Below are 71881 nucleotides of genomic sequence, written 5' to 3'. Positions count from 1 at the left end.
TGTCAGTGTGTGTGTGATTGTCAGTGTGTGTGTGAGGTTGTCAGTGTGTGAGTGTGAGGTTGTCAGTGTGTGTGAGTGTGAGGTTGTCAGTGTGTGTGAGTGTGAGGTTGTCAGTGTGTGTGTGTGGGAGGTTGTCAGTGTGTGTGTGAGTGTGAGGTTGTCACTGTGTGTGTGTGAGGTTGTCAGTGTGTGTGTGTGATTGTGAGGTTGTCAGTGTGTGTGTGTGAGGTTGTCAGTGTGTGTGTGAGGTTGTCAGTGTGTGTGAGTGTGAGGTTGTCAGTGTGTGTGATTGTGAGGTTGTCAGTGTGTGTGAGTGTGAGGTTGTCAGTGTGTGTGTGTGTGAGGTTGTCAGTGTGTGTGTGTGAGGTTGTCAGTGTGTGTGTGAGGTTGTCAGTGTGTGTGTGTGAGTGTGAGGTTGTTAGCCTGTGTGTGTGTGAGGTTGTCAGTGTGTGTGAGCGTGTGAGGTTGTCAGTGTGTGTGTGTGTGAGGTTGTCAGTGTGTGTGTGAGTGTGAGGTTGTCAGTGTGTAAGTGTGAGGTTGTCAGTGTGTGTGTGAGTGTGAGATTGTCAGTGTGTGTGTGTGAGGTTGTCAGTGTGTGTGTGTGAGGTTGTCAGTGTGTGTGTGAGGTTGTCACAGTGTGTGAGTGTGAGGTTGTCAGTGTGTGTGTGTGAGGTTTTCAGTGTGTGTGTGAGTGTGAGGTTGTCACAGTGTGTGAGTGTGAGGTTGTCAGTGTGTGAGGTTGTCAGTGTGTGTGTGTGTGTATGTGAGGTTATCAGTGTGTGTGAGTGTGAGGTTGTCAGTGTCTGTGTGAGGTTGTCAGTGTGTGTGTGTGTGAGGTTGTCAGTGTGTGAGTGTGAGGTTGTCAGTGTGTGTGTGAGTGTGAGATTGTCAGTGTGTGTGTGAGTGTGAGGTTGTCAGTGTGTGTGTGAGTGTGAGGTTGTCAGTGTGTGTGTGAGGTTGTCAGTGTGTGTGTGAGTGTGAGATTGTCAGTGTGTGAGTGTGAGGTTGTCAGTGTGTGTGAGTGAGGTTGTCAGTGTGTGAGTGTGAGATTGTCAGTGTGTGAGTGTGAGGTTGTCAGTGCGAGTGTGAGGTTGTCAGTGTGTGTGAGTGTGAGGTTGTCAGTGTGTGTGAGTGTGAGGTTGTCAGTGTGTGTGTGAGGTTGTCAGTGTGTGTGTGAGGTTGTCAGTGTGTGAGTGAGGTTGTCAGGGTGTGTTAGTGTGAGGTTGTCAGTGTGTGTGAGTGTGAGGTTGTCAGTGTGTGTGAGTGTGAGGTTGTCAGTGTGTGTGTGTGAGGTTGTCAGTGTGTGAGTGTGAGGTTGTCAGTGTGTGTGTGTGAGGTTGTCAGTGTGTGAGTGTGAGGTTGTCAGTGTGTGTGTGAGTGTGAGGTTGTCAGTGTGTAAGTGTGAGGTTGTCAGTGTGTGTGTGTGTGAGTGTGAGGTTGTCAGTGTGTGTGAGTGTGAGGTTGTCAGTGTGTGTGTGATTGTCAGTGTGTGTGTGTGAGGTTGTCAGTGTGTGAGTGTGAGGTTGTCAGTGTGTGTGAGTGTGAGGTTGTCAGTGTGTGTGAGTGTGAGGTTGTCAGTGTGTGTGTGTGGGAGGTTGTCAGTGTGTGTGTGAGTGTGAGGTTGTCAGTGTGTGTGAGTGTGAGGTTGTCAGTGTGTGAGTGTGAGGTTGTCAGTGTGTGTGTGAGTGTGAGGTTGTCAGTGTGTGTGAGTGTGAGGTTGTCAGTGTGTGTGAGTGTGAGGTTGTCAGTGTGTGTGATTGTGAGGTTGTCAGTGTGTGTGAGTGTGAGGTTGTCAGTGTGTGTGAGTGTGAGGTTGTCAGTGTGTGAGTGTGAGGTTGTCAGTGTGTGTGATTGTGAGGTTGTCAGTGTGTGTGAGTGTGAGGTTGTCAGTGTGTGTGTGAGTGTGAGGTTGTCAGTGTGTGTGAGTGTGAGGTTGTCAGTGTGTGAGTGTGAGGTTGTCAGTGTGTGTGAGTGTGAGGTTGTCAGTGTGTGAGTGTGTGTGAGGTTGTCACTGTGTGTGTGAGTGTGAGGTTGTCACAGTGTGTGTGAGTGTGAGGTTGTCAGTGTGTGAGGTTGTCACAGTGTGTGTGAGTGTGAGGTTGTCACAGTGTGTGTGAGTGTGAGGTTGTCAGTGTGTGTGAGTGTGAGGTTGTCAGTGTGTGTGAGTGTGAGGTTGTCAGTGTGTGAGGTTGTCACAGTGTGTGTGAGTGTGAGGTTGTCAGTGTGTGAGTGTGAGGTTGTCAGTGTGTGTGTGTGAGGTTGTCAGTGTGTGAGTGTGAGGTTGTCAGTGTGTGTGAGTGTGAGGTTGTCACAGTGTGTGTGAGTGTGAGGTTGTCAGTGTGTGTGTGAGTGTGAGGTTGTCACAGTGTGTGTGAGTGTGAGGTTGTCACAGTGTGTGTGTGAGTGTGAGGTTGTCACAGTGTGTGTGTGTGAGGTTGTCACAGTGTGTGTGCGTGTGAAGTTGTCAGTACGTGAGTGTGTGAGGTTGTCACAGTGTGTGTGTGAGGTTGTCACAGTGTGTGTGTGAGTTTGTCACAGTGTGTGTGTGAGTGTGAGGTTGTCAGTGTGTGTGTGTGTGAGGTTGTCAGTGTGTGTGTGAGTGTGAGGTTGTCACTGTGTGTGTGTGAGGTTGTCAGTGTGTGTGTGTGATTGTGAGGTTGTCAGTGTGTGTGTGTGAGGTTGTCAGTGTGTGTGTGAGGTTGTCAGTGTGTGTGAGTGTGAGGTTGTCAGTGTGTGTGATTGTGAGGTTGTCAGTGTGTGTGAGTGTGAGGTTGTCAGTGTGTGTGATTGTGAGGTTGTCAGTGTGTGTGAGTGTGAGGTTGTCAGTGTGTGTGTGAGTGTGAGGTTGTCAGTGTGTGTGAGTGTGAGGTTGTCAGTGTGTGAGTGTGAGGTTGTCAGTGTGTGTGAGTGTGAGGTTGTCAGTGTGTGAGTGTGAGGTTGTCACAGTGTGTGTGAGTGTGAGGTTGTCACAGTGTGTGTGAGTGTGAGGTTGTCAGTGTGTGTGAGTGTGAGGTTGTCAGTGTGTGTGAGTGTGAGGTTGTCAGTGTGTGAGGTTGTCACAGTGTGTGTGAGTGTGAGGTTGTCAGTGTGTGTGAGGTTGTCAGTGTGTGTGTGTGAGGTTGTCAGTGTGTGAGTGTGAAGTTGTCACAGTGTGTGTGAGTGTGAGGTTGTCACAGTGTGTGTGAGTGTGAGGTTGTCAGTGTGTGTGTGTGAGGTTGTCAGTGTGTGAGTGTGAGGTTGTCACAGTGTGTGTGAGTGTGAGGTTGTCACAGTGTGTGTGTGAGTGTGAGGTTGTCACAGTGTGTGTGTGTGAGGTTGTCACAGTGTGTGTGCGTGTGAGGTTGTCAGTATGTGAGTGTGTGAGGTTGTCACAGTGTGTGTGTGAGGTTGTCACAGTGTGTGTGTGAGTTTGTCACAGTGTGTGTGTGAGTGTGAGGTTGTCACAGTGTGTGTGTGAGTTTGTCACAGTGTGTGTGTGAGTGTGAGGTTGTCAGTGTGTGAGTGTGAGGTTGTCACAGTGTGTGTGAGTGTGAGGTTGTCAGTGTGTGTGAGTGTGAGGTTGTCACAGTGTGTGTGAGTGTGAGGTTGTCAGTGTGTGTGAGTGTGAGGTTGTCAGTGTGTGTGAGTGTGAGGTTGTCAGTGTGTGAGGTTGTCACAGTGTGTGTGAGTGTGAGGTTGTCAGTGTGTGAGTGTGAGGTTGTCAGTGTGTGTGTGTGAGGTTGTCAGTGTGTGAGTGTGAGGTTGTCAGTGTGTGTGAGTGTGAGGTTGTCACAGTGTGTGTGAGTGTGAGGTTGTCAGTGTGTGTGTGAGTGTGAGGTTGTCACAGTGTGTGTGTGAGGTTGTCACAGTGTGTGTGTGAGTTTGTCACAGTGTGTGTGTGAGTGTGAGGTTGTCACAGTGTGTGTGAGTGTGAGGTTGTCACAGTGTGTGTGAGTGTGAGGTTGTCACAGTGTGTGTGAGTGTGAGGTTGTCAGTGTGTGTGTGAGGTTGTCACAGTGTGTGTGAGTGTGAGGTTGTCACTGACCCTGGTGAATCTTCGTCGTTATCAAGGCCGCAGGCTTCACCTCCCTCACGACTCTCAAAATGGCGGCGAGCGAGGAGGGGGAGGAGCCAGAAAACTCTGCGTCACGTGGGAGGGGAGATACTGGAACCTGATTGGCTCCAAGGCGGAGAGATTTTTATTTTTTTTACGGGAAAACTTTATTCTTTTTAACCGTATGATGAATTTACAAAACTCACCATCAACAATAAACACTCGCGTTGGTATTAGCGCGGTCTGATTAAAAAAATAAAAAAAGTTATTGGTTATGTAAATATTTATAAAACGCGCTAATATCAGAAATCTCGTCTGAGTTACAAAAAAAATGACCCAAATGATATTCCGTATTCTTAGCTCTTTCGGTAAAGTTACGTTGAAGGGAAACAATAAAATATATATAAAACAATAAAAATTCTCACGACGTTTCGACCATAACACAAACGGTCGTCATCAGGTGTGTCGGTTTGCATTAATTTATTTATTTTTAAACGGTGTATTTTTTTATAAAAAACGTCAGCGCTACACGCAGCGATTTGGCAGTTTATTTAGAAGGACTAGTCCATCTATGTTCTGAAAAGAGGAGGGGGGAGACGAAAAATTAATGTATGCTGCCTGAAAGCCACCGTAAGCGTGAAAAATAAAAAGACCCGAAATGGTTTATCAAATCTTTCCAATGATTGCTAAGCCAGAATCCATCTTCCCGGTTGAAATTGTCTCTGTGCTTGTATATGTGGATAGCCTCATGAACGAATCTCTCATGGTAGCCAGATGGCTTACAAAGAACCTCTGTCAATGTCATGTGAGCCTACTGAATTATAACAGTGATCTGCCACGGCCGAGGTGTTGGTCCTACCGTGTTTCAGGTCTGCTTTGTGTGCACGAATGCGGTCCGAGACATGTCGTTTGGTTTCTCCAATGTAACTACTACCACAGAGGCAACTTAGTTTGTAGACGCCAGGGTACTGTATGTCCGGAATCACATCTTTTACAGACGGAACCAGATCACGGATTTTATGTAATGTGTTGAAACGGACCTGGATCTTGTGTTTATTGTTTCCATTCAACGTGACTTTACCGAAAGAGTTAAGAATACAGGGACCACGTGATTGTTTAAAAATGTCTTTGATTATAACTATAATTGCCTACAATTCGTCATGTGTAGCTTATTTAGACTATAATTTATTCACTACCCAAACTGTATTGACTTGAAAACATAGAGCTGATATTTATTCTTGTTCTTTCGGTAAAGTACCGTAGAAGGGAAACAAAATAACAAAAATATAAAACAATTACATTCTCACGACGTTTCGACTGCAACACAAGCAATCATCATCAGGTGTCACACACAGGCATACACACAGAGACACAGGCAAACACAGAGATACAGGTACACACACACAGTGTAGACAGTGTATACACACTGTACACACACACACTGTACACACACACACAGTGTACACACACACAGTCTGTACACAGTGTACACACGCAGTGTGTACACACAGAAACAGTATGTACGTACACACACAGTGTGTACACACACACAGTGTGCACATACACAGTTTACACACACACACAGTCTGTACACACACACAGTGTACACACAGAAACAGTGTGTACACACAGAAACATTGTGTACACACAATAATGTCCACGTTGTAGTTGCTGAGCTCACGCACGCAAGGGTCTCTGTTCAAGAGATGGAGCAATGGAAAATTATTCTAAATCAACTTAAACTCCATTCCTGCTGTGACGTCACCACTCAGCATGACCTCATCGGTCTGAAATGCCAGGGGGAGGTGTGCCTCGATAGCGACGTCATGTCAGCAAGGTATTCACCCCACCCCCGTCCACCGCGCCCTTGAGAGTGACGTCACCTCTGCTTGGTCACTGCTGATATCTGTTCCGGTACAATCCTTATTTGGGCAAAGCTACGCCCATTGACTGGTAGCTCATTAACATAATGAGTTCGTGAAAGCCGTCGTGAGTTTATTGCGACGGGTTCAGCACCCACGCCCCCATCCCAACATATGGCCCTGGCTCATTAACATAATTTATTCAGTTACGGAGCCGCTCGTGGGAGGGGAGTGTCTTGTACCCCGGACGTGACGTCATGTCACCTTCTGCTGCTGCGTGACGTCACGAGGTAACAGGAAGCGATCGCTTCGCTCTTGCACTGAAATCCGAGGTGAAAAATTATTATCGTGTTGGTGATTGTGGTTGTGGTGGTGGTTGTTGTTGTTGTTTACCAAGGTAGAGCCTCTCTCTCTCGTAGGGATGTCAGTTGAGTAGCAGCGAGCATGGGAATCGATGTCCAGGTTGGAACTTTACAACGCGGGGCCTAGCAACGCGGGGCCTTGCCTCCTGCCCTCGCCTGATTGCATTCACTTTAATTATCTCGCTTAAGTTTAATTTGTCTTCACCCGGCTCGCCACTTTGTAACTTTGTTTTATTGTAAATATTCACGCAGTTTTTATTTTCTTTTGTTAGCAGGCCAAGCCCGCTTGAGCTGCTATACCGCTCTTGTTATCAGAAGCGACCTGCCCACAACAACACAAGGTGAGGCTTTGTCAACGTGTGTGAATGTTTTGACTTAAAACTTTGGTGACTGCAGGAATTAATATTCTTGGTTCTTTCGGTAAAGTCACGTAGATAGAAAATAAAATGAAAATAACAGATACTAATTTTTCATTTTTTTAAATGAAGCCAAAAACCCCACAACGTTTGTATGGCAACATTAATGTTGAAGATGCGAGGGCTTACAGGAATATTTATGACATTTGCCCTCTCATTGCGTGCCATGACAGTGCTGTTTGCACAGTCACACATAGTCACTGTAAGATGATTTTCTTGGTCGTGTTTTTGTTTTGTTGCTTGTTGTGGTTGCACCCGATTCAAGAGCCAAATGGCTCACGGGACTATAACCAAAATAAATCAAACTGAAAATCAAAAAACTGAAACCGCGTGATGAATTTGGGAAAGTTTTTCACTGCATCTCCAAATTTATATAAAAGGCAAAGTTGTGATTGTGTGCGTCTGTTCAAAATGTTTAGCGTACTTCCCGACATGCAACAAACTGGAAATTTGCCATGTGGGTACTTTCCAGACTGTACACCGTGCAAACATACAAATACACTTTTGTGTTTTTTGTTGGGGGGGGGGGGAGGGGAGCTCAATGCATTTATTTTTGGCACGGCAAGTGAGCTGTGACGTCAAATCTGTCACGTGACCCTCGCATGTGGAAGAGTAACGCATTGTAGTGTAGCAGTTAGCGTTGTCTGTGTGTGTCTGTGTGTGTATGCGGTCAAGGGATGGCTCTCTATTGCTCAACCACGTTATGTATGCTGATGATTTGGTAATAGCTGCACATTCGGAGGAGTTGGAGATGCTGCTGCTGAGACTGGAGCGTGCCACTAAGAGGTGGGGCCTTATCATCAGCCCCACCAAAACTAAGCACCTGCCTGGGTATTTTGTACCATCGGACACTCCACCCCCACAACTCCCAATCGGTGATGGGGCAGTTGTGGAGAGAGTGGAGAGTTTCCCATACCTGGGCAGTGTGCTTATGACCGGCTCCAGTTTAACAGCAGAGGTCTCACTCCCAATCAGTCTAGCGGCAATATCTTTTCATCGGTTGCGTAACGCTGTGTGGAAGCTACCTGGTCTGTCGCTCCGCACTAAGCTTCAGGTCTTCTCGGCCACGGTCATTCCCTCCCTTCTCTACACTTGAGAAACGTGGACCCCCCTAATGGAACATCTTCGCCGGTTAGAAACATTTAGGCTGGCCTGCCTACGATCCATCCTGGGTTTAACCAGATTGGATTGTGTGAGGAGCTCACAAATCCTTGAAAGATCTGGGCAAGGTCCCATCGGTGAGCTCCGGCGGGCAAGGCTGCGATGGCTGGGTCATGTAGCCCGCATGCCCAGACACCGCATGTCGAAACAGCTTTTGTTCGGCCGGATTGAGGGGGCTAAGCGGGCGCGGCACGGGCTAGAGAAGAGATGGAGTGATGTGGTACAGGAGGACGTGGAGCTGAGTGGACTTGCTGATGACTGGTACCAGCGGTGTCAAGATCGGCCTCTGTGGAGGAGGCTCGTGAAGGATGCTACTGGGCAGTTGGAGGTAGTCGCCCTCCAACAACAACGGAGGGCGGAGGAGCGACGCTCAGAACAACGAGCGGAGCGCCGGGTGGCTAAAGCACAGCAGGTTGGCACAGTAGGAGGCACAGGTGGTGCATCAGCCAGTCATCTCAGTCAGTCGACCCGTGGCACCTGGGTCTGCCCCGTGACCTCCTGCCAGCGGGCGTTCAACACTTCACGTGGCCTCAGGGTGCACATAGCCTGGCACAAGCGTCGTGATCACGTCACCGCCACTTAGTGGCGAATGGCGGTTGTTGTTGTTGTTGTCTGTGTGTGTGTCTGTGTGTGGAAGCGTAACGCATTGTAGTGTATCGGTTAGCGCTACGCCGTGCTCCGAACCCGGTGACCCGAGTTCGATTCCCGCTCACGGCCACCACCGGTGACGATTATTTGAGCCGCTTCTGGGCCTCCCCTAGGTAGACTCAGCCTCAAACGAGTAACTGCTGTGGTGTGAACATCGCCACTGGGGAGACAAAGGCGGCCGGACGTGGTGGATCCAAGTCTTGGGAGAAGCCGGGTAGTACAGCTTGTCGTGAATACATGAATGAATATAGACGTGTAAGTCACGTGTGACTCTATATTAATTCCTCCATGGCTCGATACTGACGTGTAGATGGTGTGGATATTCTTATTTTATGTCTGAAGCTGACGCTGGTCTGATGGAGCAAAGGCAGTCAGCACAGCAGCTCGGTACGACAAGTCAACAATGCGACCAGCGTGCATACAGCACGGATCGGACTGGAAATTTGACACAGCACCAGAGAACTCGCACAGGAGAGAAACCCTTCAAGTGCACAGTGTGTGACAAGGCATTTGCATGGCCATCAGTTCTTCAGACCCACCAGAGAACTCACACAGGAGTGAAACCCTTCAGGTGCAGTGTGTGTGGGAAGGCATTTTCACGGTCATCTGCTCTTAAAATACACCAGAGAACACACACGGGAGAGAAACCCTTCAAGTGCACTGTGTGTGGGAAGACATTTCCAGATTCATCTACTCTTAAAACACACCAGAGAACACATACGGGAGAGAAACCCTTCAAGTGCAGTGTGTGTGTGAAGGCATTTTCAGATTCATCTACTCTTAAAAAACACCAGAGAACACACACGGGAGAGAAACCCTTCAAGTGCAGTGTGTGTGTGAAGACATTTTCACGGTCATCTGCTCTTAAAACACACCAGAGAACACACACGGGAGAGAAACCCTTCGGGTGCAGTGTGTGTGTGAAGCCATTTTCAGATTAATCTGCTCTTAAAACACACCAGAGAACACACACAGGAGAGAAACCCTTCAAGTGCAGTGTGTGTGACAAGGCATTTGCATGGCCATCAGTTCTTCAGACCCACCAGAGAACTCGCACAGGAGTGAAACCCTTCGGGTGCAGTGTGTGTGGGAAGGCATTTTCACGGTCATCCGCTCTTAAAATACACCAGAGAACACACACGGGAGAGAAACCCTTCAAGTGCAGTGTGTGTGTGAAGACATCTTCACGGTCATCTGCTCTTAAAACACACCAGAGAACACACACGGGAGAGAAACCCTTCAGGTGCAGTGTGTGTGGGAAGCCATTTTCAGATTCATCTGCTCTTAAAACACACCAGAGAACACACACAGGAGAGAAACCCTTCAAGTGCAGTGTGTGTGGAAAGGCATTTTCAGATTCATCTCATCTTCAAAGACACCAGAGAACACACACGGGAGAGAAACCCTTCAAGTGCAGTGTGTGTGGAAAGGCATTTTCAGATTCATCTACTCTTAAAAAACACCAGAGAACACACACGGGAGAGAAACCCTTCAAGTGCACTGTGTGTGGGAAGACATTTTCAGATTAATCTGCTCTTAAAACACACCAGAGAACACACACGGGAGAGAACCCCTTCAAGTGCACTGTGTGTGGGAAGGCATTTGCACAGTCATCTGCTCTTAAAAAACACCAGAGAACACACACGGGAGAGAAACCCTTCAAGTGCAGTGTGTGTGAGAAGACATTTTCAGATTCATCTGCTCTTAAAACACACCAGAGAACACACACGGGAGAGAAACCCTTCAAGTGCACTGTATGTGGGAAGGCATTTGTACAGTCATTTGCTCTTAAAACACACCAGAGAACACACACGGGAGAGAAACCCTTCAGGTGCAGTGTGTGTGGGAAGACATTTTCAGATTCATCTACTCTTAAAAAACACCAGAGAACACACATGGGAGAGAAACCCTTCAAGTGCAGTGTGTGTGGGAAGGCATTTTCACAATCATCAAATCTTCAAGTACACCAGAGAACACAGAAGCATCAGAAGATCCACAAGGAGTGCAGTCTGAAATCAGCTTGTGAAAGTCAAAGTGCCGCAATGAGCCCATCCCTCATGAAACACGAACCGGAAGAAAATCCCAGCTTGGACACTTTTAAAGTTATCGAGGTGAAATGTGAAGAGGTGAAGGTGAAGAGGGAAGAAGTGATGGTGAAGAGGGAAGAAGTGATGGTGAAGAGCGAAGAAGTGATGGTGAAGAGCGAAGAAGTGATGGTGAAGAGCGAAGAAGTGATGGTGAAATGTGAAGAAGTGATGGTGAAGAGTGAAGAAGTGAAGGTAAAATGTGAAGAAGTGATGGTGAAGAGCGAAGAAGTGAAGGTAAAATGTGAAGATGAAGATTCAACTCCAAAATGGGACCTTCACATCGATGGAGGCAACGTGAAGCAGGAGGAGAATTCTGACTGTGAGGCAGAGCGAGGCAACTCCCAGCAGTTTGTGGAAGTGGAGGTGTGGGTGGACTTCCTCCGAGACAATACAAAGTCAAGTGGAGACCCGGTAGATGTGTAAGCCAGAGACGATGTCGCTACAATAGATGCACCTTTGTCACAGGCCTTTAATGACAAGAACGTGAAGTTGGACACTCAGTTGCTAGGTTCAACCTGCAGAGTAAGGGCGGCCAGTCTTTGTGGACCTGTGGGTTGGGTAGATCTTTAACCAGGAGCGAGAGACAATAAGCTCCCAAGCATTCACTATGTTATAATAATTGCATTTACATGGTGCTTGCTTAATCGCATCAGCAACTCGGAGTTTTGTGTCGTACCTCGTCTGAAATACTCGAAGAGCATCCCCAAGTAGCAGCTGCCCCTGTGTGGCACAAGGTGGTGGCCCTGCATCGGCCTGCATGTGGACAAGAGCCTGTCAGTAGGGGGCGATGATTGCTGTGTCATCCCAGTTGTGTAGTTTGTAGGCAATCTTGATTCGAAGCTTTCGTGACTGCAGGAATCCACACTGTTGAGTTCTTTCGGTAAAGTCACCACGTGGGTAGAAACATAACAGATCACGGCGTTTAGATCACAACACAAGCAATCGTCATCAGGTGGGACAACCACATCAAGAGAAACTGCTGAAGTAGTAGGCGCCTACTCCAGCAGATTCCTCTTATTGCAGCTGTGCTTGTCCCACCTGATGACGATTGCTTGTGTTGCCATCGAAACGCCGTGATCTATTATTTGTAGCGTAATGTTTAGAATTTGCTACATTTTGACCCAGACGCCAGCATGCAACGACCTACTCGTTTTGCATGACGCAACAATAGTACGGTGTACATACACTGTTAAGCTGACGGTGCGTATTTTTATAATAGCTTCTTGTTAATACGATGTAACGTGATGCAGTCAATTTCGCTGCAGTAATTCAATGTTGCTAATATGCCCGTCAGTGATTTAGAATGAATACTTCGTAATAAAGGTTTTTGGGTTAGATCGCGTTATTTATAAATGTGTTGTAACCCTCCACCACCCGACACGGCCAATCAGCAAAAAAAGTCACGTTGACAAAAGACAAATAATTCACTACTTTAGCCCACCGGTGTGTTGAAGAGTGAATCCACAACATTTACAGTTTGAGTAGTACTGTGACGTTTAGCTGGTAAATACATCCAGCAGCATCGGGCAATTCGCCAGAATGGTAAAGCCCTCGCTTGCTCCCGGTTTTATATAGAGCAGCAGGGTGACATCATCACTTAACTCATATCAGGTGCAGTGATTAGAGGCGGAGGGGGGTATTGTAATTATATAATCGATTAGTAATCAGTCATTGGTTATGATTAGTAATGAGTTGTAGATTAGTAATTAGTTGTAATGTGTGTTAGTGATTATATGCTATGTTAGTAATCCGTTAATTAGTATGTGTTTTCCCTATAAGGAATTGTAATGTGCATTCATATTCTTAGCTTCCTCAGCAAAGCGACGCCGAAGGGAAACAACAAAACAACAAACATAGATATTCTATTTTATTGCTCCCCCCCCCAACGTGACTCCACCGAAAGAGCCAAGAACATGAATCACTGCAGTCACGAAAGCTTTAAATCAAAATGTAATGTGTATTATTTAATAATACGCTTCCAGGCCGCACTAAGCCTGTAGCTGTCAGAGCGATTAAAGTTATTCTTATTCCTCTCAATTTCAATGGATTCTCTAATTAGTCTTTGCCAGTAATAATTAGTTTTACACAACACTGCAACATTGTCAAAATCAATTAAGTGTCCTTGTTGACAAGCATGTTCTGCCACTGCCAGCAGTTTTGTTTGAGATAATTTAATATTTCTCCGATGTTCTTTTAGTCTTACTCTGATGTTACGTCCCGTCTGTCCAATGTAGCATCTGTCACAAAAACAATTATTCCGATATACACCTTCTGTTGATAATTTAGGTAATGCGTCCTTAGTGCAAGATACTAGTTTTGGAATTTGTTGTATTGTACCAAATCTTACTGTAATGTTTTGCTTTTGCAAAACACGGGCTAATTTGTCAGTTACTCCTGAGATATATGGAATTGTTATTGTTTTAACAATCTGGTCGCTTTCAGCAGTATTGCTTTGCGATCGTGATTTGGCATTCAGTGCTCTGTTAATTTGAGCATTATTGTAGCCATTCTGTTGTAGTGCGTCTTTAACGTGTTTAATCTCTCTGACTAGACTCTCACCATCAGGCACTGTTTTAGCCCGATGTATGAGCGTCTTGATAAGAGAGGATTTCTGAGCTGGATGATGATGTGATTCTGCATTCAGATAGGCATCAGTGTGCGTTTGCTTTCTGTAAACGCTGTGTTATTTTACCGTTTAGGCCATGTCCAAGCAAAATATCTAGGAATGGGAGTGTGTTATTCACCTCCATTTCCATGGTGAACTGGATAGCCGGGTTTTGTGCATTGAGATGATTTAGAAAATCATTAAGTGTATCTTTACCATGTGGCCAGACAACCAAAGTGTCATCCACATATCTAAACCAAAAGGATGGTTTTAATGTGCTCGAGGCAAGTGCTCTTATTTCAAAGTTTTCCATGTACAAATTTGCTATAGCAGGGGATAAAGGAGAACCCATTGCTGCTCCTTCCTTTTGTTTAAAGAAATCCCCTCTCCATAAGAAGTAAGTGTTATTTAAACAATGGCCAGCAAATTTCGGAATATCTTTTGGTAAACCGGTATTCTTTACTAGTGTATCAAGTAATTTAAGTGATTCGTCCACTGGAACCTTAGTGAATAGATAAATCACATCAAAACTTACCAGAATATCAGGAGTAAGTTTAATATCTTTAATCACATTCACAAGATGTTCTGAATTTTTTATGAATGAAGATGTCCTACCGATGTAGGGCTGTATTTGTTTGGTTATATATTTTGCTAATTGATATGTGGAAGAGCCAATTGTACTGACTATGGGTCGTAATGGGATGCCGATTTTATGAATCTTTGGTAGCCCATAGAGTCTAGGTGGTTTTGAGGCCCTTGGCTTAATTTGGTATTGCTCATTTTTAGGGATTCATGAATTTGCAATTATTGCAGTGGTCTTATGTTCTAAAGTATTAGTTGGATCTCGTTTAATTTTAATGTAGATACTTTCCTCTAGTAAATTTCTAATTTTATTTTCATCGGCTCGTGACATCACTACAGTAGTGCGGCCTTTATCAGCTGCTAGGATTTGGATATCCTTATTTACACACAGCTCTCTTAAGGCTTTTGCCTCGTTAGAGCTAATATTTACTTTTGGAACTTTGCTATTCTCAATTATTTTAGCAACCTCATGTCTAGTCATCTCTGCCTCATGTGGAAGGAGTCTAACTGCTGATTCTACCTCAGCAATTATCTCATCCACTGGAATTGTGCGTGGGGTAACGGCAAAGTTAAGGCCTTTAGAAAGGACAGAGACCATGTCACCGGTTAATACAGTGTTAGTCAAGTTCAGTACGGTTTTGTTTTTAAATGTTTGGTTTTTAGTAGGGATTTGTTTATTATGTAGTCTAGAAATGTATTAATTTGGTTAGTTTTTGTTAGTTGAAACACATTATCAGCCGATTGTTGTGTTATGTTATCGATTATATTCCAATAATGCATAGATACACTATTGCTTATATCTAAGTGTAACTGCTTTAGCGATTCCGAAAATGTAAGATTATTCACTCCTATTGTGCTGTATTCTCTCTATTAATAATAATTCGCTAGCTTTGTGTAGTATTTGGTTAGCTTTAGAAGACTTTATGTGACGTGTTATTTTAACTGCGTTTGGTCGCGAAAGCCTACGTGTTAAACTGAATGAATACTTGTCTGATTGTGCATGTAACATTTTATCTGAGGGTCACACATTGAATAAGTGATGTTAGGACAAAGTGTGTGTGTGTTTTGGAAGTAGCCTGTACAGAGAACTCAGGTGAGATCCGTTGTTCTTGTGATACAGGTCAAAGGGTACTTTTGTGTTTCACGAAGCGTCTGCCTCTGGAGCAACTCATTGTCTTTGAAATAGGGAGCACGCTCGGATCATTCATCAGTTACAAGGCATACCACTTGAAAGTTACACGTATAGGAGGAGGTACATTCTCTACAACACGAATTGTAGTTTTGTCTTACGTGTTGACGTAGATTTTGTCTAACTGGGACTAGAAATGGTCCTTGCTGATTCACGTCTGGATGTTCGTAACCATCGGTTGAAGCAAACCCCACTGCTGTTGTTGAGACGCTGTGCACCAATAAGGGTCCAACACATTGACGGCCTTCAGGCCAGGAAAGTAACAACATTTGCACACGAAGGACGCATTCACGCAAGTACCCCATGCTCCGTTTTGAAGTTTTAAAATGAAACAACTTTGAATTGTGTTGTGTTTTGAATTAGATGATTTTATTTCTTCATTAAAAGCTTGTATCAATTTACATCTGGAAGACTTCATTGAAAAGGACATTTCGTGTGAATTTTCTCTCGTCATTAAGTAGATGGCCTTGCCGGGGGTTCGGTTCGATGTGGACACAGTGCACACACACACAGTGTACACACACACAGTGACACAGTGTACACACACACAGTGACACACACACAGTGACACACAGTGTACACACACAGTGTACACGCAGACTGTATACACAGTGTACACATACACACACAGTGTACACACACACAGTGTACACACACTGTACACACAGTGTACACACAGACTGTATACACAGTGTACACACAGACTGTATACACAGTGTACACACACAGTGTACACACACAGTGTATACTCACTGTACACACACTGTACACAGTGTACATACAGTGTATACACTACACACAGTGACACACAGTGCACACGCAGTGACACACACACAGTGTACACACAGTGACACAGTGACACACAGTGACACAGTGACACAACAACAATCGCCATTCGCCACTAAGTGGCGGTGACGTCACCACGACGCTTGTGCCAGGCACAGTGACACACACAGTGACACAACAACAACCGCCATTCGCCACTAAGTGGCGGTGACGTCACCACGACGCTTGTGCCAGGCTATGTGCACCCTGAGGCCACGTGAAGTGTCGAACGCCCGCTGGCAGGAGGTCACGGGGCAGACCCAGGTGCCACGGGTCGACTGACTGAGATGACTGGCTGATGCACCACCTGTGCCCCCTACTGTGCCAACCTGCTGTGCTTTAGCCACCCGGCGCTCCGCTCGCTGTTGTGAGCGTCGCTCCTCCGCCCTCCGTTGTTGTTGGAGGGCGACTGCCTCCAACTGCCCAGTAGCATCCCCCACGAGCCTCCCCCACAGAGGCCGACCCTGACACCGCTGGCACCAGTCATCGGCAAGTCCACCCAGCCCCACGTCCCCCCGCACCACACCACTCCATCTCCTCCCCAGCCCGCGCCGCGCCCGCCCAGCCCCCCCAATCCGGCCAAACAAAAGCTGTCTCGGCATGCGGTGGCTGGGCATGCGGGCCACACGACCCAGCCATCGCAGCCCTGCCCGCCGGAGGAGCTCACCGACGGGACCCCGCCCAGATCCCCCAAGGACCCGTGAGCTCCTCACACAATCCAGCCCGGCCAAACCCAGGATGGATCGCAGGCAGGTCAGCCCAAATGTTTCCAACCAGCGAAGATGTCCCACCAGGGGGGTCCACGCCTCGCAAGCGCAGAGAAGGGAGGGAATGACCGCGGCCGAGAAGACCCGAAGCCCAGTGCGGAGCGACAGACCAGGCAGCCCCCACACAGCGCCACGCAACCGATGAAAATACATCGCCGCCCGACTGACTCGGAGCGAGACCCCCGCTGCCAAACTGGAGCCAGTCACAAGCACACCGCCCAGGCATGGGAAACTCTCCACTCTCTCCACAACCGCCCCATCACCGATTGGGAGCCGTGGGGGCGGAGTGTCCGACGGTACAAAACACCCAGGCAGGTGCCTAACCTTGGTGGGGCCGACGGCAAGGCCCCACCTCTCAGTGGCACGCTCCAGTCCCAGCAGCAGCGCCCCCAACTCCTCCTCTGACTGAGCAGCTATTACCAAGTCATCAGCATACATAACGTGGTTGAGCAATAGGGAGCCATCCCTTGACCGCACCCGGGCATCGATTAGCCTCCCATTATATCTGTACCATATGGAGATTCCCCCCGTACAGCTATTGAAGGCTTCACGAACTACGTGGTCAAAATAGATGTTAAATAATGTGGGAGCCAGAGGACATCCCTGTCGCACCCCAAGGTGTACAGGGAATGGCTCTGACTCCCGGCCACGTAGTTTTACCCGGGCCCGCTCACCATCATGAAGGTCCTTAATGATCGTAAGCAGAGGGTCAGGTACTCCAAAAGCACGAAGAACGACCCAGAGCCCAGGCCTACTGATGGTATCATAGGCCTTGACCAGGTCAATAAAGCAGAGATGTAGGTCTTGTTGGAATTCCCTACACCTCTGCTGTAGCAGACGGACAGAAAATATGGCATCTGTGCAGGACCGCCCTTTCCTGAAACCGCATTGGGGCTCCGCAAGCCTCTCCTCAGCGTGCCTGGCAAGGCGATGCTGAATAATCCTTGCCAGGACCTTTCCCGGCACACTGAGGAGTGAGATGCCCCTGTAGTTGTTACAGTCTGTGCGGTCCCCCTTCTTAAAAAGGGGGACCACCAGGGCATCCTTCCAATCCTGCAGAACCCGTCCAGTGGTCCAGACTGTTGTTATGATGTCATATAGGGCAGTCTGTGCACAAACGCCACCCTCCCTCAGCATTTCGCTTGGGAGATCATCTCTGCCCGCTGCCTTTCCTGGTCTCAGACTCCGGATCGCCTTCAATACTTCCTCAGCAGATGGCACCTCAGCCAGCCACTCACAGGGGGTGACTTCATCCAATATTTGAGGCACCGCAGCCTCAGCAGGGTCATCCTCACTTTGTGCCACGATGTTTTCCTGGCTGAGGGATTTTCCCTCCCCCAGGACCTCACAGAAATGCTCAGCAAATCTGCGAACCTGTTCCTGAGGGTCGGAAATTGGATCACCGTTTTTTCCCCTAATGATGGTAATAGGTGTGGCGCTGCAGGTTACTTTTTTGATGGAGTTAAATAGAGATTTGTGATCACGGGCCACTGAGGCAGACTCCATCTCCTCAGCAACCCGCGACCACCACCCATCCTTGCAGCGCCTCACGGCTCTCCGAACCTCCGAGCGAAGGCTGCGGTAAGCCTCCTCATTCTCTGACGTGGGATTCTGTTGCCGATGACAGTGGGCCTGTCGCTTTTTCTCAACCATCCTGAACAACTCCTCTGTCATCCAGGGTGTCTGGGGAGGTCTGGACCGCGTACCCAAAGCAGCCATTGCAGCTGCATGAGTCACAGTCCTAAACCTCGCCCATTTACCCTCGACATCAGGAGGAGTCGGGGACGATGCCAATCCCAGCCGCAAGCGATGATGAAATTCTCGCTTGCAACTTTCATCAGATAACTGAGACCAGGCCACTTTAGGTTGGAATGGGGTCCTGGGTGTACACCCACCACCGGAGTGGAAGAATGGCAGGCGCATCTTACAGATGACTAGTCGATGGTCAGAGGGCAGATCAGCTCCACGGTAGGTCCTGGTGTCAAGGACATGGGCTCGCATTCGCTGGTCCGTCACTATGTAGTCCAGCAGATGTTCTTGCTTGGACCCGGCATGCATCCATGATGTTGTGTGGATGCGCCGATGCCGGAACAGCGTGTTGGTAATTACAAGCCCATGGGCTGCACAAAAATCTAGCAGCCTCCTACCGTTGTTATTGAGCTGATCTGGCCCATGCCCTCCAATCACTCCAGACCAGGTGCCAGTATCATGACCAACTCGGGCATTGAAGTCACCCAACATGATGACTCTATCCCGAGGGGCCACTTTAGCCAGCACCTGTGACAGGAGGTCATAGAAGGCATCTGACTCATCGGCTTTGCCTGCATCCCTCCACGGATGTTCATCTTCGGTGGGGGCATAAGTAACCACGACCACCATTCCTCGCCTCCGGTTGATGGGAAGGCGAGCCCAAAGTAGCCTGGGGCTTACAGCTTCCCACACCTCACCGCCACGCTCCCACACCCCCTTCATTTTTTTGGTCAAAAGAAGACCCACACCCTGTTGTTTGGCAGTCTGCTGCCCCGAGTAGAGGACTGTCCACCCCTCATGGTGGCAGGAGCCAGAGCCGGTCCACCGGACCTCCTGAATGCTGCATAGATCCAGGCGGTACCGGTCCAGCTCCCGACAGAGGAGTGGCAGCCTCTCCTCTGCAGTGAGCGTTCGAACATTCCACGTGGCCACCCGTAGTGGCTTTTCATTGTTTCTGGAGTAGCCCCGAGGGTAGGTATTCAATCTCCTGGCTCCGCCAATTGGGGTTTGGCCAGGAGACGTCATAGACGCCTTGCCCCCCGGGGCCTCCGGCACAAGCTTAGTTGTTACATATTTCAGTTTAATTCGTGGTTTTGTGGTAATTAATTGAAGGTGGAGGGGTTACCAGCCCCTCGCACCCGTCCAGAGCCCCCGTTTAGCCCCTGTGGTGGACACATATGCCATGAGGGGAGGAGCCAATCAAAATTGGAACTCCCCCCACAGCGCTGTCCACGACAGAGTTGCCCGTCCGGCACCGCGAGGAGGTAGGGGGTTGTTTTGCCGGTGACACACACACAGTGACACAGTGTATACACTTAGTGTACACACACAGTGTACACACACAGTGTATACACAGTGTACACACACAGTGTACACACACACACAGTGTACACACACACACAGTGTATACACAATAATGTCCACGTTGTTGCTGAGCTCACACACCCAAGGGACGGAGCAATGGAAAATGAATCTAAATCAACTTCAACTCCAACTCTGTGACGTCACCACTCTGCATTACCTCATCGGCGTGAAACGCCAGGAGGTGTACCTCGTTAGTGACGTCATGTCACCACGGTATTCACCCCTCGCCCGTCCACCGCGCTCTTGAGCGTGACGTCCCTCCGCTTGGGTCACTGCCGATATAGTTCCAGTGTCAATCCTTATTTGGGCAAAGCTACGCCCAGTGTCTGGTGGCTCATTAACATAATGTATCCGTTAAAGCCGTCGCGAGTTTATTGCGACGGGTTCAGTGCCCACGCCCCCACACCTCGACATATGGGCCGGCCTCATTAACATAATTGATTCAGTTACAGAGCCGCTCGTGGGAGGGAAGTGACGTCATACTACTTCCTGCTGTCGCGAGGTAACAGGAAGATGCCGTGTGCGCGCTTGCACTGAAATCCGAGGTGAGAAATTCTCATCGTTGTGGTGGTGGTGGTTGTTGTGGTGGGGGTGGTGGTTGTTGTTGTTAACCAAGGTAGAGCCTCTCTCTCGTAGGGATGTCAGTTGAGTAGCAGCGAGCATGGGAATCGATGTCCAGGTTGGAACTTTACAACGCGGGGCCTAGCCACGCGGGGCCTTGTCTCCTGCCCTCGCCTGATTGCGTTCACTTTAATTATCTCGCTTAAGTTTAATTTGTCTTCACCCGGCTCGCCACTTTGTAACTTTGTTTTATTGTGAATATTCACGCAGTTTTTATTTTCTTTTGTTAGCAGGCCAAGCCCGCTTGAGCTGCTATACCGCTCTTGTTATCAGAAGCGACCTGCCCACAACAACACAAGGTGAGGCTTTGTCAACGTGTGTGAATGTTTTGACTTAAAACTTTGGTGACTGCAGGAATTAATATTCTTGGTTCTTTCGGTAAAGTCACGTAGATAGAAAATAAAATTAAAATAACAGATAATAATTTTTCTTTTTTACAATGAAGCAAAACACCCCACAACGTTTCTATGGCAACATTAATGTTGAAGATGCGAGGGCTTACAGGAATATTTATGACATTTGCCCTCTCATTGCGTGCCATGACAGTGCTGTTTGCACAGTCACACATAGTCACTGTAAGATGATTTTCTTGGTCGTGTTTTTGTTTTGTTGCTTGTGGTTGCACCCGATTCAAGAGCCGAATGGCTCACGGGACTATAACCAAAATAAATAAACTGAAAATCTAAAAACTGAAACCGCGTGATGAATTTTTGGAAAGTTTTTCACTGCATCTCCAAATATATATAAAAGGCAAAGTTGTGATTGTGTGTGTTGTCTGTTCAAAATGTTTAGCGTACTTCCCGACATGCAACAAACTGGAAATTTGCCATGTGGGTACTTTCCAGACTGTACACCGTGCAAACATTATACAAATACACTTTTGTGTTTTCATGGGGGGAAGGGAGCTCAATAATGTATAGATTTTTTGGACGGCAAGTGAGCTGTGACGTCAAATCTGTCACGTGACCCTCGCATGTGGAAGCGTCACGCATTGTAGTGTAGCGGTTAGCGTTGTCTGTGTGTGTCTGTCTGTGTGTGTGTGTCTGTGTGTGTGTCTGTGTGTGTGTGTGGAAGAGTAACTCATTGTAGTGTAGCGGTTAGCGCTACACCACGCTACGAACCCGGCGACCCGAGTTCGATTCCCGCTCACGGCCACCACCGGTGACGATTATTTGAACCGCTTCTGGGCCTCCCCTAGGTCGACTCAGCCTTAAACGAGTAACTGTTGTGGTGTAAACATCGCCACTGGGGAGACAAAGGCGACCGGACGTGGGGATCCAAGTCCCGGGCGAAGCCGGGTAGTGCAGCTAGTCATGAATATATGAATGAATATAGACGTGTAAGTCACGTGTGACTGTATATATTAATTCCTCCATGGCTCGATACTGACGTGTCGATGGTGTGGATATTCTTATTTTCTGTCTGCAGCTGACCCTGGTCTGATGGAGCAAATGCACTCAGCACAGCAGCTCGGTACGACAAGTCAACAATGCGACCAGCGTGCATACGGCACGGATCGGACTGGAAATTTGACACAGCACCAGAGAACTCGCACAGGAGAGAAACCCTTCAAGTGCACTGTGTGTGACAAGGCATTTTCAGATTCATGGACTCTTAAAAAACACCAGAGAACACACACGGGAGAGAAACCCTTCAAGTGCACTGTGTGTGGGAAGGCATTTTCAGATTCATCGACTCTTAAAAAACACCAGAGAACACACACGGGAGAGAAACCCTTCAAGTGCACTGTGTGTGGGAAGGCATTTTCAGATTCATCGACTCTTAAAATTCACCAGAGAACACACACGGGAGAGAAACCCTTCAAGTGCAGTGTGTGTGGGAAGGCATTTCCAGATTCATCTAATATTAAAAAACACCAGAGAACACACACGGGAGAGAAACCCTTCAAGTGCAGTGTGTGTGGGACGGCATTTTCACGGTCATCTGCTCTTAAAACACACCAGAGAACACACACGGGAGAGAAACCCTTCAGGTGCACGATGTGCGGGGTGGCGTTTACACAGTCATATAATCTTGTAATACACCAGAGAACACACACAGGAGAGAAACCCTTCAAGTGCAGTGTTTGTGGGAAGACATTTTCAGGTTCATTTGTTCTTAAAACACACCAGAGAACACACACGGGAGAGAAACTGTTCAAGTGCAGTGTTTGTGGGAAGGCATTTTCATGGTCATCTGGTCTTGTAAAACACCAGAGAACACACACGGGAGAGAAACCTTTCAGGTGCACTCTGTGCGGGAAGGCATTTGCACGTTCATCAAATCGTGAAGTACACCAGAGAACACACACGATAGAGAAACCCTTCAAGTGCAGTGAGTGCGTGCAGGCGTTTGCACAGTCATCTGCTCTTGTAAAACACCAGAGAACACATACGGGAGAGAAACCCTTCAAGTGTACTCTGTGCGGGAAGCCGTTTGCAGATTCATCAAATCTTCGAAGACACCAGAGAACACAAAAGCATCACAAGGAGCGGAGTCGGAGTCTGAAATCAGCTTGTGAAAGTCAAAGTGCCGCAATGAGCCCATCCCTCATGAAACAAGAACCGGACGAAAATCCCAGCTTGGACACTTTTAAAGGTATAAAGGTGGAATATGAAGAGGTGATGGTGAAATGTGAAGAGGTGATGAGCGAAGAAGTATAGATAAAATGTGAAGATGAAGATTCAACTCCAAAATGGGACCTTCACATCGTGAAGCTGTAGGAGAATTCTCTCTCTGAGTCAGAGTGAGGCAACTCCCAGCAGTTTGTGGAAGTGGAGGTGTGGGTGGACTTGCTCCTAGACAACACAAAGTCAAGTGGAGACCCGGTAGATGTGTAAGCCAGAGACGATGTCGCTACAATAAATGCACCTTTGTCACAGGCCTTTAATGACAATAATGTGAAGTTGAACACTTTGTGGGCCCGTGGGTTGGGTAGATCTCTAACCAGGAGCAAGAGCCAATAAGCTCCCAAGCATTCACTATGTTATAACAGTTGCTTTTACATGGTGCTTGGTTAATCGCCTCAGCAACTTGGAGTTTTGTACCTCATCTCAAACGCTCGAAGAGCATCCCCAAGTAGCAGCTGTCCCTGTGTGGCACAAGGTGGTGGCCCTGCACCGGCCTGCATGTGGACAAGAGCCTGTCAGTAGGGGGCGATGATTCATGTGTCATCTCAATTGTGTAGTTTGTAGGTAATGTTTAGAATTTGCTACATTTTTACTCAGACGCCAGCATGCAATGGCCTACTCATTTTGAATGACACAATAGTATGTTTTACATACACTGTGAAGCAGACTGTGCAACATTTTTTAAAAGCTTTTTGTTAATACGATGTAACGTGATGCAGTATATTTCACTGCAGTAAACCAATTTTGTTAATATGCCTGTCAATAATTTAGAATGTATTCTTGTCTGGTTTTGTGCATACTTGTAACATTTTATTTATAAGGGTCAAACATTGACTAAGTGATGTTAGGACAAAGTGTGTGTGTGTGTGTGTTTTGGAAGTAACCTGTACAGCGAACTCAGGTGAGACCCGTTGTTCTTGTGATACAGGTCAAAGGGTACTTTTGTGTTCCACGAAGCATCTGGAGCAACTCATTGTCTTTGAAATAGGTAGCACGCTCGGATCATTCATCAGTTACAAGGCATACCACTTGAAAGTTACACGTATAGGAGGAGGTACATTCTCTACAACACAAATTGTAATTGTGTTACGTGTTGACGTAGATTTTGTCTAACTGGGACTAGAAATGCTCCTTGCTGATTCACGTCTGGATGTTCGTAACCATCGGTTGAAGCAAACCCCACTGCTGTTGTTGAGACGCTGGGCACCAATAAGGGTCCAACACATTGACGACCTTCAGGCCAGGAAAGTCACAACATTTGCACACGAAGGATGCATTCACGCAAGTACCCCATGCTCCGTTTTGAAGTTTTAAAATGAAACATCTTTGAATTGTGTTGTGTTTTGAATTAGATAATTTGTATTTCTTCATTAAAAGCTTGTATCAATTTACATCTAGAAGACTTCATTGAAAAGGACATTTCGTGTGACTTTTCTCTCATCGTTAAGTAGACGGCCTTGCCGGGGGTTCGGTTCGATGCGGACTTTCACCTGTTTGGGATTGTGGGATCGAGATAAGGCGACACGGAGCTGGCCGTGCGAGAAGACCGCCGTCTGCAGATCGATTCCAACGTAATCGAACGTCTGTCCCTGCGCCTCCGTCGTCCATGCAGGGGGTGCGTAGGTTTGCAGCGCCCCCTGCATGAAAACAACGGAAAGTGCAGCGCTCATCACAGATAAAGTTGTGCGCTTATATTTAAAATGTTATTCTTTTATAAGGTGATGTTGAAATCGAAAAGTGTTTGGCCAGTTGATGATTTCAATCAGATTTATTCATTTATTATGCACCACATATCTGAGCTTTTGTGGTCCTGTTGAGCTAAAGTTGGGAAAAGTCCGTGACTATAACTTCGCTCAATATTGTAAACGTGTTTCTATTATTTAGTTATTGTTTAATACAAACTACTTCAGATAGTGGGTTTCAAGATGTACTTGAATGGCACGTTCGTTGTTCCGGTGTTTAATGGCTTGGACGTCGTGGCAAATGGCTTCCATCGATGTGGAAGTCAATGGTGGATGATAATTTGACATTTCGGTGTTGATTTGGAGTAGATTGTTTAACTGTTGCATACCGGGTGGTGAAATGCTTTGCCGAGTACCTGAACTGTTTGACCAAGGGAATTTATGAAGAGTTCGATACGAGTTTGAGCGTTAATATTCTTGCGGAACGACAAAGGTCGGATATTTTAAAGATTCCTGATCATACGTTTATTGCGACAATGTTCACGGGGAACACGTGTGGAGGAGAGTTCCGGGTGAAGTCTCCCCTTACCTGGCAACCATGGTGGCTGTCCGCTGATCACTCTCGCTCCGTCACAGCTACGAGCTGTAGGGACGAGACTCTCCACCCTGGCGCTGTTTTAATTCACAGCACGAAGAGCGGAGAGCCTCATCCCTGCAGTTCCCTCCTGTTGTGCCGCAGCATTTGCCGCGTAACGAGGCAACGTTTTCATGAGCAGTGCGTTCCACTACACACCCACACGAGCGAACCATGTGCAACAGTGTGCGTACATACAGACATGAACAAACACGCGGGTGCACATACACACACGAGCGCTTACTTGCAAGCACGGACGAGTGGAGATGCACGCACGAGTGTGGTCACCACCTGGCTAGCTACACTAGTTACGTGATAACTAGTATAGCTAGCCTGCTGGTCAGCACCTGGCTAACTACACTAGTCACGTGATAACTAGTATATTAAACTATACACTACACTATACACTTCACTATACACTATGCTACTATACACTACACTATACACTACACTAAACACTATATACACTAAACACTATATACACTAAACACTATTATACACTATACACTACTATACACTACACTACTATACACTACACTATACACAACACTATTATACACTAAACACTATTATACACTATACACTACTATACACTACACTACTATACACTACACTATATACTTTTACACTATAATATACACTACTATACACTATACTATACACTACTATACAATACACTACTATACACTACACTCTACACTTATACACTACAATATGCACGACTATACACTACTATACACTACAATATGCACTACTATACACTACACTATACACTACACTAAACACTTATACTATACACTACACTATACACTACTACACACTAGTGCTGCACTAGTCCCCAAACTGCAAAGACAAAGGCTCCCCAATGTAGACTGACGCATCCACAGACCCACACGTGGACCCACGGACTCGCACAGAAACCCACGGACTCATCGACTCCCACTGGGCGTGCGCTGTTAGCGAGCACTGGTGAGGGTCGCGATGGAACACCACCAGAGGCTGGTGTGGACAGAACCACGGCTGGCCGCTTGTCTCTCAAATTCTGATGTTAGCACCCCCACCCACCTCACCACCTCCTTAATTATGGCTGAGTCCACCTAAGTGACGCTCAGGACTGCTTCAGGTGAGGGGACGACCTTAAATGACGTCACGTGATTTTAGAGGATTTGTGACCCCCCCCCCCGCCCCCATCGTCACATGACGTCACACAAAGTCAGACCCCTCCCCCTCAAATATGACGTCACAAAGCTCTGCCCCCCTCCGCCCCCCCCCCCCCCAAAAAAAGATAAAACATGCTTCAAATCGCTTTAAACTATTGTCATTGTAGTGCGTAGTTAATGTGGCGCTGCATACTGATGTTGTAGGTAGAAAACATTTATTACAAAGTCTAATTAAGTAGAACGTGTTTACATTTATTTAAAGTTGCACAATTTGATGTGACGTCACTTTTCTCAAACCCCCCCCCCCTTGTCACACATCGTCACAAACGTCTGACCCCGCCCCCCCCTCTAGGTGCGTGACGTCATTCACGGACGGCCCCTAATTGTTGCTGGTATTGGCCGTGAGCGAGAATGGCGCAGCGCCGCTAACCGCTACGCTGTGATGGTGCCCTTACCTGCATGAACGGAGACGCGGTCGGACGATGGGTGAGCCGTTGGTGCGGGCAGGACGATTGATCTCGGGCGTACCTCCTGACGTGGAAGGCGAGGGAGGTCGGAGCGCGCGTGTGAAGAGAGCCGGCAAGGGGCGGGAGGAGAGGGGGGCGATCGGACGGAGCGGAAGCAGGAGGACGAGGGCAGGAGAGGCAGCGGAGCCGTGGAGGAGTCTGGGCGCGCTTGATGGTGAAAGTTGACGTGGACGCACGCTGCAGAATAGAAGAAAATCTTCACGCTCGGCGCCACACACGGCCAGACGTAGCTCACCTCATCCGTCTTGCTGACGATGTGTAGGACGACTAGACTCTGATTGTCTTGTAGCTCTGTGGAAAGAAGGAGAGGTGTCTTGGGTCAAACAAGGCCCTCTGCCACCGGTGTGGGCGGGGGGGGGTACCCTAGTGGAGGGCTGAGCGTGGGAGTGAGTCGAGGGGAGGGTGAGTGGTGGTTGACATGAATTTGAATTCTTATACATGCTATGTATTGTAACATTTATTGTCTTATGGGTTTACATATGGTAGAACATATAGGCTATTAGACGAGGACCAATTCAGTGCTAACATCGTTAACACGGACCCAAATCGTCATCAGGGACCAACATCGTCAACAGGGATGCTCGCCTTGTCAATAGAGACCCACATCAAAAGGGACGCTCACCTCTTTAATCCGGACCCATATCTTCAATCAGGACCCACAACATGAATATGGACACTCACCTCGTCAGTAGGGACCCACATCGTCCTCTAAGCGCTGACTCGGTTTCAAATGATTGGTGGTGTGTTTATCAACATGATTTGGAATTTAAATGCAGTGGGTGTGTGTGTGGGACTCACACGGAGAAGAATGGAAATATTAAGGATATTATGTTTTTCAAACGAACGGTTGTTTTGGTTGCGTTGTGTTCATTAAAGTTACTTGCAATTCAAATACAGGTGTGTTGTTGGTGGTTGTGTTGCCAGACGATAACATTGTGAGGAGCAATGCCTGAATCCTTACCCTTGGGGTTCCTCTAGAAATGGCAAAAAGCCACTGAGAGTGGCCACGTGGAGGAGAGGCTGCTACTCTGTACAGAGCTGGACCGGTACCGCCTGGATCTCTGTGGCATTCAGGAGATCCAGTGGACCGGCTCTGACTCCAATCATCATGAGGGGTGCAGAGTCCTCCACTCGGGGCAGGAGACTGCCAAACAACAAGGAGTGGCTCTTATTCTGAAAAAAAGAATGAAGGCGGCGTGGGAAGGTGGCGGCGAGGTGTGGGAAGCTGTAAGCCCCAGGCTACTTTGGGCTCGCCTCCCCATCAACAGGAGGCAGAGAATGGTGGTGGTGGTGGCTGCTTACGCCCCCACCGAAGATGAACATCAGTGGAGGGATGCAGGCAAGCCCGTGGATTCAGATTCCTTCTATGACCTCCTGTCACAGGTGTTAGCTAAAAGTGGCCTCTCGGGATAGAGTCATCCTGTTGGGTGACTTCAATGCCCGAGTTGGTGATGATGCTGGCACCTGGTCTGGAGCGATTGGAAGGCATGGGCCAGATCAACTCAATAACAACGGTAGGAGGCTGTTAGACTTCTGTGCAGCCTGTGGGCTTGTCATTGCCAACACGCTGTTCTGGCATCTGTGCATCCAGACAACATCGTGGATTCACGCCGGGTCCAAGCAAGAACATCCGCAGGATTATATAGCAGTGGACCCGCTAATGCAGGCCCATGTCCTTGACACCAGAACCTACAGTGCTGCTGACCTCACTCACCATTAGCTTTTCATATGTAAGATCTGTGGGCTGGGTAAATCTGTGAGCAGGAGCGAGGGACAATTAAGCTCCCAAGCATTCACTACGTTATAAACAACATATTTGCACTCATAAGTCGCTTGCCTAATTGCCTCAGCAACTCGGTGTTTCGTATCGAACCTCATCTCAAACAATCGAAGGGCGCCCCTAAGTGACAGCTGCCCCTTTGTGGCACAAGGTGGCCCTCCACCGGCCTGCACGTGGCATGAGTCTGTCGGTAGGGGGCGATCATTGACGCGTCATCTACGTTGTAGAGTTTCTGGATAATGTTTGGAATTAACCACAATTTTGACTGTGACACCAACATGCAATGACCTGTGCGTTGTGAGTGACACAATACTCTGTTTGACATCCGCCGTGAAGCAGAACAGCGCATATTGTGGTGAATGTTACTGGGGTAGCCAGGTGTGCCTGTCGGATTTGAACTTTGAACATCTGCAACAAATAGAGAATACGCTACCATATTCCTGGTTCTTTCGGTAAATCACGTAGATAGAAAACAAAATAAACAAAATAAAAGATTCAAAAAATACAAAAAATGTATACAAATAACAAATAAAAATAATAAAATTAAAAAAATAAATTGATGATAAGATGCCATGGGTCGACTGACTGAGATGACTGGCCAATACACCGCCTTTGCTCCCCACTACACGCACACACAGTGTGTACGTACACACAGTGTGTACGTGTAGTGGGGAGCAAAGGCGGTGTATGTGTGTGTATACACACACAGTGTGTATACACACACACACAGTGTACACACACACAGTGTACACACAGTGTACACACACACAGTGTATACACAATAATGTCCACGTTGTTGCTGAGCTCACACACCCAAGGGAGGGAGCAATGGAAAATGAATCTAAATCAACTTAAACTCCAACTCTGTGACGTCACCACTCTACATTACCTCATCGGCGTGAAACGCCAGGGTGAGGTGTACCTCGCTAGTGACGTCAGGTCACCAAGGTATTCACCCGACCTCCGTCCACCGTGCTCTTGACGTGACGTCACCTCCGCCTGGGTCACTGCCGATATCGTTCCAGTGGCAATCCTTATTTGGGCAAAGCTACGCCCAGTGACTGGTGGCTCATTAACATAATGTATCCGTTAAAGCCGTCGCGAGTTTATTGCGACGGGTTCAGCGCCCACGCCCCCATCGCTCGAAATATGGGCCGGCCTCATTAACATACTTTATTCATGATTTAAAGCTTTCGTGACTGCAGTAATTCATATTCTTAGTTTTTTCGAAAAAACTAAGAATATACTTTATTCAGTTACAGAGCCGCTCGTGGGAGGGAAGTGACGTCATACTACTTCCTGCTGTAGCGAGGTAACAGGAAGCTGCCGTGTGCACGCTTGCACTGAAATCCGAGGTGAGAAATTATCATCGTTGTGGTGGTGGTGGTCGTTGTGGTGGTGGTTGTTGTTGTTGTTTACCAAGGTAGAGCCTCGCTCTCTCGTAGGGATGTCAGTTGAGTAGCAGCGAGCATGGGAATCGGTGTCCAGGTTGGAACTTTACAACGCGGGGCCTAGCCACGCGGGGCCTTGCCTCCTGCCCTCGCCTGATCGCGTTTGCTTCAATTATCTCGCTTAGTTGAGCAATCTTTGTAAGAAAGTAATCTACCAGGCTATGCGTTTATTGTGTGTTGATCGACTCTCTGTGTTGCATTGCATTACATTTCCAAGTTTTACTCAGTTTCTTTGATTAAGTGAGCTTTTGATTTAAAGCTTTCTTGACTGCAGGGATTCATGTTCTTGGTTCTTTCGGTAAAGTCACCACCACGTAGAAAATAATAAAAATATAAAACAATAAAATTATCACGACGTTTCGACTGCAACACAAGCAATCATCGTCAGGTGTGAAAAACCATCAGCAAGAACATTTTCTTGCTGTGGTTTTCACGCTGTGGTTTTCACACCTGATGATGATTGCTTCTTGTGTTGCAGTCGAAACGTCGTGAGAATTTTATTGTTTTATATTTTTATTATATTATTGTTTCCCTTCTACGTGGTGGTGACTTTACCGAAAGAACCAAGAATATAAGTGTGCTTTCTCTCTCTCTCTCTGCGTGTCCTCGTGTTATTATTATTTCCTGCAGTCACCAAAGTTCCAAATCTCTCATTGACACAAGGCCGTAATTATAATATATAATATGTTATAATAATTATAATATATATTGGTGGGGGACATATCCCCCCACAATAATCAAATATGCTCAAAATGTCCCCCCAATATATTGCTATAAAAATATTTTTTTTAATAATAATTGCTATGCTATGTTAATAAAAACAACAATTTCGCTAAACCTTGGCCACAAAACCAGGACTTGTCTTCATATAACAATGCGTAGATTTGTGTTTATATGATTGCGTTGTACTTTATGAATCCCTAATCTCTGCCATTACATACTATGAAACAAGAAAAGTTAAAAAAGAAACAACACAGAGCAATGTAATACAATACAATATACATTATTGTATCAAATAATACAAATTCCATCCCATGTGTTAGCGAAATTTTTCAATATTTTAGGAAATGTCAGGAAATTAGTTTTAAAATTTAGATTTTTTCTTTCTGGGGGGGGACCCCAGACCCCCTGGTAGATTTGGTCTCCCCCAATCTTGACTCCATGGCTACGGCCTTGTTATTCTGTCTCTCACTGTTCAAATAAACCTACCGTTAACATTATAGACTGATCATTTCTTTGTCAGTGGGCAAACGTACAAAATCAGCTGGGGATCAAATACTTTTTTCCCTCACTGTATGTGTGTATCTCTCTCTGTGTGTCTCTGTGTTATATCTGTCTCTGTCTGTGTGTCTCTCTTTCAAATTGAGCAACCTTTGGAAGAACGTGATCAACCAGGTGGGGTGTTGACTGTTATGTTGGCCGACTCTCTGTGTTGTATTGCATTACATTTCTAAGTTAACTAGGTTTGTTTTCTCTTGCATTTGTACCTGATGATGATTGCTTGTGTTGCAATTGAAATGTCGCATGCTATGTGCACACAGCGTTGGTGTACGGTGCTTTTTGTGGAATATTTTGCTGTTTTTCCCTGGATTTTCTGTTTGCACAGTCACACAAAGTCACTTCAAGATGTTTTCTTGTTCATGTTTTAGTTTTTTTTTGTTGCGGTTGCACCCGATTCAAGAGCCGAATGGCTCACAGGGCTATACCAAATAACTGAACTATGACCTATCCCCCCCCTCCCCAAGCCTGTTAGCCACGCCCCATCACCCCCCCCACCACGTCACTCCCCCCCCACACCCTCCTCCCCAAGGCTGTTAGCCACGCCCCATCACCCTCCCCCACACACGTCACCCCCCTCCCCTAGCCTTGTTAGCCACGCCCCATCACCCTCCCCCCCACACACGTCACTCTCCCCTCCACACCCTCCTCCCCAAGCCTTGTTAGCCACGCCCCGTCACCCTCCCCCACACACACGTCAGCCCCCACCCCACCCTCCCAAGGCTGTTAGCCACGCCCTGTCACCCTCCCCCCCACACACACGTCACTCCCCCACCTCACCCCCCCCTCCCCGTGTCTGCTAGCGAGCCACGTGACAGGCAACGAGGAGACAGAGCGAGGCCTCGTGGCGAGGCTCACTGAGGAGGAGGATTTGACGAGGACGATGATGGCGGAGCTGCGGGGATCGTCGTCGTTGTTGGTGCCCGTGGGGCTCTGTGTCGCGTGCTGTGTCGGTCTCGTCGCCTGTGCCGGTGTAGAGACCGACGCCACGGGTACAGCAGCAGCAGCAGGAGCAGCAGCAGGAGCAACAGCAGCAGGAGGAGGTGAGTGATATTTTTGTAATTTATGTATTCTCACAATAAGGAAAGGCGGTGTCTATTTGTGTCATCCCTTCACGTGAAGTCCTCGTCACAACAGCAACGTTTTGAGGCATAAGCAATTATAAAATAACATTTAGACTTAAAGCTTTCGTGACTGTGCAAGGATTCATCTTCTCGGTTGTTTCGGTAAAGTCACCACGTAGAAGGGAAACAATAAAATAATAAAACAATAAAACAAAATTCTCGCCTATTATGTTTTTATTATTTTATTATTTCCCTTCTACGTGGTGACTTAACCGAAAGAACCAAGTATAATAAAACTCTTACCACATAGGATCACAAAGTGGCGTCACACACAGAGTTACTCGTTAGCTCATCAAGTTGTGTTATGGGTGGGGGAGGGGCGTCAATGCGTTGATTGGTAATCGATGCTTGTCAATGCGTTGATTGGTAATCGATGTGTGTCAATGCGTTGATTGGTAATCGATGCTTGTCAATGCGTTGATTGGTAATCGATGCTTGCCAATGCGTTGATTGGTAATCGATGCTTGTCAATGCGTTGATTGGTAATCGATGTGTGTCAGTGTGTTGATTGGTAATCGATGTGTGTCAGTGCGTTGATTGGTAATCGATGTGTGTCAATGCGTTGATTGGTAATCGATGTGTGTCAATGCGTTGATTGGTAATCGATGTGTGTCTGCGTTGATTGGTAATCGATGTGTGTCAATGCATTGATTGGTAATCGATGTGTGTCAGTGCGTTGATTGGTAATCGATGTGTGTCAGTGCGTTGATTGGTAATCGATGTGTGTCAATGTGTTGATTGGTAATCGATGTGTGTCAGTGCGTTGATTGGTAATCGATGTGTGTCAATGTGTTGATTGGTAATCGATGTGTGTCAGTGCGTTGATTGCTAATCGATGTGTGTCAGTGCGTTGATTGGTAATCGATGTGTGTCAGTGCGTTGATTGGTAATCGATGTGTGTCAGTGCGTTGATTGGTAATCGATGTGTGTTAGTGCGTTGATTGGTAATCGATGTGTGTCAGTGCGTTGATTGGTAATCGATGTGTGTCAGTGCGTTGATTGGTAATCGATGTGTGCCAGTGCGTTGATTGGTAATCGATGTGTGTCAATGCGTTGATTGGTAATCGATGTGTGTCAGTGCGTTGATTGGTAATCGATGTGTGTCAATGCGTTGATTGGTAATCGATGTGTGTCAGTGCGTTGATTGGTAATCGATGTGTGTCAATGCGTTGATTGGTAATCGATGTGTGTCAGTGCGTTGATTGGTAATCGATGTGTGTCAGTGCGTTGATTGGTAATCGATGTGTGTCAATGCGTTGATTGGTAATCGATGTGTGTCAGTGCGTTGATTGGTAATCGATGTGTGTCAATGCGTTGATTGGTAATCGATGTGTGTCAGTGCGTTGATTGGTAATCGATGTGTGTCAGTGCGTTGATTGGTAATCGATGTGTGTCAATGTGTTGATTGGTAATCGATGTGTGTCAGTGCGTTGATTGGTAATCGATGTGTGTCAATGCGTTGATTGGTAATCGATGTGTGTCAGTGCGTTGATTGGTAATCGATGTGTGTCAATGCGTTGATTGGTAATCGATGTGTGTCAGTGCGTTGATTGGTAATCGATGTGTGTCAGTGCGTTGATTGGTAATCGATGTGTGTCAATGCGTTGATTGGTAATCGATGTGTGTCAGTGCGTTGATTGGTAATCGATGTGTGTCAATGCGTTGATTGGTAATCGATGTGTGTCAGTGCGTTGATTGGTAATCGATGTGTGTCAGTGCGTTGATTGGTAATCGATGTGTGTCAATGTGTTGATTGGTAATCGATGTGTGTCAGTGCGTTGATTGGTAATCGATGTGTGTCAGTGCGTTGATTGGTAATCGATGTGTGTCAGTGCGTTGATTGGTAATCGATGTGTGTCAATGCGTTGATTGGTAATCGATGTGTGTCAGTGCGTTGATTGGTAATCGATGTGTGTCAATGCGTTGATTGGTAATCGATGTGTGTCAATGCGTTGATTGGTAATCGATGTGTGTCAGTGCGTTGATTGGTAATCGATGTGTGTCAATGCGTTGATTGGTAATCGATGTGTGTCAGTGCGTTGATTGGTAATCGATGTGTGTCAGTGCGTTGATTGGTAATCGATGTGTGTCAGTGCGTTGATTGGTAATCGATGTGTGTCAGTGCGTTGATTGGTAATCGATGTGTGTCAATGTGTTGATTGGTAATCGATGTGTGTCAGTGCGTTGATTGGTAATCGATGTGTGTCAGTGCGTTGATTGGTAATCGATGTGTGTCAGTGCGTTGATTGGTAATCGATGTGTGTCAATGCGTTGATTGGCAATCGATGTGTGTTAGTGCGTTGATTGGTAATCGATGTGTGTCAGTGCGTTGATTGGTAATCGATGTGTGTCAATGCGTTGATTGGTAATCGATGTGTGTCAGTGCGTTGATTGGTAATCGATGTGTGTCAGTGCGTTGATTGGTAATCGATGTGTGTCAATGTGTTGATTGGTAATCGATGTGTGTCAGTGCGTTGATTGGTAATCGATGTGTGTCAGTGCGTTGATTGGTAATCGATGTGTGTCAATGCGTTGATTGGTAATCGATGTGTGTCAGTGCGTTGATTGGTAATCGATGTGTGTCAATGCGTTGATTGGTAATCGATGTGTGTCAATGCGTTGATTGGTAATCGATGTGTGTCAGTGCGTTGATTGGTAATCGATGTGTGTCAATGCGTTGATTGGTAATCGATGTGTGTCAGTGCATTGATTGGTAATCGATGTGTGTCAATGTGTTGATTGGTAATCGATGTGTGTCAGTGCGTTGATTGGTAATCAATGTGTGTCAGTGCGTTGATTGGTAATCGATGTGTGTCAGTGCGTTGATTGGTGATCGATGTGTGTCAATGCGTTGATTGGTAATCGATGTGTGTCAATGCGTTGATTGGTAATCGATGTGTGTCAATGCGTTGATTGGTAATCGATGTGTGCCAGTGCGTTGATTGGTAATCGATGTGTGTCAGTGCGTTGATTGGTAATCGATGTGTGTCAATGCGTTGATTGGTAATCGATGTGTGTCAGTGCGTTGATTGGTAATCGATGTGTGTCAGTGCGTTGATTGGTAATCGATGTGTGTCAGTGCGTTGATTGGTAATCGATGTGTGTCAATGCGTTGATTGGTAATCGATGTGTGTCAATGCGTTGATTGGTAATCGATGTGTGTCAGTGCGTTGATTGGTAATCGATGTGTGTCAATGCGTTGATTGGTAATCGATGTGTGTCAGTGCGTTGATTGGTAATCGATGTGTGTCAATGTGTTGATTGGTAATCGATGTGTGTCAGTGCGTTGATTGGTAATCGATGTGTGTCAGTGCGTTGATTGGTAATCGATGTGTGTCAGTGCGTTGATTGGTGATCGATGTGTGTCAATGCGTTGATTGGTAATCGATGTGTGTCAATGCGTTGATTGGTAATCGATGTGTGTCAATGATTCGTCTGTGGGGGTGTGGGGGGGATGTGTGTGTGTGTGGGGGTGTGTGTGTGTGGGGGATGTGTGTGTGTGTGGGGGGGTGTGTGTGGGGAGGGGATGTGTGTGTGTGTGGGGATGTGTGTGTGTGTGGGGGATGGGATGTGTGTGGGGGTGTGTGTGTGTGGGGGATGTGTGTGTGTGTGTGGGGGGATGTGTGTGTGGGGGGATGCGTGTGTGTGTGGGGAGGGGATGTGTGTGTGTGTGGGGAGGATGTGTGTGTGTGTGGGGGATGTGTGTGTGTGTGTGTGGGGGGAGGGGATGTGTGTGTGGGGAGGGGATGTGTGTGTGGGGAGGGGATGTGTGTGTGTGGGGGGGATGTGTGTGTGTGTGGGGGGAGGGGACGTGTGTGTGTGTGGGGAGGGGATGTGTGTGTGTGTGGGGGGAGGGGATGTGTGTGTGTGTGGGGGGAGGATGTGTGTGTGTGGGGGGATGTGTGTGTGGGGAGGATGTGGTGTGTGTGGGGGGAGGGGAGAGAGATCCATTGTCATTGTTACAGGACCCAATTATTATTGTGTGGTGACGTGCCCTGTTGATTGTTGATTGTGTCTGTGTAGTTAACTGCAGGGCACACGGCCTCTGTGGGACTGTTAGAGGGATGTGGATGTCACGGCTACCCTGCCAGCTGAATGTATTTTGTGTCATTCACGGTACTTCACAGATAACCGGAAGGTTTTAATGATGATGGAATTTTACTTGGAATTTTCATTGAGCTTTCAAGGAGCTTTTTTCACCACTAATTTATTAACGTCCCTAACGAGAGTTGTATTTTGTTGTTGGTTGTTGTTGTTGTTGTTCACCACGCCTACGGTGGTGTTAATGTGTTTTTGTTTTCACATCGTTGGAATTGTAAAGCTCCCGGTTTTGCTCTTTGTTAGGTCGTGGGGAGTCCAATCGCGGTGCTAATTGAATGTTCGCAGTCACTAATTCAAGGCGTCTCCTTAACAACAACAACAAAGTTGAGCACCACCCTCCCCCCCAGACCTGCAAGTTAGTCATTGTTAGTCATTGAAGTTAGTCATTGAGGTCATTAAAGTTAGTCATTGACTAACTTGCAGGTCTGGGGGGTCAGCCATTGACTAACTTGAATTTTTCACCCCCTGGGTCATTCTCATCGTTTTCACAAGTTCCGGTGGTTTCTGATGTTTCTCTCAATTACCACGACTCACGGTGACCCCCCCACCCCCCCACTCCGTCACCTCCACCGCAATCCCAACCCGACCCACAGCCCCCTCCGCGCCCCCACAGAACATCACGTGCGTGGCCCTCAACTCCAGCAGCCTGCTGGTCAGCTGGGAGCCGCCACCCGCTCACGGCCAGCAAGACGGCGGCGGCGGCGGCGTCACGGGGTACACGGTGGCCTACAGGGAGCTGCCCAGCCAAGGCGTGGCGCACGCAGCAGACGCAGACGACGGCTCGGGGGATGGGGACGACGACGACGACGAAGAAGAAGGGGACGATGACCAAGGGGATGACGATGACCAAGGGGACCACCAAGGGGACCACCAAGGGGACTACGACCAAGGGGACCACCACCAAGGGGACGAGGAAGGGGACGGCTCGGGAAGGCGGCCGAGCCGGGGGGGCGGCTGGCGCCGGACGCCGCGTCAGCCCGCGTACCGGAGGAGCGTGGCGCTGCACGGGCTGACCAGGTGGGCCCCCTACGAGGTGACGGTGCGGGCCTACACGGGGGCCAGCCCGGGGCCCTCGTCGCCGCCCGTCCAGGCTCGCACGCGCGACGATGGTACGTCAGGGGGGGGGGCGCCGTGTTCCCGGCCGGCCGCACCGTAGCCGTGCCGGCCGCGCCGTAGCCGTGCCGGCCGCGCCGATGCTCCGACGTGGCTCCCGAGTGTTTTCCCTCCTGATCTTGGCGTCTTCGCAGCTAACGGTCACGTCTGGCCCGAGTCCTTCCCTGTCGGCTTGCTGCACCGCTCCTCTCTCTCGTGTCATGCCAAATGATAATTGACGCGGCTCTGGGATGAACACCCACGCCAACTTGGGCCGTGAAATCATTTTCGTCTCCATCTGGTTAATTTTCCCCGTCTGCATTTTTAGCAGTCGCCCTTTGCTTGAGTGCCCCCCCTTCCCCCCCCCCGCGTGCCGCCCAAAGTTCCCACCGCGGAGCTCCGCAAGGGGTCGTGGACTGCACGCCCATCAACCATTTTAGTGTCCGTCCCTTGGGGTGCACGGCTGAGACCAGGCCACTTTAGGTTGGAATGGGCTCCTGGGTGTACACCCACCGCCGGAGTGGAAGAATGGCAGGCACATCTTACAGATGACTAGCCGATGGTCATTGTCCAGATCGGCTCCACGGCAGGTTCTGGTCTCAAGGGCACGGGCTCACATCCGCTGTTGCATCCACTACGTTGTCCGGCAGATGGTTCTTGCTTGGACTCGGCATCCATCCGTGATGTTGTGCGGATGCGCCGATGCCGGAACAGCGTGTTGGTAATTACAAGCCCATGGGCTGCACAAAAATCTAGCGGCCTCCTGCCGTTGTTATTGAGCTGATCTGGCCCACGCCTTCCAATCACTCCAGACCAGGTGCCTCGCGCATTGAAGTCGCCCAACGGGATGACTCTATCCCGAGTGGCCACTTTTGCTAGCACCTGTGACAGGAGGTCATAAAAGCCATAGACAGACACAGATACACAAAGACATAGACACAGACAGACACAGAATTGATGAAGACCAAATCCTCCTCCTCACGAACTTCATCCAACAACACCGCTCAGCTATGCAATCTGTCTGTGTTTGTCTGTCTGTGTCTCGCTGTCTGTATCTGTCTCACTTTTTCTCTCTGTTTCCCCGTGTCTCTACGTCTCCCCATTTCTACCCGTGTCTCCCCGTATCTCCCCGTGCCTCCCCAATCTCGTAGCCACCACCACCACTACCACCTCCCGCTCCTTCCCACCCTCGTCCGGGGTGTCTACGGGAGACAAGGCGACGCTCCCCTCCAGCGGCAGTAGCAGCGCCTCCATCAGCTTCCTGTCGGTCATAACGGTGCTGGCGATCCTCCCCTTCCTGATGTGCACCGTGTGGGGCAGAGGGAGCGCCGGCAAGCGTCCCGGTGAGCGGCGGTGGCGTTGCGGTGGCTACGGAGATGTTGACTGCCTCGCTTCGTGCTTGGGAGGTCGTGGGTTGGATCCAGACTCTGACGACGCCTGCTGCTGCCGCTGTTTATTTAAAGTTTGCGGTGTCTCTCATGATCATCATCACAATGGCTGAGATGTTGACGACAGGAGTCCGTGGGTTACATCCCCGCCCCTGACACCTATATATTTGGAGTTTGCGGTGTCTCCCTCATCATCATCATCACGGTGGCTATGAGATGTTAACTACCTCGCCTGGTACGCAGGAGGTCATGGGTTCTATCCCGACCCTGACACTTCCTGCGTTTACGCGTTCAGAGCCATTTGGCTGCTGCTCTTTATTTGCCACCCGATGACGACGATGATGACGATGACGATGATGACGACGATGACGATGACGATGACGACGAGGAAAATGACGATGATGACGACGATGATGACGATGATGACGATGATGACGACGGTGATGATGACGACAATGACGACGATGATGACAACGATGACGATGATGATGACGACGACGATGATGATGTCGTCAACGATGATAACGACGACGATGACGACGACGACAATAAGCCACTGAGTTCAGCTGTCACTTGTGATAGCCGGCGTAGCTTCTACTAAACAAGTCACGTAGTAGCACAGTGGGGGGCTTACCCGGTAAGATACACAAACAAGGTATTGGTGTTTGTATCTATATACTTGTTATAGATTTGTTAACCGTTGCTCTACTTTGCACGTGCCAACGGCGGCGCATGTGTTTGTGTTCGTGTTCGCGTGTTCCATTTGTCGCAACGTTCCGCGTAGATTTTTCTCGTTCCCCAGCAGACGAGCGAGGAGGAAACGCCCCGAGCCTGGTCCCCGAGAAGGATACCGTCTCTGATTGCAGGTAGCCACCGCCAACACAGCTGCCGCCACCGTGGTGGAACAGAAACAATCTGAATTTTAAGACCTCGTCCCACCCCCCCCCCCCCCCCCCCCCCCCCCCCCCCCGGTTGACACCGCCGGATGAAAGCCACTCCCCAAGTGGTCGCCACACCACGCGGGGCGACGCGACACAGCGCTCCGTACGTACACGCTCACGCGCTAGGTACGTACGTATCACTCTCACGCTAGGTTAGTACGTATCATTCTCACGCTAGGTAAGTACGTATCACTCTCACGCTAGGTAAGTACGTATCACTCTCACGCTAGGTTAGTACGTATCACTCTCGCGCTAGGTTAGTACGTATCACTCTCACGCTAGGTTAGTACGTATCACTCTCACGCTAGGTTAGTACGTATCACTCTCACGCTAGGTACGTACGTATCACTCTCACGCTAGGTTAGCACGTATCACTCTCACGCTAGGTTAGCACATATCATTCTCACGCTAGGTTAGTACGTATCACTCTCACGCTAGGTTAGTACGTATCACTCTCACACTAGGTACGTACGTATCACTCTCACGCTAGGTTAGCACGTATCATTCTCACGCTAGGTAAGTACGTATCACTCTCACGCTAGGTTAGCATGTATCATTCTCACGCTAGGTTAGTACGTATCACTCTCACGCTAGGTACGTACGTATCACTCTCGCGCTAGGTTAGTACGTATCACCCTCACACTAGGTTAGTGCGTATCACTCTCACGCTAGGTTAGTACGTATCACCCTCACGCTAGGTTAGCACGTATCACTCTTACGCTAGGTTAGCACGTATCACTCTCACGCTAGGTTAGCACGTATCACTCTCACGCTAGGTTAGCACGTATCATTCTCACGCTAGGTGCGTACATATCATTCTCACGCTAGGTTAGTACGTATCACCCTCACACTAGGTTAGTACGTATCATTCTCACGCTAGGTTAGTACCTATCACTCTTACGCTAGGTTAGTACGTATCACCCTCACGCTAGGTTAGTGCGTATCATTCTCACGCTAGGTTAGTACGTATCACTCTCACGCTAGGTTAGTGCGTATCATTCTCACGCTAGGTTAGTATGTATCATTCTCACGCTAGGTACGTACGTATCACTCTCACGCTAGGTACGTACGTGTCACTCTCACGCTACGTTACTATGTACACGCTCACGCGCTAGGTACGTATGTATCACTCTCACGCTAGGTTAGCACATATCATTCTCACGCTAGGTAAGTACGTATCACTCTCACGCTAGGTTAGTACGTATCACTCTCACGCTAGGTTAGTACGTATCACTCTCACGCGCTAGGTACGTATGTATCACTCTCATGCTAAGTTAGTACGTATCACTCTCACACTAGGATAGTACCTATCACTCTCACACTAGGTTAGTACGTATCACTCTCACGCTAGGTTAGTACCTATCACTCTCACGCTAGGTTAGTACGTATCACTCTCACGCTAGGTACGTACGTATCACTCTCACGCGCTAGGTACGTACGTATCACTCTCACGCTAGGTTAGCACGTATCATTCTCACGCTAGGTAAGTACGTATCACTCTCACGCTAGGTTAGTACGTATCACTCTCACGCTAGGTTAGTACGTATCACTCTCACGCGCTAGGTACGTACGTATCACTCTCACGCTAGGTTAGTACGTATCACTCTCACGCTAGGTTAGTACGTATCACTCTCACACTAGGTTAGTACGTATCACTCTCACGCTAGGTACGTAAATATCACTCTCACACTAGGTACGTACGTATCACTCTCACGCTAGGTTAGTACGTATCACTCTCACGCTAGGTACGTACGTATCACTCTCACGCTAGGTACGTACGTATCACTCTCACGCTAGGTTTGTACGTATCACCCTCACGCTAGGTGCGTACGTATCATTCTCACGCTAGGTTAGTATGTATCATTCTCACGCGCTAGGTACGTACGTACACACTCACGCGCTAGGTAAGTACGTATCATTCTCACGCTAGGTACGTACGTATCACTCTCACGCTAGGTTAGTACGTATCACTCTCACGCTAGGTTAGTACGTATCACCCTCACCCTAGGTTAGTGCGTATCACCCTCACGCTAAGTTAGTACGTATCATTCTCACGCTAGGTTAGTACGTATCATTCTCACGCTAGGTACGTACGTATCACTCTCACGCTAGGTTAGCATGTATCATTCTCACGCTAGGTTAGTACATATCACTCTCACGCTAGGTACTTACGTATCAGTCTCACGCTAGGTTAGTACGTATCATTCTCACGCTAGGTTAGTACATATCACTCTCACGCTAGGTACGTACGTATCACTCTCACGCTAGGTTAGTACATATCACTCTCACGCTAGGTACGTACGTATCACTCTCACGCTAGGTTAGTACATATCACTCTCACGCTAGGTACGTACGTATCACTCTCACGCTAGGTACATACGTATCACTCTCACGCTAGGTTAGTACTTATCACTCTCACGCTAGGTACGTACGTATCACTCTCACGCTAGGTACATACGTATCACTCTCACGCTAGGTTAGTACTTCTTATCACTCTCACGCTAGGTACGTACGTATCACCCTCGCCTACTTTCTCCGCTCCCTCCAGCGGCTACGGGAGCAACGTGCTGGCCGGTGACGGCGGAGACGGCAGCGACACCGTGGAGATGATGTAGCTGCACGTGGAGGTGGAGGAGGTGGTGGAGGTGGTGGAGGTGGAGGAGGTGGTGGAGGTGGTGGAGGTGTAAGGGGAGGAGGAGGCTGACGGTGACAAGCCCTGCCGATGGTTCTCTCCCGGCCTTCATTGGTGCACTGGCTACTGACACCGAGCCCCCAGCAGCCTAGTGAGGCTGTACGCGGCACGGGGAATCTTTGTGTTTGTGTGTGCAGCGTTTGCAAGTCCGCCACTGGAGTGTGGTATTGTTTTTGTTATTATCCTCACGTTGATTAAAAGTAATTTCCCCCCCCCCCCCGACTTGATTTTCAAGCTGTAAATCGTGGGGGGGGTGGCGCTCGCATCGTTCCCGGAACGATGCGAGCGTCGACAGGAAAGCGTCGTCCGTTCGACTCGCCCTTCCCCCCCCCCCGCGTCGCGGTTCTGTTTGACGTCGCTCCCGTGTCCCAGGGTTGGTTGTGGGTCACGTGGTCTGTCGTGGCCTCCTCCTCTCTCCCTGCCTGCCTGCCCTCAGAGTGAGGGCACTTGGCGGCTGTTTTGTTTGCTGGAGACATTGTAGTGGTGGTGGCGATGGTGATGGTGGTGATAATAAAGGTGCCAGGTTCAACACTCAACTGGGCTGGAACTCCTCTTAGCAGGAGGACACGTGATGTTGTTCGCGACACCGTTTTGCAAGTCGTGCACGAGACTCGAACAAGAAACTAAACCACGTTTTATTTTTACCGGGTAAGGCCCCCCATTGAGATGCTGCGTAGCTCTCTCAGAACGGCCCTGACCTGGCCATTACAAATTAGAGCTCTACCAGTTAGATTTATCATCATCATCACGTGGACATTTACAGCAGTTGCCAAATACTCAAACTCACGTTTCTCAAATGTGGAAGGGGAAATCCGGAAGGACCTGGAAACAAAATCCACACCCTGGCCTGGGTCCTCGTCCGCGTGTTGGTGACTGCTTCTCCCGAACGTAGATCGTCGATCTTCAGATGACGAGAGTCAACGCAGAGCCCCGGTCCCTGGTGGGGAGCCCGGTTTACCGGCTCCTGGCCCGTGGCTAAGGCCCCGCCCTCGGCCACGACCACCGTCGAGAACGCCTCCTGGGCTTTCTCGACCCTTCCCGTGGGATCTCGCCCCCTGGCACGTGACCTACCCCCTAGCCCAATTCAGAGCGAATCCAAAAAGCTACGATCTGTTGTTTGCTGGCTGAATGCCTCCCTTCAATCGTGGCTACGGTGGCAAAAAGCCACCGAGCTTTTTCTGCCCGTGAGCTGTGATCTTACCGCCCCGTCTGCGTTCATCGGTTATCGCCCCCTTATCGCCGTGCCGCCCTGGCCAAACTCAACAGGACACCTCCACGGTAATATATTGTCCTGAGAGGCGTTACGGTCGTCCTGAAGCCAACTCTACCAGAGCGAGAGAGAGAGAGAGGAGGCAGTGTGCGTAGAGTTGTGGTGGGCCCCCGAAAGTTCACCGTGACAAGTCAGGGGCCCCGATGCTGATGGGAAGATCGCCAGTTGGGGTAGACACGTGGCTGCGCCTCACCACGCGATTCCCGCGCACGTGACCTCTTGACCCGCACGACCGAATTCCGCATTCCTAAGGCTACGCGAGCACCCCGCACCCTTCCCGTGCGCTTACAAGAACAGAACCCACACCCCCCAGTAGCCCCCCCCAGCCTTAACAGCGTGTTAGGGCAAATACTAATAGGAGTCCACTGGAGACAGAGCCGGGTTAAGATTGTGTAAGCCCCCTGGGCTACAGGTACTGTGAGGCCCCCTGATAAAAATGTTCAAAAGGAAAACATTTTTATTTAAAGCTTTCGTGACTGCAGTAATTAATATTCTTAGCTCTTTCGGTAAAGTCACGTTGAAGGGAAACAATACATTTTTTTATTGTTTTATATATTTTTTATTATTTTATTGTTTCCCTTCAACGTGACTTTATATATTTATTATTTTATTGTTTCCCTTCAACGTGACTATATATTATTTTATTGTTTCCCTTCAACGTGACTTTATATATATTTTATTATTTTATTGTTTCCCTTCAACGTGACTTTACCGAAAGAGCTAAGAATAAGGAAAACAAAGTTAAAGAAAAATAAAATGTATATTTTTTGTTACAAGGCTAACGACGAATAAAATTCAGCATGCGCAACTGAAATCACTTTTCACTTCGCCTCTGGAGGCGCTTCAGCTGGACGAGGCCCCTGGGCTGCAGCCCCTGAAGCCCCCCGCCCCCACGCCCGAATCCGGCCCCGATGTTGGATGTTGGTGGATGAGTGAGCGAGTGAGGGAGAGTGTGAGAGAGAGAGGGGAGTGTGAGTGAGGACGAGTGAGTGATGTACGCGCATCGGTTCATCCGGCGGTTGTTTATTTTAGCGTTTCGGCGGTAAATGTGCGATCGGGGCGACAAGCTCGTACGCGCGGAACGTTGCAAATCACGCGGCTGTGGAAACTTTAGCTGACGTGGAAATAAGTCGATAATCCTTCGACGCGCCCGCGCGCACAAAACCAGAGCGCCGCGCAAATTCGAGAATGGTGTTGAAACCGCGTCAACGATTGGGGAAAAACAATAAATCTCGAGGCTCACTCAAACAACAAATATTAAGGAACGCGACCCTAAATAACAAACCGCGGGGCGGCGTGGCGCGCTCGCGAGTCCCGACGTACCGCGGCGACGGTGCCGAAGCAGACGAGCAAAAAAATTCTAGATTTGAAGATTTAGTGACCGCGAGGATCCACACACTCTTTGGTTCTATTCGGTAAAGTCACGCAGGTAAAAACAATAAAAAATCACGACGTTTCGGCCACAACACAAGCGGCCTTCATCAGGTGACTTATTGTCCCGTTGTCTGTTAAAAGCTCTAACAGGTGAAAACCCTCCCCGTAGAGGCTATCAATTCTAGATTTGAAGCTTTCGTGACTGCGAGGATCCACGCTCTTTGGTTCTATTCGGTAAAGTCACGCGGGTAAAAAAATAAAACAAAAATCACGACGTTTCGGCCACAGCACAAGCGGGCGTCAAAGGTCTCGCCACGGAGCCCACGCCACTGGGTGACGGGCCAAGTAGCTCGGGGAACGAGCGGCGAGGGTCGTCGAGCGTTCCGGCAAACTCGTAGCCACCTACCCGGCGGGTAACGGGGGCGGTTCCGTGTACACAACGCGTGTGCACATGGCATCGTGACGTGTACACAACGTGTGCACGTGGCATCATGACGTGTACACAACGTGTGCACGTGGCATCATGACGTGTACACGTGGCGTCGTGACGCGTACACGTGGCGTCGTGATGTGTACACGTGGCGTCGTGACGTGTGCACGTGGCGTCGTGACGTGTGCACGTGGCGTCGTGACGCGTACACAACGCTCACCACGGGAGCTGTGCACTTTGAAATGATCGTCTGACGTTGAAAACTAATTCACTTACAACTGATTTAAAGCTTTCGTGACTGCAGTAATTCATATTCTTAGCTCTTTCGGTAAAGTCACGTTGAAAGGAAACAATAAAATAATAAAATATTATTGTTTTATATATTTTATTATTTTATTGTTTTCCTTCAACGTGACTTTACTGAAAGAGCTAAGAATATAATATTACTTAGAACTGTTTTTGTCCTTCCCCCCCCCCCGCTCCCACATCTCCGACTAGCGCACGGTTGGCATCGTGCTCACGCGCACCTACGTGTACGCACCTGGCCGAGTCGGTGGGACGCCCTTCACCAAACACACACACTGCTGCATTCCGAGGTGGGTTGACCGCCGCTCCCCCCTCCCTCCCCGCGCTGTCACGCGCCACGCGGGGAGGAGCCGCGTGCCGCGGCGGTCTCCGCCAGCATGGCCTGCAGCAGGCCGATGTAGCGAACGGTCGCGCGCAGTGTCGCCGCCCGCGACGGCCGGAGGCGGTCCGGCGGCAGCAGGCGACGCAGGAGCAGGAACGCGCGGTTCAGGTTTCGCACCTGAGGGGACGGACACGCAGACGGACGGATGCGTCAGTGCCCGGGATGGACGCCGCTTGGCCCTTGAGCGACGGTGCTCGAGGGCCAAGCGGCGTCGAAGGCGATTGACGATCCGGTGAATCGCCGATTCGCTTCTGGTCGCTCGCTGGCGGTCAGTCGCCCTCCCTACCGCTCTTCTCTCGCCACCAGCACGGGATTTTTGTTCCCGTGAATTTAACTCGTTCCGCCACCCGTGGGCGAGGACTCGGTTCGACCAGACTTCAACCGTCTCGCGTCACCCCGTGCCGCGTTCCAACAACCGCACGGCAGGCCACGATAACGCGAAGTCATAGGAATAGGTTTTACCCTTTTAACTGGCACAAAAACTGACACCTTTATTCAAGGCATCATGTTTGCAATAACCACAACACAAGGAGTCAAAATGCAAACAAAAGAGACAACTCTGATAATAATATGCACTGTCCTTGAATTTGATTGGTCCACACCCGAGACGGCTTTTCTTAGAGCCTAGTCTCCACTGGTGTTGGACCAGATGACACACAGGACACAGACACAGAGAGACACACGCTGTACACACACAGACACAGCTATTTCAATTAGCCATTTCAATGCTAAATTATATGCGAATTCCTTTGTCAAGGCGCTTTGTGTTTTTCTTCTCACACAGCTTAAAGGTCGTGATCTAAGCGTGGCTTCTCTCACTCCAGCGCTGTCCTCCAGACAGTCTCGTCCCTTCACCTGATGAAGGCCGCTTGTGTTGTGGCCGAAACGTCGTGATTTTTTGTTATTTTATTTTCACCTACGTGATTTTACCCAATAGAACCAAAGAGTATATTTTATACTTTTTGCATTGTTTACAGTCTGGAAGCTACCCACATGGCAAATTTAAAGTTGTTGCATGTCGGGAAGTATGCTAAACATTTCGAACAGACACACATAATCACAAATTTCCCTTTTATATATACAGACGAAGGGGTGGGTGACAGCACCACGCCCGGCCGCCTTTGTGTCCCCAGTGGCGATGTTCACACACCACAGCAATTACTCGTTTTAGGCTGAGTCGATCTAGGGGAGGCCCAGAAGCGGTTGAAATAATCGTCACCGGTGGTGGCAGTGAGCGGGAATTGAACTCGGGTTGCCGGGTTCGTAGCGCAGTGCGCTAACCACTACACTAATTCGTTACGCTTCCACATGCGTGGATCACGTGACAGCTCACTTGCCGTGCAAAAAAATGCATTATTGAGCTCCCCCCCCCCCTCCTCCCCCCAGAAAAAACACAAAAGTGTATTTTAATAATTTTTGCGTGGTGTACAGTCTGGAAAGTACCCACATGGCAAATTTCAAGTTTGTTGCATGTCGGGAAGTACGCTAAACATTTTGAACAGACACACATAATCACAACTTTGCCTTTTACATATGTATGGAGATAATTTCGGCCAGGGCTGCCCTGTGTCAGCGACTCTGAAAAATCTGCTGACACCCGGCACACCACGTCCAGTGTGTACCTTTCGCTATCGCCGTGGCTACCGGGGCTGTGCTGCCCACTCCACTCCGCACCAGCGACCCGGAAAATATTCAGTGACAGATTAAGCCCTGATTATTATTCACACAATTACACATCCAGTGGAATTTGAACACGTGATTTCGTGCTTACGGGACAAGGTGTTTACTCGGTGGGCCATAGCTGCAGCTCCCCAATGCTGCATAAACCCATGGTTCTTGTTATAATTCCAGTTACAGTAATGCTACTTTATCAGGCACTGGCTGTATTTCCACTGAAATACACAAGGAGAATTCTCTGTTATTACGAATCTTATATCTGACATGTTTAAGTGGTGCTTTTCTGTTCGGTGAAATGTGTTGCTATTAAATGTGATGCGAGCAAAGAGACGTGTTTATTGATCGCTGATCGATCGATTGACTTCATGGCCGAGCGGTAGCGCGTTGCAGATGTTTGTGGTACGAGTCCCACGACCGCCCCGGTTAACGCTGTGGGTGTATGAACTGTAAATATTGCGCACTGTCTGCTTCACAGTCGGATGCTAAAGATCTCGGAGATGTAATTTAAATAAGTAGTATGCCACGTGTGTCGGCACAACTCTGTAAATGCGACAACTACTGTGGGCTGTCCGTGAAGCGTAGCGCCTCCAGGGTGTAGCCTCGTGTGTACGCTGAGCTTGTTTCGCACCGTACGTAGCCAACCGTGCTCATCGGAGGCGCCTCGCGCTGCACGAATGGAGCGAACGCCAACGTGCACTTGCAAAACCCAAAAACTTTTCGATTGCCCTCGTTTTGTCCGTTGAAGACGATGCAAGTTGCGCCGCAGGACGATGGCCACGAGCACGAGAAGCCGTGCATCAGCGAGTCCCGCGCGGCGAAGCTGGTGGAGCGCCTCTACGGGGTGAGCGTGGCGGGGGTGAGCCCGCTGGCGAGCTACGTCGACCAGAACTACCACGTGCTGGCGCGCGACGGTCGCCAGTTCGTGCTCAAGGTCACCAACACGCGGGACAGCCAGCGGCCGCAGATGCTCGAGGTGCAGATGGCTATGATGAGGTTCCTGCGGGAGATGGGCTTCCCCATGCAGGAGGTGGTGGACAACGTCAGCGGGAAGATCATGTCGCTCGAGAGCATCGGTGAGCTGCGCCTGTGTGGGTCCCGGGAGCAGAGACATTGGAGAAGAGATGTACATAATACTAAATCTTGTTCTATTTGATGTGCTTGTCCATCTCTCTTTGTCTCCCCCTACATGCTAAGGCCTCGGCACAGAGACCCTATCTCTCTGTGCTCCGTACGTTGTGTCTCTCTTTGTGTCTGTGTGTGAACTCCCTCCACTTAGGTGTCTGTATATATATCTGCGGTTCTGTGTTTCCTCTCTCTCTCTTAAATTTAGCTCTTCTATGCCTGATGATTGCTTGCGTTGCAATCGAAACGTCGTATGCTATTATGTAATTTTATTATTTCTTATTTCTACGTGACTTTACCGAAAAAACCAAAGAGTAATTCCTGCAGTCACGAAAGCGACAAATCAAGTTTAATAGATGTACAGTGCAGTACAATTGATTTTGCTGCAACTGAACTCTGGCCCCCACAACATAGCACCACGCAGCAGCCTGTGATGCCTGTTTAATGCACGATTGTCACCCATAGAAGCCCTAATCCAGGCTCAACCTGCTAAGCTTTCAGATCTTATGATAGGGCACATTCCAGGTGATTTAGTCATAGGCTGATAGTAATCATACGAACACAGCATTGGTTTATACTTGCAAAGACAACGATCAATATCCGAGCATGAGGCGGTGGTATGATACTGGGTCGCACTCCACTGACGATAAGTGATGTAAAAGGATCATACTTTTTAGTTTTTGTGAGGTTGGTGGATGTAACGCACTGCTTGTTGGTACTGGCCCAAGGTCCACATTGTGATATTTTGTAAATTCTTCATGTATATAAAAAAACAATGTTTGGTGCGTGGGATGAAACTGGAATGACTGCTCACAGCAAAGCCACACGGACGAGACGATAACATCTGTGGTGAGAGATCAGAAGCACACTTGCTGTTTTCTCATCTACTGACCTGCAGGTTGGTAGATATAATGTTCGTACAGTTCACCGACGCCGCCATTCGCCAACTGCACAGTGTGTTCTACCTCCCCACACCTCCGATGAGCACGGTTGGCTACGTACGTATGGTGCGAAAGAATTTCAACATACTTACGAAACCTAAATCGTAATTTTGGTTTCTGCTTATCTTCCCACGAGACCCTGAGAAGCAAACGTCAAACTCTTTGCATCGAGTTCCGGATTGGCTGACAAGGGGAACACGTCAAACCAAAACCATGTATTACATGAACAAGCATAGACGGGAAAGATATGTCACAAGCGATATATTGTAGAGATATGAGAGAGATTTATTCATGATAAAGGTTTTTGGGTGAGATCGCGTTATTTATAAATGTGTCATAACCCTCCACCACCCGACACAGCCAAACAGTAAAAAAATGTGTCACATTGACAACAGACAAAATAGTTCACTACTTTAGCCCACCGGTGTGATGAAGAGTGAATCCACAACATTTACAATATTTGAATACGACGTTTCGCTGGTAATTACATCCAGCATCATCGGGCAATTCGCCAGAATGGTGAAGCCCTCACTTGCTCCCGGTCTTAAATAGAGCAGCAGGGTGATGTCATCATTCAACTCATTCAGAGAGAGATTTAATCAGAAATATGATATTTATATGGAAGAGATAGGAGAAAGATCTATCCGCAAGAGGAGAGATTTAGAGAAATGCAAACATGTCGATACAGAGCTTATCTCTCCCCCACACCCACTCCGACCTCCTGCATCGCATCACTTCTATTAATATTATTATTGTAATCATCATCGTTACACTTGTTTTCACAGCAGAGCCTCACTGAGTATCGGGAGGGTCTTGTCAAACTTTTCAGTTGGGGGGCGGGCGTGGGGGCGACGGTTGTCGTGTGTAATTTCAAGTGAGTATTGCTGACTGAGACATGTACTTAATTAGTTCTTGTAAGGCGTGGCGGGATAGTTGTCCTGTAGACCAGAATGAATTAATTTTGGTGGTTCGGGCTTGGCCCACAGGCTGTAATTGGGACAACACTGGGCTGCTAAACATTTGTAAAGCAAAGTGCTTCATAGCTCATCGGATTCCTCCAGTAAAAGTACATATTCTGATTATAATGCCTGGGCTAGCAGCGCTCCTTTAAACCCAGGCTCGGGGTTCATCGCGTGAGCTGACATCACCGCCCAACGCCGTGTTTGGAATGCGAAGATCACGGAAAGCCGCTGACCCTTATATTTACGTGATGGAACGAGCGATAAAAGTCGCCTCCTGATGCAGATGGGCCCCCATTCACCCTGCTCCTAAGTAATTTGCTCAAGCTGAACCCAGGGAATTCAGCTAGACTCGTGTGCTGACGTATCCATTCTGGCCCGAACCTGGGCGAATTGCCCCCGGTTCCGGTCAGCGTGCGCTAAGGCACGAGGGTTGCGTGCCACGTTGCAACTTTGGCGCCTTACGCATGGGTGTGGCGAGGTATTATTCCTCTCAAATGCTTTATTTAGCTATAGCGGTTTAGACAACAAGGCCATATAGGAATGCGAATTTCGGAATGCGTTCGTGTTATTAATTTCTGCGTTAATAGTACCGTGAAAGAAAGTCATGAGAAAAAAATCACTCCAATTTACTATTTTTTGGGGGGGGGGGGGAACAGAAATACTCGATTCAAGTTGCTTGAGAGATTGGCGTTTTAAAGACTACACGAATTTTATGTGCGTTATATATCGGACTTGGCACGTTTATTATTGTTATTAACCATTTAATGCTGAGCAGCAAATTGTCACTTAATTTCCTAAAAAAAGAATAGTAGCCTTGGCTATCAGTAGAGCAATTCATAAGAGACCCTGTGTAGTATAGCACGTGGGTAATGAACACAGGGCGCAAAGTGGTGAGTTGACACTTTGGCCAGACCTTGGAGGTTCCGATATCAGTTTCCGAACAGCTTTTTATGTTCCAGCAAAAGGAAGTGACGGTGAGATTTCACTAACCGTGGTGACCTCTTGACCTCGGTGGCGACTCCTGCTGTGAATTCTCAGACTGCGGCGAAGGAGAGAAGGAGTTCAACGTGCGGCTGCTCACGTACCTGCCCGGCGTGCCGCTGTCCAGGGTGCTGGCGGATGGCAGCCTGTACTACCAGGTGGGCAAGCTGGCAGCGAGCATCCACCAAGCCCTGCAGCAGGTACGAGCGCACGAGGGCCTCTTGACAGGTGACGTGAGACTGCAGGGATTCATATTCTTGTTGCTTTCGGTAAAGTCACCACGTAGAAGGGAAACAATAAAATAATAAAAAATATAAAACAATAAAATTCTCACGACGTTTCGACTGCAACACAAGCAATCGTCATCAGGTGTGATAACCACAACAAGGAAATTTGAAAAAAAATCTATTGCTGTGGTTTTCACACCTGATGATGATTGCTTGTGTTGCAGTCGAAACGTCGTGAAAATTCTATTGTTTTATATTTTTATTATTTTATTGTTTCCCTTCTACGTGACTTTACCAAAAGAAACAAGAATATGAGAATATTCGCCAAAGTAAAAAGCCAAAAAAGAAATCTCGCAAATTACTTCATTGGGAAATGCGGAGCGATAGTTTCCCCAACCCCTTACTGCGACAATCTTAAAAAAAAAAACTCTTGAGTCTCGGCGAGCCTTTTCTCTCGGTAAGCAAGTGTAATGTGACGTAACGAGCCCACTCGCTCGGAACGTACGCAGCTGTTCATAATTAGCAACGTGAGAGTCCTTCCAAGTGATCGAATGGCTGGTTTTCAAGCGGCGTATTTTTGGTTTAACATGTAGGCTTTCGCGACCAATATTATTCATAATAAAGGTTTTTGGGTTAGATCGCGTTTATTTATAAATGTGTCGTAACCCTCCACCACCCGACACGGCCAATCAGCAAAAAAAGTGTCACGTTGACAAAAAGACAAATAATTCACTACTTTAGCCCACCGGTGTGTTGAAGAGTGAATCCACATTTACAGTTTGAGTACGACGTTTCACTGGTAATTACATCCAGCATCATCGGGCAGTTCGCCAGAATGGTAAAGCCCTCGCTTGCTCCCGGTTTTATATAGAGCAGCAGGGTGACGTCATCACTTAACTCATATCAGGTTCAGTGATTAGAGGCGGAGGGGGGGGGTATTGTAATTATATAATCGATTAGTAATCAGTCATTGGTTATGATTAGTAATGAGTTGTAGATTATTAATTCTTTAAATCAAAATGTAATGTGTATTATTTAATAATATGCTTCCAGGCTGCACTAAGCCTGTAGCTGCCAGAGCGATTAAAGTTATTCTTGTTCCTCTCAATTTCAATGGATTCTCTAATTAGTCTTTGCCAGTAATAATTAGTTTTACACACCACTGCAACATTGTCAAAATCAATTGAGTGTCCTTGTTGACAAGCATGTTCTGCCACTGCCGACAGTTGTGTTTGAGATAATTTAATATTTCTCTGATGTTCTTTTAGTCTTACGCTGATGTTACGTCCCGTCTGTCCAATGTAGCAGCTGCCACATAAACAATTAATCCGATATACACCTTCTGTTGATAATTTAGGTAATGCGTCTTTAGTCCCAGATACTAGTTTTTTTTATTTACTGTAATGTTTTGCTTTTGCAAAACACGGGCTAATTTGTCAGTTACTCCTGAGATATATGGAATTTTTATTGTTTTAACAATCTGGTCGCTTTCAGCAGTATTGCTTTGCGATCGTGATTTGGCATTCAGTGCTCTGTTAATTTGAGCATTATTGTAGCCATTCTGTCGTAGTGCGTCTTTAACATGTTTAATCTCTCTCACTAGACTCTCACCATCTGACACTGTTTTAGCCCGATGTATAAAATAACACAGCGTTTACATAAATCAAATGCACACTGATGCCTATCTGAATGCAGAATCACATCATCATCCAGCTCAGATAAGATGCTTATACATCGGGCTAAAACAGTGTCAGATGGTGAGAGTCTAGTGAGAGAGATTAAACACGTTAAAGACGCACTAAGACAGAATGGCTACAATAATGATCAAATTAACAGAGCACTAAATGCCAAATCACGATCGCAAAGCAATACTGCTGAAAGCGACCAGATTGTTAAAACAATAAAAATTCCATATATCTCAGGAGTAACTGACAAATTAGCCCGTGTTTTGCAAAAGCAAAACATTACAGTAAGATTTGGTACAGTACACAAAATTCAAAAACTAGTATCTTGCACTAAAGACGCATTACCTAACTATCAACAGAAGGTGTATATCGGATTAATTGTTTATGTGGCAGCTGCTACATTGGGCAGACGGGACGTAACATCAGCGTAAGACTAAAAGAACATCAGAGAAATATTAAATTATCTCAAACAACTGTCGGCAGTGGCAGAACATGCTTGTCAACAAGGACACTCAATTGATTTTGACAATGTTGCAGTGGTGTGTAAAACTAATTATTACTGGCAAAGACTAATTAGAGAATCCATTGAAATTGAGAGGAACAAGAATAACTTTAATCGCTCTGACAGCTACAGGCTTAGTGCGGCCTGGAAGCGTATTATTAAATAATACACATTACATTTTGATTTAAAGAATTACTAATCTACAACTCATTACTAATCATAACCAATGACTGATTACTAATCGATTATATAATTACAATACCCCCTCCCCTCCGCCTCTAATCACTGCACCTGATATGAGTTAAGTTATGACGTCACCCTGCTGCTCTATATAAAACCGGGAGCAAGCGAGGGCTTTACCATTCTGGCGAATTGCCCGATGATGCTGGATGTATTTACCAGCGAAACGTCGTACTCAAACTGTAAATGTGGATTCACTCTTCAACACACCGGTGGGCTAAAGTAGTGAATTATTTGTCTTTTTGTCAACGTGACACTTTTTTTTGCTGATTGGCCGTGTCGGGTGGTGGAGGGTTACGACACATTTATAAATAAACGCGATCTAACCCAAAAACCTTTATTATGAACAACGTATTTTTGTTGTTTCCCCCCCCAAATTTTATTCCAAGCGTCGGGCTGGAGCGGTGGCGCAGTTGTGCGCACACTGCGCTACGAACCCGGCCACCTGAGTTTTATTTCCGGCCACGGCTAACATTCGTGGCAAGTGATATCTGAACCAGTCCTGCCCCCCCCCCACCCCCCCTTGTCCTCTATCCTTCACCAACCTACACTGACCAGTTTGGCGAAGTATGGTCAAACACCCTACATGACCAACGCTGAATACGGCAGTGCCTTGATAAGGGCTGTATGAGTTGTGCTAATTGGTGCCATGTCATGAGATGGAAAAAAACATCTCATTCTGTGCATCACCTCTGGTTAGAGAATGGCCCACAGAAGGTGATCTCACAAAACTACTTCTCAGATCCATTCAAGTGTCCTGTTATTCACAAATACCAATCAAACATTTGCCAGCTGCACGCAGGACTTGGGCAGCCCCACCCTCAGCTGCATAATAAGTCTAGATTTTTAGCTTTCGTGACTGCAAGGATTCATACTCTTTAGTTTTTTCGGTAAAGTCACGTAGGTAAAACTATAAAATGATAGAATGAAAAAAAATGTAGTTGTTTTTTCATTTATTCTTTTATTTTATAGTTTTACCTACGTGACTTTACCGAAAAAAACCGAAGAGAAAATAATAAGTCAAGGAGAACATCTTTTCTGAAACGAAGACTATCCTTTGCTAGCTTGACGTTTTGCTGCCTTTAACTTACATGTGTACTCAACTGGCCAATGCGATGTTAATCTCGTATTGCATTTTTTGTCATCTTACCACCTTCGTTTTTAAACATCTGCATAGTTTGAGCACCCGTTCCTGCACTCCCTGCAACGAGACGATTTCATCTGGAACCTGTCAAACACCCACCTGCTCGAGCCCTACCTCTTCACTCTGGACGGCGACCCCAACCAGGGTCTGGTCAGGGAGGTCATCGCCAAGTTCCGCGAGGAGATCCAACCCAACCTGCACAAGTTTACCAGATGTACGCTCGCCTCGCAGCTTCACCCGGGACGTAGCTCCATGCCTCAGGGGGCGAGGGGCGCTTCAGGCCACCGACGAGGCCTTGAAGCCACGACGGGTGCCGCGTACGTGTGTACGTTGGACTTCTTTTGCACCGTACGTAGCCAACCGTGCTAATCGGAGGTGCGGGGAAAGGACAACAAACTAAACACAAAAAATAAGTTCAAAAATAAATTAGTGTTCAATCTAGGTTTAAAAGTACATAGCTCCAGTGCCTTCCTAATATCGGAAAGAAGAGCTTTTCAGACGGCCGCAGAAGTGCATCTGAAAGCGCGCGATGCGGTGACCGTCTTTGTTTGTTCGATGGTTAGCCAAAAGCCGCTGCGAGGATCACCCGAATTCGCGTGATGGTTTATGCTACTTGACGAGATCAGCAAGGTATTGTGATTCATTTGTGGCAAGCATTTTCTTTGCAATGTGCTTCACGTGATTACTTTTACCCAGCATACACAGATGCATTACAAGGCATGCATGTAATGGGGGACACTCGCACAGACACTGATCACAGGTGAAATCAAATGACAGGGTTATTACATTCAGACGCTACTGTATATAAATCATAATTGTAATTTCTACCAAATCATTTTTCAATGGATGCTAAATTGTGTTCAACAGTTTTTGTTACACATATACTCATAATAATAATGTACAGCCCTTTGTCAATGCACTATCTGGACGAAGGCATTCCCAGGCTGTGTAGGGTCATGGGGGTTGTTTTGCCACCTTCACCATGCTGGTCGGTGAGGAGGTAGGTAGGATCCCAGGACTGGTTCAGATATCAGTGATGTTCTCCATGGCCGGGAATCAAGGGCTCGTGATGTGGTGTGCAAACCACTACACACCGCTCCCTATCTCGCCCCCGTGCAGGGTTGTACGACGCTGGTGGGTTATTGTAATACTGTGCCTTTGAAGGCAGGAGAAGTCGGTGATTCACTGAGACTCTGCGGGGGCCGTTCTTAGACCCGCACACGCGGCATGCGCAACACCAATCGTGCGGCCGGAATAAAAACGGCACGGGCACGAACGATGACGACGGCGACGAGGGGAGGACGGTCAACAATAAAAGACAACGGACGAAATCAAATTCGACGTTTCCCCCTCGCCGCAGGCATAATCCACGGTGACTTCAATGACGACAACATCCTGGTGCAGGAGGTGGCCGCGGGAAGCGAGCAGCAGCAGCAGCAGGGGCCCAAGTCGGCGGAGGGAGCGCCGCGGCACCGCGTCTCCGGCATTGTGGACCTCAACTCGATGATGTTCGGCTACCACGTGTACGACCTGGCCATGGCCATCATGTACATGATGGTGGAGAGCGGAGAGGCGATGGAGGCCGGGGGTCACGTCCTGGCCGGCTACGAGAGCGTGCAGGCCCTCACCGAGGACGAGAGGAGGGCCGTTTACTTCCTGGTGGCATGCAGGTGAGAGCGGAGGTGGGGAGGGGGGCCGGGGCAGGTCGGGTCGGGTCTGCCCGGATCGCCGTTTGCCGCATCGGGAAACGTTGGCTTCAAAAACCTGTGGCGGTTGCGTAACGAGAATTAATCTAGGTCTGGCGAGAATCCGATAAACTCGATGATTGTGCGGCAAAAAAAGTCCTTTATTATTTATTTAAAGCTCTTCATCAGACCAATGATGAAGGTCTTGCCAATGCCATGTCGATCGTCGCGGTGGTTGACCATACTTCACCATGCTGGTTAATGTGTATTGGTGAACGGGGGGGATCAGTAACAGTTAAGACATAATAATGCTGATTACCATGATGTTGCTAACAGCACTTCTACGGATGCTGCTGATGACGGTGATGATGATTATAGAAAAGACACTCATAGCGATGTTGTTTACGATCATGTTGCTGATCACGCTGCTGCTACTGCTGCTGGAGACGAGGAAGATGAAGACGGCGACTTTCCTTCTGCTGGCACTTCTGCTGCTGACCACGAGACTTGATCCAACTATGGCTGCAATTCCTGAACGCTAAAATCCCAGCCGATCAACAAGTCGGCAGCAAAAACCCTCTTGAATAACAAACGATATTAACCGTCACGACAGCAACGGCGACAACAACAACATGGTCTACTTTTCCCCGCAGGTTCTGCCAGTCGCTGGTCATGGCCCGCTACACGATCCTGCGATACCCGCAGAACGCCGACTACCTGCTGATAACGGCGCGCACCGGCTGGGTGAAGCTACGCGAGCTCTGGACCAGGGGCCTGGAGGACATGCAGAGGCTGTGGTCCGATGTTGCGGCACGGTACAGAAACTAGAACCGCGGTGGAGATCGAGACGGACGGCGAGGAGAGAGAAGGGGGAGTTTGGGGTGGGGGGGGGCCCACCGTGAGACACGTCCTCCCACTCGCCCCACCGGTACCTCCCGAGGCTTCGCAAGGAACCGGTTTCAACTTGAACGTGGCGCTGTTGGTTTTGGACACGTGCGATCTTTGAATACGGAATCTGAAAAATGTGAATTGCTCATGCAGGCACTTAATGCATAGGGGAGGTTTTTCGTGGCTTCAGGTTAGGAACGTATTGTTGCTGCATCCAGCGCTGTTGACAAAACGGCGTTCACATGCGCATCCGTGGGTGATAATAATAATAATACTGTCAGAATATTTTTTTCCCGTTCATTTACTCAGGAAATCCTGACTGTTTCTGAGATTTTGTATTCATGAAGTTCCAGCGTTCAGATGTTCGACCAATTCCTTTGTAGCTTGTTTGGCTCGTGAGAGGAAACCGGAGTAACTCGGAGATTACCTGTGCATACGAAAGGTGGTGGGGGGGGGGGTAACACTCGACAACTGCATAGATGTTTTATATTTTTATTATTTTATTGTTTCCCTGCTACGTGACTTTACCGAAAGAACCAAGAATATAAAAAGCGTCACCGTACACCGACATCTGTTGGCCAACTTGCAGCGCAAGGCCTAAAACGTCTGCTTTTCCCAGACAGTCTTCAAATTAAGCACTAAACCCAGGCTCTTCCCCGGTTGAGCTTCAAAGATCTGACGAGATTTGGTGCATTCTGGGTTAATTTTGTTATTTTGTGAGTTGCAGTTGCATTCAGATATTTTTTAAATCTAAACTACAGTTGACCTTAGAACCCTCAGACATGGGCGTGGGGAGTCCTGGCCTCGTGAAAGATCAGTCGACTTTCTTCCGTTGCCATGACCTTCCACTCGGCGGACTTTGGGAACGGTAGTGTGGTGGGGGTGGTGGGTGTTTGATGATTTTGCTGTAAAGGTTTCCTCTACAAAAGTGGGACACTCCTGGGTTTTGCCACCAAGTACTAAGTCATGTTTTGCAGAGGGGTCAAATACTTATTTCCCTCATTAAAATGCAAATCAATTTATAACATTTTTGACATGCGTTTTTCTGGATTTTTGTTGTTGTTATTCTGTCTCTCACTGTTCAAATAAACCTACCATGAAAATTATAGACTGATCATTTCTTTGTCAGTGGGCAAACGTACAAAATCAGCAGGGGATCAAATACTTTTTTCCCTCACTGTAAGTCCGATTACAGGGAATGACTATAACATGAATTGGAAGTGATATCTGGACCTTTTCAAACAAACCGCATTGACCAGTGTGGTGCAGTATGGTCAAGCAACCCATATAATATGGGGAAAGGCATCATCCAGCAGTGGATTGATCTGAGGCTGTGAAAATTGGCTAAGCCTCGAACGCAGATGCACCACGTATACACTGCCGCCTCCTGTCTTATGCCATTGCCGACGAGAATGTTGCGTTCTCATACTAAATTAAAACTATTTTTTATTTTACCAGGGCCCACTGAGCTATAAAGCTCTTTTTTTTTCGAAGCGACCTGGCCACAAATGATAGCTCAACGAAGTGGCTTATCGTGTGAAAATTTCTAGCAGCCAAATACTCCAAACGCATGCTTCTGAATTGGGAGGGAAAAACCGGAGGACTCGGAGAAAAAGCCACACGATCAAGGGGAGAACATCCAAATATACAGCAGCAGGCATCAGTCGAGATCGAACCAACGACCTCCTGTATACCAGGCGAGGTAGTTAACATCTGGCCACTGTGCTTGCAGCCCATCTTACCCGAGTGAATGTGAGCTTGCATTCTGTGCTCTGGAACACCCGAAAGTACACCGCCAGTTTTTCAGGTCGCCCTATCCGATGAGAGCGATCAAACACGAAGTGCGATTCTCAGAGACAGCAATAATATAATCCCATTCCTCTAGAATTACTGTCAGCTGTGCTCCTATGATAGGAAAGGTTATGCCACTCTTCAGAGGTATGGGGTGCTCTCCTTTCCTTCTCACCTCATCTATGCCAACCGTGTCACGATGTATTTATTTCAATTGTGCCTCTCGTTCGCCAGTCTGATTCTTCAGCTTGTGTACGTCTTGTATCGAGTAGGTGGTGTGGCCAACACCACGCCAAAGGGGCCGTCCATAAATGACGTCACGCACCTGGGGGGGGGGGTCAGACATTTGTGACGATGCGTGACGAGGGGGGGGGGGTGAGAAATGTGACGTCACATCAAAATGCGCAAATTTAAATGAATATAGACAACACGCTCCACTTAATTAAATAGACTTGTTAATAAATGTTTTCTCCTACAACATCAGAGTGCAGCGGCACAATAAATACGCACTACAATGACAATAGTTTAAAGCGATTTGAAGCATGTTTTATCTTTCGATTTAAAGCTTTCGTGACTGCAATGATTCATCTTCTTTGGTTCTTTCGGTAAAGTCACGTAGAATGAGAATAAAATAATAAATTGATAAAATAAAATAACAATAATATTCTCACGACGTTTCGGCCACAACACAAGCGGCCTTCATCAGGTGAAGGGACGAGACTGTCTGGTAGGACAGCGCTGGAGTGCTGTCCTACCAGACCAAAGAAGATGTTTTATCTCTTTTTTTTGGGGGGGGGTCAGACATTTGTGACAATGACGAGGGGGGGGGAGTCAAAAATCGTCCAAAATCGCGTGACGTCATTTATGGACGGCCCCAAAGCCGCTTTTGTCGCCCCAATGCTGACGTTGTATCCACAGCACACCAGGTACTCATTTAAGTCTGAGCCGACATAATTGAGGCCCAGGAAGTAACCGTTGTGACCACATACACACGCACGAACATTCGCCAATGCGTCATCATCGCCACTCCGATCACTTGGCGGCCGACGACAACGACGACGACGATGTCTGGGGCCGCTCTACCCGATGCAAGGATTCTGCCGACGGCTAAAGGCTCCTCCTCCCGTGCGCCTCTGGCGATGCCCCCCGAACAGCGCTGTGCCGAGATGGCTGCGTCAACGGCGGGCGCTGCGCGGCTCCCTGGCGTGTGCACCTGCAGGGACGGCTACTCGGGGCTTCGCTGCCACAAGCGTACGGCCACCATCTGCTGCTGCTGCTGCCGCCTCTCAAATCCCCGCCGTCAACTCTTCGTAGAGACAGATTGGGGGGGGTATCCGATTGGGATTTCCTTGGCATTTTTCCCTCCAGTCCTCTGCATTCTCAAACTGAAATTTGTGGGCCAGTCTTCCACGGTCCATTCGCATCTCCCATTAGTCGCCATTGAAGTGTAAATTGGACCGTATCGCTGCATTGTATTGCAGGCTGATGATTTTGTGGGAAGTGAAAAGTGGGCCACATAAAGGTGTATCTACTGGCTTTACGAAACACCTGTTGTAGCCTATAGTTACCTGTGTACTAGAGGACAGCGAAAGAACGCGTCAACTCCTTGGTAGGTCGGTAAGCTGTACAATGTGGTTATTTATATAAGCATAGTGTCTATCTGTTGATTTGAGAGCTGGAATCGAGACATTCTTCCATATAAGCTGGTATGCTTGATTTGTCACATCGTGTTCCCTGAGATATCACAAATAGTGGCATCAAATGACTGCATCTAACAGAGAAATCCATGTTTAGAAGTCTGTCTCTTTCCTGTTTTATTTCCTCGTAATGATGAATATTTCAAATTTTCAGATTCAGGTTAATGTATCAAGATGCGTTAAAATTGTGGGGAAGATACGTGACCGTTAGTCATTATACCCTGGTCAATGCAGGTTGGTGAGGAAACTCACCCGACGTGGATAACCACACACCACTTGCACTCAGATGACCCCAACCACTCGGGACTCAAGCAGGTACACGGATAGCACCGGGAGGTCTTCATCCAGCTGTGGATTGATCGTGGTCAATGATGACATTCAATGTTTAAGGTGTAGTAGCGGTGCAATTGTTAGCGCAATGCACTATGAACCCAGCAGCGACTCAAGTTTGATTACTGATCACAGATGACATCAGTAGTGAGTGATATCTGAACTAATTCTGGGCACCTACCTGTCCTTCACCAATCCACACTGACCAATGTGGTGAATGATGGTCAAACAACCCCCATGGCAGAAACATCGTGGTGGAGGAATTTATCCAGCAGTGGATCGACAAAGGTCTTCACATTTAAATAAAATGTTTAGTGCCAAGTGATTGGACTACACATTTTAATTCTAGATTTAAAGCTTTCGTGACTGCTAGGATCCATACTCTTTGGTTCTATTGGGTAAAGTCAGCGCTGTCCTCCAGACAGTCTCGTCCCTTCACCTGATGAAGGCCGCTTGTGTTGTGGCCGAAACGTCGTGATTTTTTGTTATGTTATTTTCACTTACGTGACTTTACCCAATAGAACCAAAGAGTACTACACATTTTACCCAGCAGAATGGCAGTAATTGTCGCACGCGCAAAACGAAATCGTCTCGCAAGTTCACAGTGTCATATTGTGCGTCTTCATTCTTTGTGCCGTCTGCCTTTTGCTCAGGCCAAGCGCGACATCCCGTGTAGTCACGGTGCTGTCACTGATCACCAATCGATTATATAATTACTGCACCTGAATGAGTTAAATGAAGACGTCACCCTGCTGCTGCTCTATTTAAGACCGGGAGCAAGTGAGGGCTTTACCATTCTGGCGAATTGCCCGATGATGCTGGATGTAATTACCAGCAAAACGTCGTATTCAAACTGTAAATGTTGTGGATTCACTCTTCAACACACCGGTGGGCTGATGTAGTGAAACTCTTTTGTCAACGTGACACTTTTTTTGCTGATTGGCCGTGTCGGGTGGTGGAGGGTTACGACACATTTATAAATAACGCGATCTAACCCAAAAACCTTTATTATGAATAACGACACTAATTACACAATAACTAGCTACGTGACCACCAGGCTAACTACACTAATTACACCGTAACTAGCTACATAACCACCAGGCTAACTACACTAATTAAACCGTAACTAGCTACATAACCACCAGGCTAACTACACTAATTACACCGTAACTAGCTACGTAACCACCAGGCTAACTACACTAATTACACCGTAACTAGCTACGTGACCACCAGGCTAACGACACTAATTACACAGTAACTAGCTACGTAACCACCAGGCTAACTACACTAATTACACCGTAACTAGCTACGTAACCACCAGGCTAACTACACTAATTACACCGTAACTAGCTACGTGACCACCAGGCTAACTACACTAATTACACCGTAACTAGCTACGTGACCACCAGGCTAACTACACTAATTACACCGTAACTAGCTACGTCACCACCAGGCTAACTACACTAATTACACTGTAACTAGCTACGTAACCACCAGGCTAACTACACTAATTACACCGTAACTAGCTACGTAACCACCAGGCTAACTACACTAATTACACCGTAACTAGCTACGTGACCACCATGCTAACTACACTAATTACACCGTAACTAGCTACGTGACCACCAGGCTAACTACACTAATTACACCGTAACTACACTGGGAGTAGCTACAATGGACAGGACCCCAGCTTGGGTCCAAGTCCACGTGTTGGTGACTCTTCACGGACGTCGAATGTAGATCTTCAGGATGACAACAGCAACTCTGGGGACCCAGCTTATATCCTCCGTGGTCGTGGCTGGCCCCACCCTTGGCCACGACCACCTTCTAGAATCCTCGAGCAGGATCTCGCCCCGACACGTGACCACCCCTAGCCCCCCACTTGGGGACCCTGTGTAGACTTTACCAGTCACGTGTTCTCCGGGGTCAACCAGAGTGCCATGGCCTATAGTAACCCGATTCCATGGCTGACACTCTCACACCCCATCCTGTAGGGGTCGGCAATGCACACCTGAGCGTGGTGTCACTCAGCGCTATGACTCAGCGCTCACAGAGCCCCTCTAGGGCCAGCACGACACCCGCATACAAGTGGTGTCCGCGATGTGAGTACATCGCACGCCGTGCCTCTCTAGGGCCGGCATTACACAGTGACATCCACGATGTCACTATATACGTGGTGTCCACGATGTGAGTACATCGCACACCGTGCCCCTCTAGCGCCGGCATTACACAGTGACGTCTGCGATGTCAGTACATCTGCATTCCTCTTTCCATCCCAGAGTAACTCTCAGCATGCACCGCTTCACGCTTTTTTCCTAAATACTGTTCAGCTTTTGTTCCATGTTCTTGTTTGATAATTCTTATTTATCACTGGTGTTATGGTATAAGCCATGGTCCTTGTGTATTCTGTGCAACGGCATGGACCATAAATAGCTCGGCACACACCCGGCTTGTTGATGTCCAATTGAACGATGCAATGCGGTGGCACTGGAACCTTAAAGCAGAATCCAAAATCCTGGCTTCTCGAGTTGCCACGCATCACTTCCCCATCCATTTGCCTCAATACTGCAACTGTCCGGGAAGCACAGCAAATCGTGGAAAAACGAACGTCTCCCCATCCACTCGGATCTCAATACAGTCCCTCGCCAGCACTCGAGTCGAGCAAGCCTTTTTGGACCCACGCGCTTAACCTTCAACAACGTAACTTAAAACGTGATATTCTTGGGTCTTTCGGTAAAGTCACGTAGATAGGTTCAAAGAAAATAACAAAAAAACTACGACGTTTCGATCACAGCACAAGCAATCGTCATCAGGAGAGCAATCTTATTATCTCTGAGATCAGGGCTAGGCCAGCCCTGAACAAGATCCGTCGACTCGATCAAGTCACTCACATTTCTGAAGAGATGCCGCGACACTAAGGTAATACCGATCGCCTTCACACTGACATCTGCTGTTGTCACTTCTCCCAATGGTAAACGGATCTTGTTCAGGGCTGGCCTAGCCCTGATCTCAGGGATAATAAGATTGCTCTCCTGATGACGATTGCTTGTGCTGTGATCGAAACGTCGTAGTTTTTTTGTTATTTTCTTTGAACCTATCTACGTGACTTTACCGAAAGACCCAAGAATGTGAATTCCTGCAGTCACGAAAGCTTTAAGTCAACATTCAAGCGTGATTCTTGGAAATCCGAATGAAGTCCACAAGACACAAACACCTCATGAAATACCTGATGTAAAAGGTACCTGGCTTCGATCTTCCGTAAAGCTTACGGGCTACCCTAAACAACATCCGGTCGATGCACAAAAAAGGAAAATAAAAAAAAAACTCTCCAGTGTGCGACTGGGGTCACCCAGAACCATGGAACATATAACAATTCAATGCCCGATTCACAAACATAATGGAGGCATTACAGTGATACAATCTGCTACAGCTGACGCAGTCATCCGGCTCTACCATCTCAAAGAAACATTATTGTAGTTGCTACACGTCTGCACATACGAATAAGAGGTTTGTGAAACTTGAATCGATGTGGTCATGCTATATAAAGCTGCTGCACTGGCTGAAATTGTCAGTTTGTAATTATGCATATTGTTGTTGCAACGCGTTTTCTCAGTGGTCCGTGAACAGTACACATCGTGTTGAGTGACCAGAACGGCACGTACTGCCCCTTCGAGCTTAGTTGTTCCCCTAACTGATAAATGGAGGCTAATGAAAACACTGTTCGTACAGACGTGTCTAATGCCAGACAAGACATTGATGTATGGCACCAATTACCGCAAATGCGAGCTGTTACCTGAGCAAAATGTAACCAAGCAAAAATTACATTTAAAATGAATAAATCCAACACTCAGTTCAGCAGAAAATACTGAACGTATGATCACCAAAAATAGAATGCGACTTCTAGATTTGAAGCTTTCGTGACTGCAAGGATGAAATTGTCAGTTTGTATTTATGCATGTTGTTGTTGCGTTGCAACAACAACATGCATAGTGGTATTCCAAACTCCCAGGGTGGTGTATTATCATCTTGTGCTACTTCCAAGCTTTGTCAGTGGTGCGTTTCATGCTAATTTCCTTTGTCAGAGCGTTTGCTGTTTGCCCCCTCACAGCTTAAAGGGAGGCGACCAGCGCTTGGCTTTCTTCACTCCAACGCTGCCCGCTGGACAGGTTGGTCCCTTCACCTGATGAAGGCCGCTTGTGTTGTGGCCGAAACTTCGTTATTTTTGTTTATTTAATGTTATTACCTACGTGACTTTACCGAATAGAACCAAAGAGTAAGAATGCCACTTATAATTATACACATTAAACAGGATGTAATTGAATGGAGTGGTGGCACTAGGAAACTGACGAAACAACCAGTTCAATTCCCAGCCACAGTTAACATCAGTGGGTGAAGAATGACCGACATGGTGTGGTGAGGCCTTCGTTTAAGCAGTGGGTTGACAAAACGCTGTAAATGATGAACAGTGAACACATTACAATTCTCCAGTGAACTGTTTATCAACACATGGTAAACATGCCTTTAAAAGTGGCAGGGCTCCAAAATACAACTTGTTAAAATGTTGTTGGGTGTCAATTGAAATTTGACATATCCACATATCTGTAACATTCCCAGAGTAAAGAACATGACAACTTAAACTGGACATATTTCCAGGTACATTAATGTTTATTCAACTTTTAAATACACTGCAAAATAGATTCAAAGCTTTCGTGACTGCAGGAATGACTCTTTGGTTCTTTCGGGTAAAGTGTAGTGATTTCTTTCGACGAGACTTTACCGAAAAAAAAGTGTAACACTGCAAAATGTCATGAATGAAAATATTAACATCAAAAACAATTTTAATGAAAAAAATGTGGAATAAGTGGTGCAGAGCTAAAAGCAGCTTTTTTTTCTTACATCCAAATACTGATTTATAGAAGAGATCAGATAACGGTAATATATTTACCATATGAAAAGGGTTTATATTGCCATTTATAATGCAAATAAATTTAGAAAACACGTAATTTACAAGAATGGTTCATTTTGCAATTCCAATCATCTGCTGACAATTCATTGTAAAAGGGCCTTACAAAACATTTATATTACATCCAAAACAGTATTATCTGTAATGGAAAAAAAGGTCAAACATTGGGGCACTATACCGCATTACTAGCTTCAAGTTTATATTTTGTATTACAATTGTAGCAAAATTTTTAAACTAAACCAATTAACATATTTTCATCTCTGAATATGCAAAAAAACTCGTGGGAAGAACCCAAAACTGTCTTGCATGCAATCACACTTTTTCAAAACACACTTTTTACAAAGACCATATTATTATTTCTGCAATTAGATATATTTTTGGCAGTTACAGTATGTCCATTTCCAATAAACATTTACATTTGGCGCAAAGTATTTTTAATTTCGGAAGTCATACAAGGCAACAATTTGAAGAGTACATTATCGGTAACTGCCTGATACATTTCAGGGTTCAATTAGTCCACCGCACCTCCAACATTCTCGTCGTTTGCATTTGTTCATATCCCAACACATTGCATTAGATTGTAATATTCTTAAAATCGACTCAAATCCATGACACTGCTCATTTGTTGTACTTTCATATTATATCCTGCAGCTTTGAATATTATTTAAATCTGTGCTTCCAAATCTATGTGTGTAATCCTTCAAAGCTTATGCAATTTTATGTACAATTTAATTTTAAGTGAGAGGTTACGTAAAACAGCGCTGATGCAAAAATTATGGTCCTTCCAATCACGTAAAACTCTGGGTTGACATGATGCTACGAGTTGGTAATAGATGAAATTCATAATAAAAACAAATCATTACAATATAATACGAAACAAAACTTAGAAAACAGCACATCTTGTTTCCGTGAATACAAACTACTAAATTGATGGACATAAGATTTACTTTTGTTGTAAGTCAAAAACCTTTGGGTCATACATGAAAGCCCATACGAGCAAAAAAGTGAAATGTTATCAACTGCGTAACATGGCCAAATTGATGCTGTGCCTTGCCTTTTCTTACACCGAGCACTCCATCCATGCTTCGTTATACGCAGGATACACGACTGCAATATTATCTTTGTCAGTCTTCAAACTCGCGCAATCATAGTACTCCTGTTCTAGTCAATGCATAAGCTGTCTGTGCAATGAAAAATCAATCTGAAAAGTTTACCTCTTGAATTAAGGCCTTATATGGCTTGGCACATTCTTATCTTTCACAACTGGTTCCCTATACCACTATCTGTAACCTTGAGTACACAGACACTGGACGAATACTCATCCTTCACGTTAAGGTAGACATTGCAGGGTTTTAGACCATTGTTTTTGCTTAACTAAACAATTGAACCAAATTGTCCTGCCACCTAGGGACAATCACATCGAACGTTTTATTTTACACTCTCTCAATTGGGATATGTCGTGGTGTTTATTAGGTTGTAGTTTTCCACTTTTTCTACATATATACTTGTTTATAGAGTTGTAGATGTATAGATGTAACACTATATTACATGGTAAAGTGAATTTGGCCACCTTTTTGTGAAAGTAAACATATTTGCTTAAATTAACATTATTTTCAAAGCAGAGGAAAGTTGGTAGTCTGATGCAAAGTCTTCACGGTTGTTTGCATGGAGGCCACAGGTAAATAACCGCACCGTGCAGCCAAAGATTTCCTGGTCATAGATGTTCTTTGCCTGCCACCGTTAAGTCTGTTTGAGACGCTTGCATGGAGGTCCCAGCTGTGGAGACTGGGCCGTGGCCAAGGCACGGAAAGCATCCGCAACCAGGTGAGGGCGAGACAGAACCATGGACTTCCAGCCCGCCGTCTCCATTACGTCCATCGCATGACTGCAAGTACAAGTCAGGGTTAAGCGAGCTCCTAATAAGCAGTGTCTATAAGGATTGGGGCAAACGGTTAGTCTCCATTAAAAGGGACTGTAATGCAAATTGCCAGGTAACATCATCAATGTTACGCAGCTCAGTGACAGTCACACTCTCACTAGACTTGCCTGTTTATTATGAAGTCAATGGCCCGGGCCTTCAACTGCTCTGCACTGTGCAAATCGGCGAAGATCAAAGTCTCTACAACATTTTCCACCGACAAGTTTGTGCATAGTGCCTCCTCGCACATCACCTTCAACCTCTCTAATGCATACTTGAGAAAAGTAAAAACAAAGTGCAATTTCAGTATTAAGAACACTATTTTCTCTACCTATTTCGCTTGTATAACATTCCCTCACCCCATGAACTACTTTATAAACGCAGTATATAGCAGTCAAATGTTTGAGAATTTTCTTAAAACATGGCATCAACCTTTCAGCATATTTATGTTTTAAGTCATGTATTTATTGATCTCTACTATAATTAGGGGTCCTTGTCCTAAACTTTATTATATTGGTTACAAAGTCATGCAAATTACAAAGGAGGTGAGATGTTGTTTTCCAAGAGCTTAAAGAGTTTGGTTGTTAAGCTGATAAACAATGCAACTGCAAGCCACCATATTTCAACTCTAGCATAATATTAAACTTTAATGAACAAAGCTTGAACATGTGACTTTATACGATTTGTATTCTTATTTCATTACAATCGCTTTAGGAACTATTGAATATGATGTTCCAGAAGGGAGAGTAATGACTCTTAACTGATTATCTGGCAGATCTTCAGGAACAGCAGGATATCCGTTTCCTTAATAAAAGTATATTTGTTCCAATTTATTTCTATACAGCCATGCCATATCAAACAATCTTTTAAAACACTTCCCTTTATTTTATTACTAATTGTATCAATTGTTAATGTGATTAACAAAAAACCCTCAATACAAGAACACACAGCCAAATGGTTGCACTTAGGATAAAAATGCTGCATGTGAATGCACTTCAATGCACACGTACTAGCCTCTAGCATGGACTAATACCAGTTTGACATTCAATTCAATTGTGAAATTGCATGACAATTTATATTTTTTGTTGAAAATTCAATCATCTCCCAGGACATCAATTCCAAAACCTGAAAGCACTAATGTGAACGTCTACATCATATACATTTGCTATTCATATTATTTGTGACACGGGCTTTAGAAAAGACCTAAATGCTGTTTTAATTTCACTTGCGACCTACAACTGCATACCGATACATCACAAGGTGGTGCGATCTCATGTTAATATTTTAAGCGTGTAACCTTGTCAGCAGCGGCCAGCAGCTCATCAGCCATCTTCTCCAGGTTTGGAGCCCTTCCCGTATAGACAAAACTCATCATTTCCTTGAACACGTCAGGCTCCATATCATTAATCTCCACTCGATTCTGCAAGGTAGCAACACAATATATTCAAATTAACTTCGGCATATATTGGGAGACGAAAATATAGCATTAAATTAAATAAACATCCTTTATATCTACACAACACATGTAAAGTGGCTCCATTCAAGTTGTATTCAACTTGCCGATGACTATTTATTGCGCGTAATAAATCCATTCTTGACACACATGCAATGGCCTTCTGTGAAATGTTGTATAAAAAATAGCTATAAAATACAATCTAACATTCCCTCGGAATGAATACTTTTTGATAATAAACGTGCAATGCGCCAAAAGAGTTACTAGGGTAATAGTTCAACATTTGACAGCACTCTCAAGAGATACTTATCAACCGATCCATTGTGACAAATGCACCTTGGAAATGTATGATCACAGTATTAATGTGCTGTATTAAGATTGCATTTAAAGATACCTTTTTGCTCTCTTCCATTTCATGTTCAAACATAGCATTAAAAACAAGTGACCGACCTGAAAAAGGTAAAGCAACTGTTAACAAATAGAGTAAAACCTTGGATTGCGAGAATAATTTGTTCCGGAAACGTGTTTGTAATCCAAAGCACTCGTATATCAAAGCACTCGTATATCAGTTGTGATCACGTGACGCTCGGCAGACAAAGCGTATACGTACTACTCGTATTGCAAAACCTCACTCGTTTATCAAATTAATATTTATTAAAAAAATTTGCTCGTCTTGCAAAACACTTGCAGACCAAGTTACTCGCAATTCAAGGTTTTACTGTACAGTGAATTGGAAAAACACCAGAATGTGGTACAGACACATTTAGATGTTATATCTAGAGATCAAATAATCTAGATACAAAAGAGGTAAAATCCAGATCCATATTTTATTTCATATGGCATATCCATTACAGATTTGTCAAACATGGACGCAAATAAATGTCCAAATTAGAGGCTCAAAACCTACACCATAACTGCATTGTGAAAAATGAATTCCTGCACAACAACGATATAGTGAAGTAAATAAAAACGGAATAAAAACTTTAGCAACAGGCTAATTAAATATGTTCATCTCTCACACAATACAATATTACATTTATATATGTAGTGACATCGCGAATGTCACTGTGTAATGCCGGCTATAGAGAGGCACGGCGTGCGATGTATTAACATCGCGGGCACCACGTGGATGTGGGTGCAGTACCGGCCCGAGAGGGGCAT

General features: G+C 47.0%; 3 protein-coding genes across 13 annotated transcripts in view; 2 read left to right on the top strand and 1 right to left on the bottom strand.

The window, feature by feature from the left end:
* Nucleotides 1–29950: 29950 nt before the first annotated feature.
* Nucleotides 29951–43288, top strand: LOC142912089 (uncharacterized). Of its 10 annotated transcripts, none has more exons than XM_076060396.1 (7): nt 29951–30040; nt 32218–32457; nt 37233–37748; nt 38883–39007; nt 39925–39985; nt 40112–40163; nt 42609–43288. In XM_076060396.1, the coding sequence occupies exons 2-7, from the start codon at nt 32298–32300 to the stop codon at nt 42673–42675; spliced, it is 981 nt and encodes a 326-aa protein (XP_075916511.1). In that variant the 5' UTR covers nt 29951–30040; nt 32218–32297; the 3' UTR covers nt 42676–43288. The 10 variants fall into 10 exon arrangements, with proteins under 10 accessions (XP_075916511.1, XP_075916509.1, XP_075916505.1 ...); XM_076060394.1 differs by having other exon boundaries at nt 40112–40186; XM_076060390.1 differs by having other exon boundaries at nt 38883–39074; nt 40112–40186.
* Nucleotides 42753–57669, top strand: LOC142912122 (hydroxylysine kinase-like). The gene is made up of 6 exons (XM_076060440.1): nt 42753–42843; nt 46325–46422; nt 48937–49264; nt 52255–52397; nt 56029–56209; nt 57356–57669. The coding sequence occupies exons 1-6, from the start codon at nt 42783–42785 to the stop codon at nt 57667–57669; spliced, it is 1125 nt and encodes a 374-aa protein (XP_075916555.1). The 5' UTR covers nt 42753–42782.
* An 11575-nt stretch (nt 57670–69244) lies between these two features.
* LOC142912088 (speckle-type POZ protein-like) overlaps nt 69245–71881 on the bottom strand; it is an 8761-nt gene continuing 6124 nt past the window's right edge. The window contains exons 6-8 of one of the 2 annotated variants that reach the window (XM_076060386.1): nt 71115–71170; nt 70565–70687; nt 69245–69541 (exon numbers count right to left, since the gene is read on the bottom strand). In XM_076060386.1, coding sequence (XP_075916501.1) covers nt 69386–69541; nt 70565–70687; nt 71115–71170 — 335 coding nt within the window. In that variant the 3' untranslated portion in view covers nt 69245–69385. The remainder of the gene's footprint in view (nt 69542–70564; nt 70688–71114; nt 71171–71881) is intronic. The other variant, XM_076060387.1, reaches the window with a different exon arrangement.

This window comes from Petromyzon marinus, unplaced genomic scaffold, assembly GCF_048934315.1.
Source record: "Petromyzon marinus isolate PM22_M1 ecotype Great Lakes invasive population unplaced genomic scaffold, UKy_Petmar_22M1.pri1.0 PM_G_Scaffold_19, whole genome shotgun sequence".
Lineage (NCBI taxonomy): Eukaryota > Metazoa > Chordata > Hyperoartia > Petromyzontiformes > Petromyzontidae > Petromyzon > Petromyzon marinus.
Note: the sequence above shows the minus strand (reverse complement) of the source record. Positions and strands in the feature narration are given on the sequence as shown.

Coding starts and splice junctions, on each gene's coding strand:
- LOC142912089 (XM_076060388.1), top strand. CDS start 32,298: ATGATGGCGGAGCTGCGGGGATCGTCGTCGTTGTTGGTGCCCGTGGGG. Junction 32,458..37,232: donor AGCAACAGCAGCAGGAGGAG/GTGAGTGATATT, acceptor CCCGACCCACAG/CCCCCTCCGCGCCCCCACAG. Junction 39,986..40,111: donor GATACCGTCTCTGATTGCAG/GTAGCCACCGCC, acceptor GCCGGATGAAAG/CCACTCCCCAAGTGGTCGCC.
- LOC142912122 (XM_076060440.1), top strand. CDS start 42,783: ATGGTTCTCTCCCGGCCTTCATTGGTGCACTGGCTACTGACACCGAGC. Junction 42,844..46,324: donor ACCGAGCCCCCAGCAGCCTA/GTGAGGCTGTAC, acceptor ATCTCCGACTAG/CGCACGGTTGGCATCGTGCT. Junction 56,210..57,355: donor CCTGCACAAGTTTACCAGAT/GTACGCTCGCCT, acceptor CCCTCGCCGCAG/GCATAATCCACGGTGACTTC.